General features: G+C 35.2%; 2 protein-coding genes and 1 long non-coding RNA gene across 5 annotated transcripts; 2 read left to right on the plus strand and 1 right to left on the minus strand.

Moving 5' to 3' along the window:
• Window positions 1–13,265: 13,265 nt before the first annotated feature.
• LOC133296940 (uncharacterized) lies at window positions 13,266–19,365 on the plus strand. The gene is made up of 10 exons (XM_061495985.1): window positions 13,266–13,514; window positions 14,833–14,982; window positions 15,312–15,479; window positions 15,902–16,054; window positions 16,151–16,303; window positions 16,525–16,689; window positions 16,818–16,940; window positions 17,462–17,645; window positions 17,786–17,996; window positions 19,123–19,365. The coding sequence occupies exons 1-10, from the start codon at window positions 13,352–13,354 to the stop codon at window positions 19,363–19,365; spliced, it is 1,713 nt and encodes a 570-aa protein (XP_061351969.1). The 5' UTR covers window positions 13,266–13,351.
• A 15,454-nt stretch (window positions 19,366–34,819) lies between these two features.
• On the minus strand, window positions 34,820–36,686 carry LOC133296941 (uncharacterized). Its single transcript, XR_009749578.1, has 3 exons — window positions 36,444–36,686; window positions 35,806–35,874; window positions 34,820–35,386 (listed from the first exon to the last, which is right to left on the minus strand). It is a non-coding gene; the product is annotated as an uncharacterized LOC133296941 (long non-coding RNA).
• Window positions 36,687–49,164: 12,478 nt separating this feature from the next.
• On the plus strand, window positions 49,165–59,118 carry LOC133296938 (uncharacterized). Of its 3 annotated transcripts, XR_009749577.1 has the most exons (7): window positions 49,165–49,576; window positions 49,758–51,081; window positions 51,699–51,884; window positions 53,524–54,421; window positions 54,673–57,307; window positions 57,953–58,162; window positions 59,032–59,118. XR_009749577.1 is itself a non-coding variant. In XM_061495983.1 (6 exons), the coding sequence occupies exons 2-6, from the start codon at window positions 49,854–49,856 to the stop codon at window positions 57,980–57,982; spliced, it is 4,977 nt and encodes a 1,658-aa protein (XP_061351967.1). In that variant the 5' UTR covers window positions 49,165–49,576; window positions 49,758–49,853; the 3' UTR covers window positions 57,983–58,287. The 3 variants fall into 3 exon arrangements, 2 of the variants coding, with proteins under 2 accessions (XP_061351967.1, XP_061351968.1); XM_061495983.1 differs by lacking the exon at window positions 59,032–59,118 and having other exon boundaries at window positions 57,953–58,287; XM_061495984.1 differs by lacking the exon at window positions 59,032–59,118 and having other exon boundaries at window positions 49,165–49,389; window positions 57,953–58,287.
• The last annotated feature ends 12,971 nt before the right edge of the window (window positions 59,119–72,089 follow it).

A 72,089-nucleotide genomic window follows, 5' to 3' on the forward strand; every position in this document is an offset into this window, starting at 1 on the left:
GTATACTGTGATGCGTCCTTGAAAGGACTCGGCTGTGTGTTAATGCAGGACTTGATGGTTGTAGATTATGCCTCTCGGCAATTGAAATCTCATGAAGAAAATTATCCGACGCACGATCTGGAGTTAGCAGCCATAGTGTTCGCGTTGAAAATCTGGAGGCACTATTTGTATGGATCTCAGTTTGATGTGTTCAGCGATCATAAAAGCTTGAAGTACTTGTTTGATCAGAAGGAATTAAATATGAGGCAGCGTCGGTGGATGGAATTCTTGAAAGACTATGAGTTTGAACTGAAATACCACCCAGGAAAAGCAAACGTGGTAGCTGACGCCTTGAGTCGAAAGACTCTGCACACCGCAACCCTGATGATAGAAGAGCTTAAATTAATTAAGGCTTTCCGAGACATGAATCTGTCTGTTGTTAAAAGAAGGTGGAGTATAAGGTTGGGCAGTGTAAGAATAGAGAATGAGATACTCCTCAGAATCAAGGAGGCTCAGAGAGATGAGGAGTTAGTCCATAGTTTGGCTAGTATCCAAGATGTAGTATGAGATGAAAATGAGATGTTGAGATTCCAAGGTCGGTTAGTAGTGCCGAATGAAGAATTGAAGCAAGAAGTTTTGCAGGAGGCCCATAAGGGCAATTATGTCGTTCATCCTGGATCCACGAAAATGTATCATGATTTGAAGACTTCGTTCTGGTGGCCAGGTATGAAACGTGATATTGCGGAGTATGTAGCTCGGTGCCTTACTTGTCAGAAGGTGAAATATGAACATCAGAAACCTTCGGGACTTCTTCAACCTTTGGAGATTCCCGAATGGAAGTGGGACAATATTGCTATGGATTTTGTAGTTGGACTTCCCCGGACACGGGAAGGATATGATGCTATTTGGGTAATTGTTGATCGGTTGACGAAATCAGCTCATTTCTTATGTGTTCAAACGATGTATAATAATGAGAAGCTTTCCAGGATTTACCTTCGAGAGATCGGGAAGCTGCATGGAGTTCCTACAAGTATTGTTAGTGATCGTGATCCCAAGTTCACCTCTAAGTTATGGGAGTCATTTCAGCGAGCTCTCGGAACCCATTTGAAGTTGAGCACTGCGTATCATCCGCAAACAGATGGCCAGACTGAACGCACCATTCCGGTTCTAGAGGATATGTTACGGGCATGTATCTTAGATCAATGAGGCAGTTGGGACAAGTATCTTCCTTTAGTAGAATTTGCATATAACAACAGTTATCATTCCAGTATTTGAATGGCACCGCATGAAGCTTTGTACGGAAGAAAATGTAGATCCCCGCTGTGTTAGGTTGAAGTTAGCGAGCGTAGTATTTTGGGGCCCGATATGATTCAAGAAACATCTGAGCAGGTTCACAAGATTTAAGAAAATATGCAACGGGCCCAGGCGAGACAGAAAAGTTATTATGACAATCATCATAGGGCCTTATCTTTTGAAGCGGGAGACCACGTATTTTTGAGAATCACACCCTCATCAGTCATCAGGACTCGGCAAGAGAATGGGAGTAAAGAAATTAAATCTGCGGTACTTGGGGGCATACCTTATTTTGAACAGGATTGGAGAATCAGCTTACCGGTTGGCGTTACCGCCTAATTTGTCAGGGATTCATGATGTGTTCCATGTGTCGCAGCTAAGGAGATATCTCTCTGATCCATCTCACGTATTACAGTCGGAAGAAGTAGAGTTAAGGGAGAATTTGACGTATCAGGTTCAGCCGTTCCAAATTGTGGAGAGATCTGTTAAACAACTCCGTTCCAAGGAGATACCGTTGGTGAAAGTATTATGGAACAACAAATTGGCTTATGAAGCCACTTGGGAGCGCAAGGACGACATTCAGAATCGCTATCCGGAATTTTTAAATTAGTAAGTTTAATTTTGCGGACAAAATTCTATTTTGGTGGGAAGAGCGTAACATTGCTATGAGGAATAAGGATACTTATCTTAAAATTCGAATTATGTGTAACACATGCTTGGTCTTTGAATTATATAGCTACTAAGGTGGAATTAATATCGAGTTGGGGAATTAATTGAATTACAATAATAGGTGAGTACCTATTTAGGCATGTGAAACTCTTATTATAAATCTATGAATAATTTAATTGTAATATTTATTGAATGACTTATAAAATTCAAAAGACATGAAAATTAATAAATTAGTGGGTTGGTGCAAGAAATAGTAGAATCATTGGGCTTGTAATTTTGGACCCAAACCTTATGTAGGTTTGCGGCCTATTTGTATTGGGAGAGGTTTGGTTCAGCCTTAAACCTTGAATGTATCCTTATCTCATCTTAAGAAATTCCAACAAGACAACCTTCAATTGGTTAACGATCTCCACATGGCAAAAACCTCATCCACTTTCACCTTCCCTCCACTTGTGCGCCTTGAATAGACAAAAAGGAAAAGAAAATTCTGATCAAGCCATCTCAAAAGAAACCAAGTCAGTCCCTCCACTTATCCTTCCCCTCTTGTGCGCATAGGTAGAGTAGGAATTCTGATTACTTGTGAGAATAACTAAAACCAAATCAGCCTATTGCCTATACATGCAACCAATAAAGTAAACCTGGTCAACTTGCATGTGCTCTTAGTGGACAGAAATCTTACACTCTTCCTCACACTCACATGTGCGCATGGAAAGGGGAAAGCCTTGTTAAAATTCTGGTCATGGGTGATGTTTCAATCAGAATTCAAACTGCTTTCTCCTTCCTCCCTATGCGCTGTGTGCACAGGTCCTAGGCTAAAGAATTGCTTTGATAAATTAGAACCAAGTTAACCATTTCATCATCCTCCTCCTCCCCACACAAACCGTGACCCTAGTGCATTGAAACTCCAAAAGAAAAACCGACCTTGCACCTTTTTTCCCTCACCCCATGACCGTGTGTATCTTGGAGAAGATACAAAGGAAGCTCTCAAAGTTTATTCTGTTCTCTTTTTCTTGCTCCTAGAAACCGTGGACCTTGGAGAGCAAATATCATAGAAGAATTCACTCCATTCCCTTCCCTTACAGCCGAGGTCCTTCATACAAGAAGGTATAGCAATCTCCATCCTCCTTGTGTTCCTCTGTCACATTTGATTGAGGGAAATGCCCCTTATTTGTAGGATCTAATTCAAGCACTTTCTTTTCACTCTTGTGCGCGTGACCACCATTTTGAAGGGCTGAGCTTGCTGCTTCGTAGAGTTTTAAGGATTGAGGTGTTGCTCCCCTTGCTCATTTCGGTTTCCTTAGTGTGCTTCAAGAGGTAAGCACAAATTTTTTGAATCCCTTTCCCTTTCCTCTGTTCAAGCCGTGAAACATGCTTAGGAAGTAGCTCTTTTATTTATTTTATCTTTACTAGATTCTGCCATAATAAACCCCTTGGACCCTAGCTTGAAAGCATAACAAGTAAACTTGGAAATGACCTTATAATATATGGTGGGTTGTTTGGTGGTGATTTCAGTGTATCTTGAATTTTCAGGAAGCAAACTTATAAGGACATCATGCTTAGACCCTCTTTGTAGCGCACCATAAGTGGGTTAGTTAAGTTTGGAATAAATTGTCCTTGATGTGTTAATTAGATAAAAATCAATTCTGTCTTGGTGAATCTTGTCATGCACTAAGTCCTATTTAAATTAATTATACAGCATGATACATAGGCTCTCCTTTGCGCACTTTATGTGTAGAGAGGTAGAAATTTTATGAATTAAATATTGAGTAAATTTTTTGGGTAACAAAACCGATTCTGCCTTGGTTGGAAACCTTAAGAAATCCTCATTGTTAAATGTTGGCAGAGTTTAATTCGAAGTCAGAATATTTTTGGGAAAGAACCTCGATGGCCGAATGGGTACAAGGGCCTTTAAGCTTGGAAACTTGTTGGTAGTTTATAGGAATAGCATGGAACGTATTATGATGAATTGCACTTGTATTTAGGTGCATATTTCTCGTGAATTAGGGGACTTTTCGCTACTGCCTGGTAATTTAAGTGACGCGTGAGGTAAGTGTCTGGTGACATTACCTTCTGTGACTGCTAGCTAGTACATGGATTGTGAACGTTGCTCTCATGATTTGGATTCGAATTATGTATATGTCATTCGTATGCTATTCTTGAATATGATATGCTGGATATTCTGTTTTGAAAAGTAAATATATTCAGCAACTTGATATTGGAAATCCATGGTGTATATGCCATTCTGATTATTATCTAGTCATGCATACTCATGTCATAAATTCTAGTTGATTGTTTGTGTGCGAACCATAACATAGCATACATGCATAAATTTCATGTTGCTTTCTGAATTAAAAATAATTATGAAAAGTAAGCATACGTTTGAGCACGCATCATATAGGCATCCCTCCGGTACCAGGGTTTTGGGACACTTGGCTTCAGTCCGCTTAGGTACAGTTGGAGCCCTTCTGAGGAGCCACCCAGGATACTCCACTGTACTGTTAGTGATACGTGCACCGTAGTGCTATGACGTACACTTCTGGCGTTATATACGCACTCTGATTATGATTAGTATTTGATGGATATGAACTGATGATGCGACTGTTTTGTAATTCTGTATCTGGTTAGTACTGTTGCATTACTGGTTTTGTTATCACACTACTGGGATTTTTCTCACCCCTTTGGGGCTGCTATTTTTATAAAATGGCAGGAGGATGGAAGAGCATATGAAGACATGATTATGTGGATATTTGCTGTTGTGTGCTGCTGTTTGGACTTTTGTTGTTGCTGTTTATTTGATGGATGACTGTATTAAATTGAGAAGTTTGGCTTACTATTGGACTATGGTTTTAGTGCTGTTTTAATACTTTTATTATCAGCAAGTATTTTGGGAAAATTCTAAAAACGTTTTGCGAAAAGAAATTCTGACGTTTTAATTAAAGCGCTGATTTTCAAATAGCCTTGCGAGCACTTTGCGAGTTCTGTTTCGAGGGGCAAACGACCTCCGATTTATTATTATTATATATGCACGCGAAGCCCACGTGTCTAGTTTTTTATTACATAAGCGTTACAATGGAATTTCAAAAACTTGATTTTATACGAATTTTAAAGACAGTAACGTCTTGCCAGAAATTTACATTTTCAGCAAGTTAAATAATTTTAAAAGTACACTCTGATTTTTGTAAAACATCTCTATTTCAAGTATAAGTTTTTAATTAACAGCATCCAAAGAATTTCTCAGAGTACTTAAAATTTGATGAAAGAACTCTAATTCCGCTTAGCAAACAAACTCTCTTGGATGCATACAAGGGAGGGTGTTACAGTGTCTCTAGACTAGGAACATAAAATTAGGAATAAACGTGCGGTATCCTTGAATCCTCATGATCACGATCTTATCACAGATACTCAAGAGATACCTGTTCTATTCCAAGGGATTTATCTAGCTACTCATATAAAATATTAACAATAATATTGAGACAAAATATGAGGCAAGATAAAGAGTGCTTTTATTTATTTGCGACAATATAAAAGGTCCACTTATGTCCTAATCTAATCAAAAAATTATCTCTAGGACATCCATATACTAACAGTACCACACACACGGAGTTACCATCTTGAATGTGGCCCGACATGCTCAGGGATTACCGTCTCGTCTGGAGTACCCCACATACATATACATATGGCAAATGCATTATATAATAATCCAACTATATAGCATATCCAATATTCATCATATAAACAGATATATTTTCAGAAAAACACATCATGCATATAAATCATCCCTCCATGAGGTTTGATGGAACCATCAATGGGTAAAATCGAGGACACGAAAGTTTACCTGCATTGCCAAAATCCCTATCCAAAGGCACAATATACACAGATAAACCAACAATCACATAATCTGACAATTGCAATCTATTTTATTTCAAGAATATTATTAATAATCAGAATACCAAATTTCATATCAATTGAGCAATGTTTTCTTTTTCGTTTAGTGCCTCAAGTCCCTCCTAAAGCCATGATTATAGCATATTAACTCTCTTTATCATTCATGTTTATATTTTCCACTGTAATATCCCATAAAAATAATAATAATTTATAATAATAATAAACTATAAATTAGTAGTAATAATATATATACACACACATAATGGTGATAGATAACAAATTATAAAATAAATTTTACCTTTGATAAAATGATTTTGTGCGATATATGTGCGACATGAGTGCTATTGGAAATTTATTTTGATACTTTGTAATACTCCATATTATTAATAATAAAATAATATATATTTATATATATATATATATTAGATGATAAATTGTAATTAATTGAATTATTAATTAATTGATCATTTATGCTTTAATGTTTGATTATTTGATTGGTAATGTTTGATTGGATTAGGATGAGTCAACAAACATAATTTGATTAGATACGATGAATCAGTATTGAGTTAATAATGAGTTAAGTGATGAGTTAGCGATATTCTGAGCCATAAGAAATTAAGAATAAAAAAAGAAAAAAAGAAATTGGATATGAAGCCAATATCTGAGCCAGATACATCAATGAAGAATAAGGAAATAATTGCACGAAACCCATATCCGAGCCTAAAACTTCAAACTATAAATAGAGGCCTAGCCTAACCAAACGAATTCATTTTCAATCCTCAATATTTCTCCACTACTCTTCTTCTCCTCTACTATCTCTCTCTCCTTACTTCAAATTTTTATCTTCCTTTGGTTACCAACCGCTTCTCTTCCCCAAATTTTAGAAGGTAGCAAACACGGAGACCAGGTAATCCTAATCTCTAGAGTCATATGGTAATCCTAATCCTAATTGTTATGACGTAATCCTACTCCCTAGAGAGTTATAGGTTATATTTATATGTAATTTGGTAGATGTAATCCTAATTCCTAGAGAGTCATATGATAGCTTGATATGAATCTTGTTTGATGTAATTTCGATGTTTAGGGCACCATAGATTTGTTTTATATAAAATTATTATATGAAATTTATTGGGTGTGTCCTAATCCTTTAGGTTTAATAAATTAATTTTATATGATATTTTGTTTAATGTTATGTTGACCTTTAGGAAATAATATATTAGTTTTATATGAAATTTATTATATATAGTCCTAACCTTTAGTTAATCGTAGGGTAATTATATATGAATTTTATTGGGTTTTAACCCCGAGAATTATGATTCAAATTTTCAAAAATTATGATTATGGTATCTTTTGGAAGATTAATTATGTGCCATATATGTGTGACACAGATCCTATTGAATAATTGTGAAAATTATGATTTTGATACCTTGGATAAATTATGATAATTGTTATGATGAGTGGATTTGGGCTTTCTGTGATAGATGTTGGATTTTGAGTTATGATATTCTTGAATAAATTGGAAAAACTATGATGAAGGATAATTGATATGATAGATGTTGGATTTTGAGTTATGATATTCTTGAATAAATTGGAAAAACTATGATGAAGGATAATTGATATGATAGATGTTGGAAAATTATGATGATGTATAATTGATATGATTTGGACCTTAATTTTTTTATAGATGTTGGAAGATTATAAATATTTGAAAAATTATGATGCTCTTGAGCAACAATGATAATACTTAAAGAATAAATGTTCCAAATATGGTAATCGAGACAAGATTGAATTTTCCTGATTGTGTGTGATTGTAATAAATTAATGGTGGGAGGATAGCTTTGGGATGGTACATCCTAAAGTGATGAACATAACTTTGGGCTTTATGCCTCCGTTATATTTATACAATGTGAGCAGATATTATCCATTCTTCCCAAAGTGGTGTCTGGTAGGGTTTCTCGGGATACTAGTAGCAACTTTGGAAATAGGTGTGCACACTAGGAAGAAATGTTTTGATTATGGCCAATTTGATTATTTGTGTCTGATAGGGTTTTCCGGGTCACAGGGTAGACTGACAGGGTTTCTCGGGTCTATCATGGTTCTCTTCCCACTAAATGAATTTAATAAAGATAATAAAATATAATTATATATATGATGAATATTGAAATTGATATTCGACTCAATTGTTATGTGATTACAATTTTTATTTGATTATTATATTTGAGTTATATAATTGTGTTTTGATTACGATTACCAGCTTTACTGACTTTTGTGTTTGTTTGATTACAATGATCCTTCGCGGGGGGGGGGGGGCAGATTTTCAGCATAACAACTCAGATATTTCTAGTTAGTCATAAATATTATGTATCAAAATGTAGTCTTTGATTTTATTTGAACGTAATAGAGTTAGCCTTGCACTTGTCCCTGTACAGGTGCGACGGTAACATTTCCCCAAATTAGTTTTAAATTAGATTCCGCAATATTTATATTATCATAATTATATAAAATTTGAATTTTGACAATTTATTTATTATAAGAATGTTTTATAAATTGTTAGAAATTTTAGGGTGTTACAAACTGTTACAAACACTGATTCCTTAGGGTATCATACCCTAATTGGGGCTTCCCTACGAATCAGGACTGGTTTCTGGTCTTTCTGACAGGGGGTAATCGATTACCATGCATAGGGTAACCGATTACTCCACACGGTAATTGATTACCCTGTACAAGGTAATCGATTACTACACATGGTAATCGATTACCATGCAGAGGGTAATCGATTACCACACGGACAGAACACGAAAATTACAGATTTTTCTGCATAATTCGTGAGTTCCATGGCTTCCAAGGGTCCAAGGTCCAATTTTTCATCAAATAGAAGTTCAAACCACATGATTAAAAAACATAGATATACCATATATTACATGAATCATTAAGGTTTTCCCTTTTCACTTCACAAAATAAGCCATTTTCAAGAAAATACAAGGGGAATGGTTTATAGTTACCTATGGAACTTTGAAAATAGAAAAAATGGGGAAGCTTTGAGGACTTTGAAGATGCTCCAAGCTACTGACTTGGTGGTGCATGAAAATCACACTAAAAGGTAGGTCCTTTCTTCACAAAGTTTGATTCTTGAAGCTCCCTAGAGTGTAATAATGGTTCACACACTCAAAACTCAAGTGGACAACCATCCTCTAATGCAAACAAAAGCTCACACTCTCAAGACATAGTTTTTCTCCCACCAAACTCAAGCTTTACAAGGAATGATGATGGTTCAATGGCATAGGAATAGAGAAATATGGAGAAAGATAGCTTCTTGGCTAGGTTTAGTGCAAAATGCTCAAGTCTTCATGAAGAATGGGAGGTGGCAGCCATGAGGATCAGCCTTGGGGTCTGAAAACTGACCTAGGGCTTTGTGTCATTAGGTATATATAGGTGCACTCACTTAAACTAGCAGTATTAGTTTAATTAGTTCTGCTCATTGTTTAACTCTAAAATTTTATATTCTTAACCTAGACATTTTTCTAAGAATTATCATATTTTTACTTTAATTTTTCGAGATACTTCACCGATACACGTTTTATACATACCCGGTATTAGTTCTGACATCACTGCTTATTATTTTTACCCCAAAATTGGTATTCTTAACCTAGATATTTTTCTAAGAATATTTATATTTTTATTATAATTTTTCGAGATACTCCTCTGGTACGCATTTATATCGCAAAGCATAATCGGTATCTGCACTTTTCATCAAAAAAATAACTTAAGTATTATTCGACCTTCTAGATAATTATTCTAATCTATCTATATTTATCCAAAGTCAATTATGGAGCTATTTCCTAAACTCATAATTAAATTATTTAAATTCATAATTTAGCGATGCGAGTTTAAATGCTGAAAACGACAGTCCTCTTGACAAGCTTCTTCTTGTCCCCTAGGATGAGACTAGTGGTGGACCTATTTTGTTTTCTACGTGTGCAAGTGCACACATAAATTTGGTCATACATTTTTTTTTAGTAAAGAAGAGATATATTTTTAATTAATTATGAGTGCCATTTAACGAGCAATTTTAGTGGCTGTATTACCAGGAATAAAGAACAGATATTAAGAAAGAAACACATCTTATTTAATGCTTATGTTTTATGGTTTTATATCATTAAGTTGATTACTATTTTTTTATGTTCAGTTAAAGTTTTTTTTTTTTTTTTTTTGAGGATTATTGATACAAACCCATGATCCCATGAACATGTAACTGCATCTCCATATTTTCTGTATTGTTTAGTTGGTTAGTTATACTCCATATTGTTTAGTTGGGTAGTTACTTTCCATTATGTTTAGTTGGGTAGTTACCTTCCATTATGTTTTTAGTGTTTATGCTTCAATCGTAATATTTATTTAAAGACCCATTATGAATGAAAAGATATCAGAAAAATTTATTTTTCTCTTTTCCTTAAGCTTACCCTTTTTGCTAAAAAGGAACCTATCATTTGGTGCTTTCATTGAGATCACTCTCCTCATCCATGGCTGAAGGAACACGCTTCAGAAAACTTGAAGAAACCCAAGAAATCCATTCCACACAAATTAACAAACTTTTTGAAAACTCTACCCAAGCTCTTTCCCAAATCAACCAACTTCGTGAAACATCCACCAAAACTTCCACACAAATTTCCGACCTTACTAAACAATCCAATCAGACCGTTCACCGCCTTAATGAGGTTCAAACTACCCTTACCACTTTAATAGGCCGTATTGATCAACTCATGCATATCACCCCAACCACCAATAAACCAACTCCACCTCCACCTCCGCCGCCACCACCACCACCTCCACATTTCCCACCTGTCCTTCAACCTAGACCCTTCAAACTTGACTTCCCATGCTTTGATGGAATAAATCCTTCTGGCTGGCTGTTCAAAGCTACACAGTTCATCGACTTTCACCATACTCCACATCAACAAAAACTCCAGATTGCCTCGTTTCACATGGACGGACTAGCCCTTGCTTGGTTTCAGTGGATGCACTCCAACCACCCCTTCCATGACTGGCACGGCTTCATTATGGCACTTGAAGCCCGTTTTGGTGATTCTCCCTACGCTGATCACATGGGATCACTTGCAAAACTCCAACAGACGACTATTGTTCAAGCCTACATCACTGCATATGAGTCCTTAGCAAATCGCATTTCCAACCTCCCATCAGAGTTCCTACTTCATAACTTTATCTTTGGTCTTAAACCAACAATCCGAAAAGAGGTACAAGCTCTCCAACTAGCAACCATCTTTCAAGCCCAGGGTCTCGCCAAACTCCAAGAAGATAAACTCTCTGACCTCTCATTTGTGTCCACCTCACCATCAAATCCCCCACCAGGTGTTCGACGATTAACCGCAGAAGAAATGAAAGTCAGACGAGAACAAGGTCTCTGTTTTAATTGCGATGAACACTTCTCCCATGGCCATAAGTGAAAAAATTCTTCCACTCTTTTACTCCTCGATGATAATCAACCTGACCCAACATCAAATGACCTTCTCCAATCTTGGTCACATCAAGAACCTTGGGGACAAGGTTCATCTTGATGGAGAGGGGAATGATACAAACCCATGGTCCCATGTTTTCTGTATTGTTTAGTTGGTTAGTTATACTCCATATTGTTTAGTTGGGTAGTTACTTTCCGTTATGTTTAGTTGGGTAGTTACCTTCCATTATGTTTTTAGTGTTTATGCTTCAGTTGTAATATTTATTTAAAGACCCATTATGAATGAAAAGATATCAGAAAAATTGCATCATTTAATTTATTTTTCTCTTTTCCTTAAGCTTATCCTTTTTTGCTAAAAAGGAACCTTTCAATTATATCCCTCATATTATATGAATGAAATTATTTATCAAGTTATATAATATTAAAGAAAGTGAAATGATACATTATTCAATGAATTGGTCTTGTCTTTTTCTTAACATGACAAAAAATTTGGTTCATGTAACATAAGGGATATAAATTTTATTTTATATTCTTTTATTTTTTAATGCATTTAAAACTTTGTTTAATTTTTTTTTTTCCGGAAGCACTGCCCCCAAATCCCCTGCATTAAATATTCAGACTAAATATGCACACATAAATAAAATTTTCTGGGTCCGCTACTAGGTGAGACAACGGGATATAACTAGGAATAGGGGATTGTGAACCTCTTTTGAGATTCCTCTGGCGTTGCCCATTCTCCAGTCCTTGTGTTTCTTCCGAATGATGCCTCTTTCTTCTCCCTTCATTATGGTGTCCATTCCTTATATCTTATGCTAGCTGAATTAGTGCGTGTCCAATTGTGTTTAAAGAATGGCTCCTCGCATTGGATTGGAAATTTTTTTCTTCTTCCTCTCCAACGAGAGGACCATTTTTTATTCTACGTTCCTCACGGTTGTTACTAGCCATTAACAAGGTGGGAATAATTTTACAGTCCCCACATACAACGCCAAATGTTTTATATGAACATTAAAGGGTTAATAATTTCTATGAATACTGTGTGTCCTTCATTAACCTACTTATGATATTTATATATGGTATGGTTAACGATTATAATTATTATGGATAGTTAACAAGGGTATGGTTATTAAGATCGTGGTATGACCCATGTATAGTAGTAAAACATGGATTAGGGCCCATATTTCAGACTCCTATCATGGGTTCTGTGTATACAGGTTAAAAACAAGCCGGTTCATCTTATCCGGATATGGGCTTCATTTATGCTTAATGAAGCCCACGATACAAACCCAAAACAAATATCTTATATCCAGTGACCCTATTATTATTATTATATACCAAAAACGACTATACAATGAAGAACTAGAAAAAAACGTTATAGTCCCTATCTGAATCTCCGTTGGCTACACAATAATCTCCTGAAAGATTCTTTTATGCAAAAGTTAATTACATTAAATGCACAAGTAAAATTGAATTAATTTCATTCACACATTAAAAAATACAACTCATGTGGCCAAGCGTTTCAATTCAAAGCATCACTTAATTTAAAAAAATATTTAATTTATTTAAAAAAACTCATAAATGTATGTACTAAAATGACATAAGTAGCACTGAACAAAATAATCATAATAAAGTTCACCAAAAAAATAATAATCATAACAATAATCATTATAATAAAAATAATAAAAATTTCAACCTCTCCCCTCTCTCCACGGAACCTGATTAGATTAGGACTCACTCTTTTCCTTGGTTTGTTTTTTTAACCATTTTTCACTCACGCTGTGACATGACATTACATATAATTATAATTATATATGCTATTTTTATTTATTTATTTTGCATGAACTAAAAAACGCACACAAATCCCAATACCCATGTTTTCCCTGTTATATTCGATTATTCACTTTCTGTCCTTGCTAACACAGCACGGAATAGAGTGAGTTAAATAGAGAGAAAACAGTGTCGTTTTTTCAGTGGTTTAGTGCGTTTTCTTGAGCGATTAGATTAGTGGTTGCCCCTTAATTGATTGTGTTGTCAAGAAAAGAAAAGAAAAGAAGAATGAGGTGGGAAAAGGTAGAGTCTGTAAACCCCACAAGAGAGGGACCGGGGAAGAGGTGGGGTCACACGTGCAACGCCGTTAAAGGTGGCAAACTTCTTTATCTCTTCGGCGGTTACGGCCAATATAACTGTCAGACCAACCAAATTCACGTCTTTGACACTGGTCTGTCTCTCTCTCCTCTCTCCCTCTTCTTTCTTTCACAATCTTTTTGTTTTCTTGCTTGCGTCCCTGTGATGTTGTTGTTTTTATTTATTTATTTATTTTTACACTCCCCAATTTATTTATTTTATTTGCAAAAAGACCGTTTTTGTAATTTGCAAGGGTAAGGCTTTAATTGGTATTTTAATATATATTTCCCATCTTTTCGTTAGTCGCATTTAATTGGTATTTTAATATATATTTTTTTTATTGGCGGTTCTCATAGGAAATTTGAATTTTGTTTCATTAAAATTGTTTGCATTGTTATTTGCGTTTTTTCCTTTTCATTATTTTCTCTTCCTTTCAGTGTTTGTCTAGTCAGTCTCGCTTTTTGAATGTTTGGTTAATTTTTTATTTTTTTTGGGTATTTGTTATTTGGTCCCAATGCTTATTGATTTTGACATGATAAGTTTTTACTGATGGGAAATCTGTTATCTTTTGGGACTAAGATTTTTATTATTTTTTATTTTTTGTTGAGGATGTGGAAGTGAGAATTTTATGTTTGGCAGACAATAATATAAATTATTAAAAATACCTTCATCCAACACCTTAAAGTTTTAGAGTTGAATTGAATTAGTTCTTTTTATACGGTATCGAGCAGCTTCAATGACCTTATCCTTCAATGACCATAAGGTCATGAGGTAGTGTTTGGTTGAAGGTTTATTTTGGGATTGATGGGAAAGTGTACGTAGATATTGGAAAATACCACGTTTGGTTCAGGTTTTTTTAAAAAATACTAGGCAAATAGGATAGATGGGAAAATGACTTTTGTGTTGATTTTTGGATGAAATTCACTGTTACAGAATACCACTTGAGATGTGGTATTTTGAGACAACTGGGGAAGTGAAAAAACAGGTGCAAAGTTTCTCCCGAACATAGATTTTGCATATTTAAATAAATTTCCCTGGTAATATTTCGGTCAACCAAACAACTTTTTTAACATTTTCCTACCAAACTCACTTTCCAACCATTTCCCTATCAATTACATTTCCCTAGTAAAAAAAAATTTCTCCCGAACCAAACACTACCTGAGTTCAATCCTTGACGTCGCTCACTTTGTATTGGAATTAAAAATATAAATCAAAAAATTGGGTCTGTTCACGAGGGGGTGTGTTAAAAGAATAATATAAACTAGTAAAAAGTCTTTTACACAACACCTTAAGGTTTTTGTTTGAATTGGTTCTTTATATATTGACGATGTTGAATAGTGTGTTAATTTATTATTCTATACTTTGTGGTCTTTAATTTTTTTTTTATGCATTTATTTTTTGGTGATTTGCAGTGAAGCAGAGTTGGAGCCAACCTGTGATAAAAGGGTTACCACCCACTCCTAGGGACAGCCATAGCTGCACTCTTGTTGGTGAAAATCTATTTGTGTTTGGGGGTACTGATGGGACGAAAGTGCTGAATGATTTGCATGTGCTAGATACTTGTAAGTCATCATTCTAATTGTGATATCTATACTATAGGATGGGACATTGTTGCTGGCCTAATTTTTATACACATCAAATCTTCAGAAACCTGAAATATTAAATATATGAGTTTCGGCTGAAGTTGAATGATCTCCTATGTGTACAATGTACATTTTTGGTTTTGATTTTGAGTTGTTTTCTTGGATGATGATGATGATGCTGAAATTTATTGCTTAAATTAAAAGCTGAGAATGTTATTCTACTTATGCCTAATTGCATGCACGTGCAACCGTATGACTTTACTAATTGTTTCACTGCATTGTACTCACTGATGTTAATTTATACATAGCTTCACATACATGGATTTCTCCAACCGTAAGAGGAGAAGAACCAGAGCCACGTGAGGGTCATAGTGCAGCACTTGTTGGCAAACGGCTATTTGTATTTGGTGGTTGTGGAAAATCTGCTGATAATATTCATGAGGTCTACTACAATGATCTTTACATATTGAATACAGGTGACTTTCCTTTATCATGCTGCCAGTTATTCATCGAGCTAGTTCACTTCACAATTTGTATCCTTCACATCTATGTGAGACCTCACTTAGGTTGATTGATAACAAGTATTATGAGATTGTCCAAGACTTTCTTATCTTAATGATTATTTTCTAAAACATATGTTAGAACTTGGAATGCTCACACTACCTGGCATGATTGTAGAGGCTCATTATAATTTCAGTTGTAAAGAAACAACTGACATCTTGATCTCCATACTCTGTTAGAAATAGGAGTGTTCGGTTCAGAGTGCTAAAAGGCTGAGCTATTTAGTTGGTTTTTTATTTTCCTCTTTCTATATTTATATTTGCATTAGAACTTTGTCTGTAGCTTTTGATTAATGGATCAGATGAGAAAGATACTCATAATTTCTTTTCACTTGTAGAGACGTTTGTTTGGAAGTGTGCTACAACATCAGGCACTGCACCATCTCCTCGTGATAGCCATACTTGCTCATCTTGGAAAAACAAAATTATTGTGATAGGCGGTGAAGATGAACGTGATTATTATTTGTCTGATGTCCATATCCTTGATACGGGTATTAATCTATGGTATCTGAGGTATAATTATTAATGCACAATAAAGGGACATTTATCAGAATGTAACATTTGCTTTGAAACTTCTGTAAATGTAGATACTCTAATTTGGAGGGATCTGTGTATGTCAGGCCAATTGTTGACACCTCGTGCTGGTCATTCTACAGTGTCTTTTGGCAAGAACTTGTTTGTTTTCGGCGGGTTTACTCACGCCCAAAGTCTATACAATGACATGTATATGCTTGATGTTGGTATGTTTAATATAGATTCCAACATGTTAGTGTATAAGTTCCTGTTATATTATATTTTGGTTTAGATAAACACAAGCATAAACAGCAGCTCCAACTTTTTCATTGTATTTGTTTGTAATAAATCATTTATTGTTTGTTTGTTCTTCAAGTAGTTGCATGATATATTTATTAATAATCATTTTGTGTCCTTCATATCATCTTTCCTTTCTGACTGAGAGCAGATACTGGTATGTGCACGAAGGTGACAACCACACCTAATGGTCCTTCTCCCAGATTTTCTGTAGCTGGTGACTGTTTAGACCCATTTAAGGGTGGTGTTCTTGTATTCATTGGTGGTTGTAATAAAAATCTTGAGGCCCTGGATGATATGTACTACCTATACACAGGTTCAGCAAAGAGTCTTGTTTTTCCTATTATTACATTTACTGAGTAATTTTTTCATTCTAGTCTTCTCTAGATTATGTAGTATGTAACAGAATCATGTTTTTATTAATAATATATTTCTTACTGTCAGGGATTGCTCGGGAAAATGAACTGAGGCCAGAGAAGTTATCTTTAAGGAAGCAATTGAAGCTGAAATGCCAAGAACAAAATCTCAATCTTGTCGAAAACCAAGTTCTGGTTAGATATGGAATGGGTGCTGATAGTAGCCAGCCCATGACAGGATTCAATTATGGCCAACCAAGTAAGAACTTGCCTATATATGAAATTTCTGATTCAGGAATATAATAATAAAATCTTAAGTTTTTCCTTAAAGTGATATGGTTTTGGCCTGTCATTCTTGTTATATTGGATTTAGGAAGTTCCTCGAATGTATATTACTGCTTACACTTACATTTTCTCTTGTAGAAATGCATTTTCTTTGTTGTCTACAGATTTGGGCCATTTGAGTAGTTAATTTAAGGCAGTGAGAGTTAGTGTTCTTAGTTGTGCTGAAGTTAGTGTTAGAGTAGAATTTGTTCTTCCAAACGGTATGTGTTAATTCTGAGATATGTACTGTAGTTATGGCAAGTTGGTCTTGACTAAAATTGTTATATCCCCTCTAAAACTGTAGACTGTTTATGAGCCAGGAGGATCAAAAGAATGGAAAATGATGTTAGAATATTTACATTAAAAGTATCACTGGAGGAATCTAAATATCCATTATCATGACCACAGGTAGACTAAACATCCCAGTAAATCAATCTCTGCCTCCTTCTGGAAAGGAAATGTTTCAAGCCAGTCTTACTCAAAACATCTCGGGAGGATATACTATTGAAACTGTTATTGATGGAAAGCTTCTTCGTGGAATTCTGTTTTCAAACAAGCCAAACACCCTGAACCCAGCTACTCTTTTCAGTAGGTATGTCGTCTTCCCATCCCTGCCCGCCCCACCCTCTCCCCAGTTTCATTCTTTCTCTGTACAATTTATTACTACTATTAAGCTCCTTTTTTACTTTTGGGTAAAATTTGGTTTTAATTTATGCTTCATTCTCAAAACAGGAAAAGAACTTCTGGTGAAACTGTAAATGTTGTCTCAAATGGTGTACATCCAAAGAATATAAAGACATCTAAAGTGTTTAGGCATGATGGAATGGATGATATTTCTGAAGTACAGGGAGGCGGTTCAGAATCTCATGAACACCACATGGAAGCTGTTGCTGCTATTATATCAAGTAACCCAACATCTACTGGTCCTTCTGAGACTATTAAGGTCACTTTTTTTTTCTTTTCTTTTTTTTCATTTTACTTCTGTTGAATAGAGTTTGTGGCATGCCTCATTAGTGGTTTAGAGATTAATGAGAAGAAATAATTTTAGAGTAAAAAAATTGATTAACAGAAGGATTCAGTTGAGCTTATGCTATTGAAAGAAAGTTGGTTTTATTTGAGATTGTGTTTTATTTAACATTGCTGGAAGTTTGTGAGATTATTGAATTGCTGAAAAAGATTTCGTGGGTACTGCACATGGTTTGCCTATATGCACTGTGCCCGTGCAAGGAATGCTCTTAATTGCCACTGAGTTTTAATTTTTAGATGATATACTGTATATTTGCTCCTTGCAAATGAATGGATGATGCTCTGTTTTCTTTAAAATTACATGAGACCTACACATGCTTGTGAATGGTGTCCCTATACGCACTCTGCGCGGACAAGAAAAGCTCTGAAATGCCACTAAGTCTGTGCTCCTAGAGCAAAGTGATGTTTTATTTCTTAATTTTCTTCCCAATACAACATTACTTGTACTATGATATATAGTTTATCTTGATCTACTTCATGTAATACTTTTTGGGATATCTGTACCAACAAGGTTTTGCCTTTCTTTCCTTTGTTTAAATTATGTCCAATTCCTAGAGTTTTCAAATAAGGGATTACTCACTTGGCCCTAGTTGTGTATGTGGTTGAAAGATCACCTTCCTGGGTGTGATGTGCATGAATCTCATGCCAAGTATGAATTACTGTGTCCTAATTGGTTTTTGATGTTCCAAAATATAATGGATTGCAAGCTAGGAAAGCGTATCCTTGGAATGTTTGGGTTGCTCTTGTTAGAATATGTAGAAGATATCATATAATATTAAGTTTATATCTTAAGATAGTTTAGAGTATACTAGAGGACTCTTAGAATTGATTTCCGTATTTTCTTAGATTTCATGATTTGTTTATTTAATTTAGGATTCTACTAGTAGTATAAATAGGGATTAGGCTATGTCTTTTGTATCACACGTTCAATATCAAATCAATCGGACTTTGTTCTCTCTTTTCTTCCTTCCATATCTGAACCCTATAATTTCAATAGCTCTTTTGTGAGGTTTCTTTTTTATATATCCATCACCATCCTGCAGGTTTCTCTCAACTGGGATCCAGAAACTGTTTCTTTAAATCAAAGTGATGATGAAAAAAATGGTACACCAAAATCCTTAGGTGAAAACTTGAAAAATGATAGAGCAAATGATGTGATTCGTTCTGAAGGTGAAGTTCAAACTGATGATAATACAAATGCACCAACTTCCAACGATGAAGTTCCAAGACTGCCAAGACATGATCAGAAGAGTGATGCACCAAACTGCAACACTGATGTTACTTAATGAATGATTTGGCACTGTCTTGTTTATTTAAGTGTTTTGCTTATAGTGGACCACATTTGTCATAATATAAGATTTGTTATACAAAGAGAGGAATTGAAATCCAAGGAATTGATTTAAACATTTTGAGTTTTTGAGCCTATTTCTTGTGATATATAAAAAGGACCATTGGCCCCCCGAGATAATATTAATTTTCCCCTGAATACAGGTGTAACGAGGGATTGCACAACTCCAAGGACAGAAGGACACAATGAACCTGCAAAATTTATTTGAATTTAGGAGATAATGTTTGATGATAAAGAAGACCTTGTCTACTTGGCGTTTGTACATTCCTCTTCTGAAGGTGACAATAGATGCACATAACAGTTGATATACACAAACATCGTGCTAACTGGTGGGATATACTGATACAGTGATACCTATTCACTGACAGGCCTTGATCTGAAATTTACTGAGCAAAACCATTGTTACCTTGGGTATAGGTACTAGGCAGTAGTAGAACTAGTTCTTGTTTGAAACTAGTGAGTTATCCATTTAATTTTATTCCTGCCTTCATTCCATTGCAAGGAAAAAAAAAAGAGTTTGTTAAGAGGTTGACTACTGAGGCCATCTCATTTTTTCCCCCTTCTTTTGTGAGTATCATTATTTTTGCAAAACTGTAGCCCGGCAGGTATGAATATGGGAGTATTGTTTTCTTATATCGTTCTTGTCTAGAATAGTATTGAGGCGCTCTATTTTGTGTGTGTGTGTGTGTGTGTCCATTTGGTTTGATAACGGCTTCAATTTGTTGTGTTGCAAATCTTCAATTTCGCTCTACTGTGTCTCATGTTAGTAGCATTCTTTTTTCTTTTTCGGAAAACATTAGTAGCATTCTTTGTTCTGACTTCTGAGTTGTCTTTCAACAATTCCCGTGCTGAAGAAATTCTAATATGAACTCAGTTCGTTAAGGTGTTTTATTATTGCGATATCTCACGCAATAGGAGGTAGTAATCTTCTACTATACACACAACTTTAATGCGTCCCAAACTTAAAAAAGGAAAAAAGAAAAGAAAAGAAAATGAAGGCTAAAATTTCTATGGATATGTGGCACGAGGAATCTTTTCTCGTGCAACATGAGAAAAATATTGTCTTTTATTATTTATTTATTTTTATGTAATCAACATATGCTTTATTAGTTTTATGTTACATAAATAATATCTTTCTCCTATTGACTTAAAATAATAGTGAACTCCATTTTATTTTCTTTTTCTTTTTTAATTGGATCCGCTACATGTTTATCTCTATGTTGGGAGACATCTTCTCTCCTATGACATAAAACTCATAAATCTCAATCAACATTATGCACACAAAATTTGTCTACCCCTTTTTTTCTTTTGGAACAGGAAAAATTGGTCTCGGTTAATAAATTATTAGAATTATTTTTTAAATTAATTATTTTTATGAATAAAAAATTTGATTTAAAAAAGTATTGTTTCATCACCAAACGGATGTGTTATTTTATCCTAAAATGAGTGTCATTTAAATCGTGACGTTGTGTCTTTTTACAAATAAACAGGGAATCAAAATTTTTAGTTTACAAGTTTTTCCCCTTTACATTTTTAGTTTACAAGTTTTTTCCCTTTACTCTAAAGTGATTGATTATACGTAGGTTGAGTTCGATGAGGTTACTCTATGTGGAATTGTCGTAACAAAAATAGAGATAATATGTTCTATCCGGAGAGACAACTGTCTACGAATTTTGGGTACTATAAAAAGGACAATATTGTTTCAAGGATATAGTGTCTAACATTAAACTCATAATTTTCAATTTTGCTATCATATATTTTCGTGTAGTATACTTTAACTTCGTATTATTTCATTTTTGGTTTCTTGGGTGCAATGTATAAAACTTTGTGTTATTTAATCTTTTTCTTGAACACATATTATCCTAATTTTAATGTCACTTTCCTAACATAAACTTCCCAATTTCATATTTGTGTACTTTCTCCATTCATAACCATTAAACGTTTAATGGGATTACTTCTATCTTAGGGTGTAAATGGGCGAGGCCGGCCTACAATGACCTACGGCCTAGCCTATATTAGACCAGACTTGACTTATTATAAATAGTAAAATAGAATAGGCCTAGGCTTTTAAAAAAACCTATGTAGAAAATAGGCCATAGGTTTTTTTTGTATTTGTCAGTCCTATAAGCCTACATGCCGACCTATATCATATTATTTATTTTAAATAAAATAAATAAAATTATTATTTTAATAATTTTGAATAATAAAGTAATATTATTTTACTTTTCTTTTAATTGTTGAATATTTAATAGGCTTAAACAGGCTAACAGGCTTAGGCCAAGACTTTTATTTTTTAAACATAGGTCTGGGCCAAATTTGTAATTTGGGGCCTACTAGGATAGACCAAATGTTTTTTTTTTTTTTTTTTACACAGGCCCGACCTATTTAAGTCAAAGCCTAGCCTAGCCTATTTACACCCGTACTTCTATCAGTAACTAGTGTATTACTCGAGCGTTGCACGGAGAAAAAAAAATCGATTTGTTTGTCTCGTAAAAATTAACGCAACACATAAAAGTATATTGCTGCATTTTACCTTGTCATGTGGTCTTTCAAAAATTACAAAGTTTGACTCAGCTTCTTTCAGTATTTTCCAGAGATGAACTTTCATTTAGAAAGATCAAATTTACAAAATAATAATACATACATATTTTTTTGCAAAGATTTGTGTCGTTAGTGTTTGGAAATTTTCAAATTCGTATTTACAAAAATTAAAATCAGAATTAGGAATTTAATTATAAAAGAAGAAGGGCGAAAATTTACTTTAATTATAAAAAAAATGTTGGCGGGCTAGTCCTCCGGACCGAATCCGGTTTGCAACCTCTAATTGTCAGCATTATATACCAGCATGTTATACGTTTTTATATTTATCCACATAAAAAAAATTCTTATAGTTGCATCTAAGTGTTTAAATTTTATCTCAGAGATGGACATTCATTTATTACAATCAGATTTATAAAATAATAATAAATAATTATTTTTTTGCAAGGATTTGTGTCCTTAGTATTTTGAATTTTACAAATTTTATTTACAAAAATTGAAATCAGATTTAGGAATTTAATTATAAAAGAAGAAGTATGAAATTTTAATTTAATTATAAAAATAAGTTGGTGAGTCGGTCTTCCGGGCCGAGCCCAGTTTGCCACCTCTAACTATCAGCTTGTAATAGGTTTTTATATTTATCTACAAAAAAATGTTCCTATAGTTGCATTTAGGTTTTTATGTTTTATCTCAAACATGGACTTTCATTTATTACAACAGATTTACAAAATAATAATAAATAATTATTTTTTGTAACGATTTGTGTCGTTAGCATTTGAAATTTTAAAAATTTGTATTTAAAAAATTAAAATCAGATTTAGGAATTTAATTTTAAAAGAAGAATGATGAAATTTTAATTTAATTATAAAAATGTGTTAGTGGGCCGGCCCTCCGGGCCGAGGCCCAGTTTGCCACATCTAACTATCAGCATGTGATAAATTTTTATGTTTATCCACAAAAAAGGTTCTTATAGTCGCATTTAGGTTTTTATATTTTATCTTAAATATGAACTTTCATTTATTACAATCACATTTAAAAAATAATAATAAATAATTATTTTTTGCAAGGATTTGTGTCGTTGGTATTTGGAATTTTACAAATTTGTATTTACAAAAATTAAAATCAGATTTATGAATTTAATTATAAAAGAAGAAGAATAAGATTTTAATTTAATTATAAAAATATGTTGGTGGGACGGCCCTCCGGGCGGAGCCCAGTTTGCCACCTCTAACTATCAGCATGTAATAGTGTGGAACCAATATAAAGATTCAAGGATTTTGATGATAACAAATCAAAGCATGGAAAGAAGGCCTCAAGGTGCAACGATCAAAAAGAAATAATCAAATAAAATTCATGAAGCCCATCAAGATTCAAGCTTCAAAAGAAGAATCCAAGTCCAAGAATTCTCAAGCAATATACTTTAGGACTTAGAATTCATCCTGAGAGTAATTGACCTCTTGCATAAGAAAGCTCAATACATTCCTGTCAAAATACATGCATCACATCACCACTTGATAGCAAAAAGTTCTCTAGCATAATACATCTGTTAAAATATGTTTTCAAAATTTAATCAAGTGCTTGAACATGTTAGAAAAGGTTTTAAAGTAAAGTAGAATGCTCTACAATGAATTTTCAGCCTTTCCAATAGGCTGGGAATCGTTTCCCTTCATATGGGAATCGATTCCCTCTCACTGGAAAAGATGGGAATCGATTCCCAAATAAAAGGAATCGATTCCTACTACACCAGAAGACAAAAATAACGGCCACAAAACGGCTAGTTTGCGAAAATGAGTGTGTCAACAGCCATGGGGGCCCTCTATAAATAGAGAATACTGTTCCCATTGATGGGAAACACTTCTTGATCATTATTACTCATTTATTATCATTCTATTTGCAATTCTTGTCTTCTTGATCATAAAATCTCTTTGAGTTTTATTCTTGTGAGAGTATCAACAACCTTTGTTCTTCAACTTGTGTTATTTGTACTTTGAGAGTACTTAGCCATTGTTAAACACCTTCCTTTGATTTCTTGAATAGTTAGGTGAGTGAACCCTATTATAACACCTCACAATTCTAAACTATATATTAAAATAATAAATGAGAATTAAAGGGAAGGATTAGTGAAAATCCTGAAAAATAGGCCAAAATACAAAGGAAGGGCAAAACGGTAATTAGCCAACACGCAACCCTAGGCTGATAAAAATTGAGTAGAAGGTCTCAGATGATAAAAATAACCCTGGAAATGGATTCAGAACAAAAAATCGAGTGGATAGACAAGTTTCAGAAAATTTGATGAACAGTGATTTTTCCGGTGTAAAATACTGTGGTATAATTGTACCGATAAGCGTAAAAATATAATCAGTATTTTTAGGAAGTAAAAATATGACGTGGACGAAAAATTACGTAGGTTATGAATTGATGATTTAAATTAGGTGATTGATTAGTTTTAAATTGCGTGAGGTGGCGGTGGGACCCACCCCACTTGAAATCACTTAAGACACATAAGCATTTCACTATTCATTGTCTTCTCTCTCCCCTTCTCCCCACAAAGAAACCGTGACAGCCCCTCCCCCTTCCATTTTCGTTTTTTTTGTTTGATTTCTTCATAACTTCATCAATTCTTAACCGAATCGGACGATTCTTGTCTTGAAATTCGATGGAAATTGTAACACCCCGTGTATACCCGGAATATTAACATTACATCGTATTAAGCGGTGCTTAATTAAAAATGCGGAATATTCTTTTTCTTTTCAATTATGACGTCATTATCAATTACCAACTTGATTACTTAATCCATTTTCATAAAATATCGCCTGAATGTAAATTGCAATAAGACATCTACTGAAATACCTCAATATATAAATCAAGTGAGTATCTAAATCACGGCATTACATCACGTAATCCGGACAATAATCCTGATACATTATTACAACTCCAAATAACTCAAACATAAACAATACTATGTGTCATGGACAATCCCCATGCTCACCAAATAAACAGCGTAACAACAAGTCTCAACATAAAACTTCATAAACATAAACTGAAGCTATAAGCATAAAAGCAGCATGCAAATTCAGCATCCAACATGTCAGCATACAATAACAGCAATTCTAACTCAGTTCCGGCCTCCTACCGCCTGAGGTCTCAACATTACCTGAACCTGAAATAAGCACCCCAAACGTGGGGTGAGATCTCTAAACAAGAAATCTCAGTAAGGCAAGGGGTCTCCAAGATCTTCCACCCCAAGCTCTCTTACATGTGCAATATAAGTTTTAAAAGCAGTTATTCAATATAAGTTCCTAAACTATGCAGTGCAACAGATATCTATGACATGTGTGTAATCACTATTCTACTGGCCAGAGAAATGTAGGAATACGTCTATACCTACATGTAGTACAAGGAACACTGCTTGCACCTCACCCACAGCCTCACCATATTGTGCAAAACAGTGACAACTTTATAATAAAACAGTGAGCAAAAGATCCTTGTACGGCAACATCTTCTCAGTCTAATTCATTTCATCGCAAAACAGTGAGCAGAACAAAAGTATACAGCAACGTTTTCAAGGGAATAAATCCTTCTAAGGCTTACTAACCTTAATTGGTGCGCTATAAGAGGGTATAAGGTGTTGTCCACAAAACTTATCTTCAAGAAACGTCAAGATACATTTAAATCACCCAAAACAATCCCACCCTTTAAGTTTTAGGGTCATTTTCAGATTTATAACTAGAGCTTTTAAGTTATGACTCAAGAGTATGACAAGGCAGAATCTAGAAGCATAAAAATTTACAAATAAAAGCTTCTTTCTAAGCATGCTTCACGGCTTTAACAAAGAATGATGGAGAGATTTTTGTGCCTACCTCTTGATGGAATGCAAGGTAAAATCGAATAGCACAAGGAGTAATGAACTCAGCTCCTCAAGTGATGGTTGTGTGCACCAAAGAAGGAAAAACCGCTTGAAATAATTCCTAGGTGCAAGAAAATGTGTTCATCGACTTAACTTGGTAGAAGAAAGCAATGGAAATAAGGACTCTTATACCTTTTAACGTGAAGAACTTGGCAGAACAAAGAGACCAAAGAAAAGTTGAAGACTAGATGGTAGGACCTTCTTAGATGTTCACGGTTTTGGGATGGAAAAGTAGAAGAAAAATGTGATGATATTCCTTGGATTGCCTCTCTATTGATGCTACGGTTTTAAGGGTGGGGGAAATAAGGAGTAGATGGTTGGTTTAGGGAAAGAAGCTACGGTTTGATGGGGAACAAATAAATGGAGATGAAGTGTGTTCCTTCTTTCTATGATGTCTTCGGCTAAGAAGTGTTTTAGCACTAGGTTCCCTTCTTATCTCATACACAGCGCTGTTAGGAAGTGAGGAAGGGGCAAAAAATCTGATTTTAAAAGAAGTGGTTCAACATTCTATCTATGTTGGTTGCACTCTTTTGGACGAACAAGTAAGACAAAGCAAGAGTGGCAATTTTGCCCAATAAGGAAACATGCAGGCTGAGGGTTTATGCCTCAATTGGCTGCATGTCTAAGCTGGTCAAAAGTGTAGATTAAAGCTGAATAAAGATGGAAGGTTCAACAGGTAATGTCAGCTCCTTTTTGATTCTCCTAAGCGCATGTGAGAGGGAGGTGGAGTGCTTGACTTAAGTCTTTAAAAAGTGAGCTGGATCAGAATTTTCTGATGCCTTTTTGTCCTATCCTAGCGCACATGGATGGAGAAATAAGGATAAAGTTTTGCCATAAATGGATATCTTCCAATCAACGGCTGATGAGATGGATTTCTAAGGAACTTGTTGAGATAAAGGTACATGGAATTGGGCTGCACCAAGGATCCTTCCCAAGGCCCTGAGGCTGCGGCCCTTTAACATTTAGAAGCTAAAAATACAGCCCACAATGACACTCAATAAGACATTAACCCAATAACATTTTCGATCCAAGTGTGTCCTTAACAGGGTGTTTGGTAAGTGGTTTGTTGTGGGATTGATGGAGAAATGAAAGGGAGTATTTAATTACACCATTTTTGGTAGAAGTTTAAAAAAAAAATTAGTGAACAGTTTTCCCCATCAATTCAGATGTGTGTGTAAAGTGATGGGTAATCACTGTTTGAAATACGAACTTTGAGGTGGTATTTCCATATCACAAGGCAAGTGAAAAAATGGGGCTGACATTTCAGATGGAAATGCCCCTTAGTTTTCTTGTATCCGTGGGAAATAGATTGTTTATACCTTGTTCCAGTTCCAGCCACTTGACCTGTTTTCGTGATATTTTGCCCACTAGCCTATTGAACCTGCTTACGGGTGGTTAAGTGATTTTTGGGAAAGGTCTCCTTTTGGTGTTTTAGTCGGTGTATCATAGGGGTGGTTAATAGATTTTTAGAGGTTCAAACCGTAAGCAGCCGCCACAAACCATGGTCAACACTTACTTGATGTATATATGGCCATAATAAGATGTAAATACTAAGAAAATTTATACGGTTATTTTTGTCATTTCAACCAATTTTCTCATCAACCAAATATAAACTTAGAAAATTTAATTCAATTTTCTTGGTAATATTTTGACCTACTAAACAATTTTTTTTTTTAATTTTCCTATCAATCTGACATTCCCAAGATTTTTTAATTCATCAGAACATCGCTACATGATTTTCTTTTAGTTTTTCTGGGATCGGGTCTTGTATTATAGATTTTATTTTTGGTTTGACGGGCAAGTGTGGGTGGGCATGGGTGTATATCACGTTTAGTACAAGCTACTGAAAAAAATACTAGGCAACTTGGAAGGATAAGAAAGGTGGTTTGTGTTGATTTTTGGCACAATAACACTGTTTCAAAATACACCCTCAGACATAGGGAAAATTTTAATATGCTCCAGGCCCACCACTTATTCAGTGGTCCATTTTCCATAAATGAAAAAATTTCTTTCATTTCTATCCCTCTCTTTTTGATTTTTCCCCCTCCATCCCTCCTTTTTTTATTTTGGGAAAGGACCACCATGGTCCAGGCCCACAAAATACCTTCTCTGAGACATGGTATTTTGGATATGGATGGGAAAGTGAAAATGGTGTAATGAAAAATGTTCTACAATAACATTGTTGCAAATATTTTCCCAGTAATATTTCGATCAACCAATCAACCAAACATTTTTTCTTAAACTTTTCTATCAAACTTACTTTCCTACCATTTTCCCATATTTCGTAAGTAAAAAAAAAAAATTCTCTGCCAAACGCTTCCTAACAAACTAACAGTAGGTGTGTAACCAAGCCGGTGCTAATAGGTAGCCGTCAAGCCTTTCATTCCCATGGTAAATATTTGTTGCACTGTTACTTGTCTTGCGCCTCAGGGCACCACATAATTGAGCTTTTCATAAAACGACAGTCGTCTACGTTCCATTAACCTTTTAGTCGTTTAGTGCACAAACAAAGATAGACCTCCAAATTAATTCCAATTTAACATACAATGTAAACATAAAACACAAGAAAACGGAAACTTGGCACATGTTTTATCAATTATCAACCAAAATTGTCTAGAAGGACTATTTCTTGTTTTATACATATTTAAATTCACTATAGAAACATTAAATCCTATAATATATGAGATGTGTTATTCTGCCTACTCTTATTTTGCATACCTTTGTCTACCTCTCTTAACACTGTTAGATTACAATCTCATCCTATGGAGGAGATTTGACGAATAAAATAAACCTTTTTTTCCTTTCTTTTTCCTTACTGCCTCCCACACTCTTTCTCTCTCCTTCCTTTTCTCTCTATCGATTTGTGTAATTTACAACCTGAATTTATATTTGAATATAAATCCATTCAATGATTAATGGCATAACAGTTATGTTGGATGAATATAATTTTCAAAATTTCTTGAATCTGATATAATTGAACAAGGCAGAAACCACAAAAATACAAAAAAATGAAAACCACGAAGAATCCCTTCCTTTGAATTAATCCACGATTACAGTAACGTTTCTATTTTGCTAATGAAATTTGAAATCGAATCAACTTATGTCTTTCTTCTTATCTTGTTTTTCATCTTGAAGTGGGGAAAGGATCTTTGTTTTCTCTATGCCCAACAACAGACATACTCGATCCCATAACATAGGGCATCTGGGTTTGTTTCTTCTTGACACCCCTTTTCAATTTTTTATGTAAATGCTCATAACAATGACTGGGTTGGATGAATTGAGAAAAAAGCTTGCATCTGTTTTTGATGCTGAAGCGCCATTGAAGAGAGAGAAAGGGGAGGAGAGAGAAAAAATGAGAGGCAGTGAGAGAGAGAAAAGAGTAAAAGAGTTTATTTTATATAATAAATCTCCACTATTGGATGAGATTGTAATCTAACGGTATTGAAAGGCGTAGACAAAGGTAGGAAAAATAAGAGTAGGCAGAATAATCTATATATATATATATATATATATATATATATATATATATATATATATATATGAGGATGGATCTTTTGACTCTAGAGTAAGACTTACAAATCTTACTCTCCATCTCAACCGTTGATTTTCGTCCATCTAACTGTTATTATTTGTTTGAAATTAGTAATTAATTCATTGGTATAGATAACCGTTAGATGGACGGAAATCAATGGTTGAGATGAGGAGTAAGACTTGTAAGTCTTACTTTAGAGTCAAAAGATCTCTCCCCTATATATATATATATACCTTCCTTTGAATTAATCCACGATTACAGTAACGTTTATATTTTGCTAATGAAATTTGAAATCGAATCAACTTATCTCTTTCTTCTTATCTTGTTTTTCATCTTGAAGTGGGGAAAGGATCTTTGTTTTCTCTATGCCTAACAACAGACCTACTTGATCCCATAACATAGGGCATCTGGGTTTGTTTCTTCTTGACACCCCTTTTCAATTTTTTATATAAATGCTCATAACAATGACTGGGTTGGATGAATTGAGAAAAAAGCTTGCATCTGTTTTTGATGCTGAAGCGCCATTGAAGAGAGAGAAAGGGGAGGAGAGAGAAAGAATGAGAGGCAGTGAGAGAGAGAAAAGAGTAAAAGAGTTTATTTTATATAATAAATTTCCACCATTGGATGAGATTGTAATCTAACGATATTGAAAGGCGTAGACAAAGGTAGGCAAAATAAGAGTAGGCAGAATATATATATATATATATATATATATATATATATATATATATATATATATGAGGATGGATCTTTTGACTCTAGAGTAAGACTTACAAATCTTATTCTCCATCTCAACCGTTAATTTCTGTCCATCTAACTGTTATTATTTATTTGAAATTAGTAATTAATTCATTGGTATAGATAACCGTTAGATGGACGGAAATCAACGATTGAGATGAGGAGTAAGACTTGTAAGTCTTACTTTAGAGTCAAAAGATCTCTCCCCTATATATATATATATATATATATATATATATATATATATATATATATATATATATATATATATTATTCTGCCTACTCTTATTTTGCCTACCTTTGTCTACGCATTTCAATACCGTTAGATTACAATCTCATCTAACGGTGGAGATTTGCATAATAAAATAAACCTTTTTCCATTTTCTTTCTCCTCCCTGCCTCCCACACTCTTTCTCTCTCCTCCCTTTCTCTCTATCGATTTGCGTAATTTACAACCTGAGTTTATATTTGAATCTAAATGCATGCAATGATTAATGACATGATAGTTCTGTTGGAGGAATATAATTTTCAAATTTTTTTGAATCTGACATAATTCAACACTGCAGAAACCACAAAATTACAACAACAAAAAAACCACAAATAACCTTTCATTTGAATTAATCCACGATTACTGTAACACTTCTATTGAAATTTGAAATGAATCAACTTATCTCCTTCTTCTTATCTTGTTTCTCACCTTGAAGTTGAAAAATGATCTCTGTTCTCTCTATGTTACGCCCAACAATAGGCCTACCTGGTTCCATAACATAGGGTATATGAGATAATTTCTTTTTGACATCCTATTTCAATTTTTTATATAAATGCTTATAACAATGGCTGGGTTGGATGAAGAAAAAAGCTTGCACCTTTTTTTGATACTGAAATGCCATTAAAGAAAGAGAAAAAAGAGGAGAGAGAAAGAGTGAGAGGCAATGGGAGAGACAAAATGGTAAAAGAGTTTATTTTATATCATAAATCTCTATCGTTGGATGAGATTGTAATCTAACGATGTTGAGAGAGGTAGGCAAAAAAAGAGTAGGCAGAATAACCTATCCCTTTATATATATATACTAGTGTATTATCCGTTGCACGAAGAAAAAATCGATTTGTTTGTCTCGTAAAAATTAACACAACACATAAAAGTATATTGCTGCATTTTACCTTGTCATGTGGTCATTCAAAAATTACAAAGTTTGACTCAATTTCTTTCAGTATTTTCCAGAGATGAACTTTCATTTAGAAAGATCAAATTTACAAATTAATAATACATAAATAATTTTTTGCAAAGATTTGTGTCGTTAGTATTTGGAATTTTTCAAATTCGTATTTGCAAAAATTAAAATCAGAATTAGAAATTTAATTATAAAAGAAGAAAGGCGAAAATTTAATTTAATTATAAAAAAATATTGGTGAGCTGGTTCTCCGGACCGAGTCCAGTTTGTAACCTCTAATTGTCAGCATTATATAACAGCATGTAATACGTTTTTATATTTATCCACATAAAAAAATTCTTATAGTTGCATCTAAATTTTTATATTTTATCTCAGAGATTGACATTCATTTATTACAATTAGATTTATAAAATAATAATAAATATTTATTTTTTTGCAAGGATTTGTGTCATAGTATTTTGATTTTTACAAATTTGTATTTACAAAAATTGAAATCAAATTTAGGAATTTAATTATAAAAGAAGAAGTATGAAATTTTAATTTAATTTTAAAAATAAGTAGGTGTGTCGGCCCTCCGGGCTGAGCCCAGTTTGCCATCTCTAACTATCAGCATGTAATAGGTTTTTATATTTATCCATAAAAAAATATTCTTATATTTGCATTTAGGTTTTTATATTTTATTTCAAAGATGGACTTTCATTTCTTACAACAAGTTTACACAATAATAATAAATAATTATTTTTTGTAACGGTTTGTGTCATTAGCATTTGAAATTTTAAAAATTTGTATTTACAAAAATAAAAATTAGATTTAGGAATTTAATTATAAAAGAAGAAAGAAGAAATTTTAATTTAATTATAAAAAAGTGTTGGTGGGCGCCGAGGCCCGATTTGCCACATCTAACAATCAACACGTGATAGATTTTTATATTTATCCACACAAAAATGTTCTCATAATCGCATTTAGGTTTTTATATTTTATCTCAAATATGAACTTTCATTTATTACAACTCACATTTAAAAAATATTAATAAATAATTATTTTTTGCAAGGATTTGTGTCATTAGTATTTGGAACATAAATTTGTATTAACAAAAATTAAAACCAGATTTATGAATTTAATTATAAAAGAAGAAGAATAAAATTTTAATTTAATTATAAAAATATGTTGGTGGCCGAGCCTAGTTTGCCAGCTCTAACTATCAGCATGTAATAGATTTTTATATTTATCCACAAAAAAGGCTCTTATAGTTGCGTCTAGATTTTTATATTTTATCTCAGAGATGAACTTTCATTTATTACAATTAGATTTACAAAATAATAAGAAATCATTATTTTTTTGCATGGATTTGTTTCGTTAGTATTTAAAATTTTACAAATTTGTATTTACAAAAATTGAAATCAGATTTAGGAATTTAATTATAAAAGAAGAATAGAAAAATTTTAATTTAATTATAAAAACTTGTTGCAGGCGGGGCGGGCACGCCCTTGGGTCAAGCCCAGTTTGCAACCTTTAACTATCAACATTTTATGTAAATAATAATTCTTTTGCAAGGATTTGTGCCCTTAGTATTTTGAATTTTACAAATTTATATTTACAAAGATTGAAATCAGATTTAAGAATTTAATTATAAAAGAATAATGATGAAATATTAATTTAAATATAAAAATTAAGTTGTTGGGCTGGCGCTCCGGGCCGGAACTAGTTTGTCACCTCTAACTGTCAGCATTTATATGTTTTTATTTTTATCAACACAAAATTATTCTTATAGTTGCATCTAGATCAATATATATCTATATTTTTTATGTTGCCTATAAATCAGCTCTTTGTGGTCTGTGTGTTGGTGGGTCGGCCCTCCAGGCCGAGGCCCAACTTACCACATCTAACAATCAACATGTAATATTATATTTATCCACAAAAAAATGTTCTTATCGTCATATATTTAGGTTTTTATATTTTATTTCAAATATGAACTTTCATTTATTACAATCACATTTAAAAAATAATAATAAATAATTATTTTTGCAAGGATTTGTGTCATTTGTATTTAGAATTTTACAAATTTGTATTTACAAAAATTTATGAATTTAATTATAAAAAAAGAATGAAATTTTAATTTAATTATAAAAATATGTTGGTGGCCGGCCCTCCGGGCCGAGCCTAGTTTGCCACCTCTAACTATCAGCATATAATAGATTTTTATATTTATCCACACAAAAAACTCTTATAGTTGCGTCTAGGTTTTTATATTTTATCTCAGAGATGAACTTTTATTTATTACAATTAGATTTAAAAAATAATAAGAAATCATTATTTTTTTGCAAGAATTTACTAAAATTCTACAAATTTAAAATTGAAATCAAATTTAGAAATTTAATTATAAAAGAAGAACAGTGAAATTTCAATTTAATTATAAAAACTTGTTGGCATGCGGGGCGGGCAGGCCCTCGGGCCAAGCCCATTTTGCAACCTTTAACTATCAAGATTTTATGTACATAATAATTTTTTTGCAATGATTTGTGTAACACCTCGTGTATACCCGGAATATTAACATTACATCGTATTAAGTGGTGCTTAATTAAAAATGTGGAATATTCTTTTTCTTTTAAATTATAACGTCATTATCAATTACCATCTTGATTACTTAATCAATTTCATAAAAACATCGCATGTATGTAAATTGCAATAAGACATCTACTGAAATACCTCAAAATATAAATAAAGTGAGTATCTACGTCACGGATCTACAACTCGTAGTCCGGACAATAATCCTGATACATTATTACAACTCCAAATAACTAAAGACATAAACAAGACTATGTGTCATGGACAATCCACATGCTCACCAAATCAACAACGTCTCGACAAGATAATCATAAATCATAAACGAACTAAAAGCATAAAGCAGCATGCATATCCAGCATCCAACATGTCAGCATAATATAACAGCAAATCTAACTCAGCTCCGGCCTCCTGCCGCCTGAGGTCTCAGCATTACCTAAACCTGAAATAAGCGCCCCAAACGTGGGGTGAGATCTCTAAACAAGAAATCTCAGTAACACAAGGGGTCCTCAAGGATCTTCCTCCCCAAGCTCACTTACATGTTCAATATAAGTTCTAAAAGCAGTTATTCAATATAAGTTCCAAAACTATGCAGTGCAACAGATATCTATGACATGTGTGTAATCACTATTCTACTGGCCAGAGAAATGCAGGAATACGTCTATACCTACATGTAGTACAAGGAACACCGCTTGCACCTCACCCACAGCCTCACCATCTTGTATGTACTACATACTCAGGCTTACCGTATAGGTGGAACACCACATGCATATCAACAAGGCACTAGCATATAACAGCTCAACAGCATTTCCAAAACATCAAAAGCATGTAACACAGCATGCTTATAACCATACCCCCATGGGACATGGTGGAACCACAACATGGCTAAACCGAGGACACAAAAGCTTACCTTTTAAGCTAACTATCCAATCCAAGAGTCCTCACAGCCCAAGTCCAACACACAACAGATCACAATCTGATTTAGGACCCGCAAGCAAATCAACATACATAGCTCAAAAGCATTAACGTAAAGACTACGTTTTCCTTTTACGTTTTACGTCTTAAGGCTTTCCTCAAAGCCATAAGCCCTTAATCACATGATTCTGACTTAGTTCATTAATTACAGAAGTTTAACTTCATCAATCTAGGGTCCACAAACCCCCAATAGCCTACTGTAAGGCCCCAATTTTATAATCGGATTGTTAACTTATGTATTGTACTTTAAAGCGTGGATAATTAAATCCTGAAGCGGAAGACTTAACTTTTTCCATTTACCATTTATATTTTTATATTATCTATACAGTCCCATACCTGCATAGAATTCTTTAGTTTATTTTACAATTTATAAAACTGAACATACATGACATATATTGCATAATCATATACTTTATGCAGTATCAAAACATGTCATATACAGTAGTTCAAATAACTAAGTGTCCACTCCTGTTGAGTCCTCTGTCCTCACTGCACTTGTCCTTGCCCTTTTGAGGCTCTCCTGCTACTGATGTACCTGTGATTTAAATCACAGCCCACGACGGGTGAGAAATTAATCCCAATAAGACTCTGGGTTTATGAAGTAATCTCCACCCATGAGTTCACTTACTGTATGAAAGGTTAGATACAGAGCATAGCATACATCATATAAACATATCATAACTTATAACTTATCAGAAGACTCCCAAAGCGTAATTTCTCACTTTGACCAGTCCACACTTATTCTCCGAGAACCGAAGTCCCCCCACAGAGTTGTTCATTGATCAAGAACCATACTTATCATATCTTATCATATCATATATAGTCTACATGAATGCAACTATACAAAGTATCTGACATATAAAATATACAAACATACAGATATCCTAACCATCATCCCACTGGATTATGGTGGATCAACAAGAAAGGAGAAAACTCCTTAAACCAAAAGCTTACCTGTAAGCAGCTTTCCTTATACTTAATACTTGAAACTGATCCGCTTAAATCACTTTTCTTGATTCCAAACTAAAATACATAAACATGGACATCATTAATTATCAATCCAAAACTTTCTTATACTTGTAGAAATCTACGTTTTCCAAGCATAGTTCGAAATCTTCCTTACTTACATAATCTTACTTATTTATTTATGCCAAGCAACAAGTCTCTATATTAAACATCTAGACTTCCCATATTAACATAACGTAGACTTTCTACTGAAAATTCTAACATATCCAAAACATAGATTTAGAAACAAACTTACAAATTTCCTACCTTTTAATTTAACTTAACTATAACTTATCTCTTAAAACAACTTAAAATAACCTTAATACAACTTATAAAAATCTTTAACTTACTTAATTTTACATCACATATTCAAAATATACACATGCTTTAAGATCATCATTTTTCATTTCTAAACCGTTCAACTTAGACTTTTACCGATTAAAAACTTATACAAACACTAAAACTTCATAAAAACCATCATACAAGACCATATGAATTCTTTCAAAATCATTTTGATAAAAGACCCATAAATTGATAGATAGAAGCTTAATTTAACAATTCTAATCGTAGAAATTGAGAGTTTATACCTTAGATAGGTTAACGGGACCCAGAAATCAACTTAGAACCGAACAGACTTCAAAAAAACCATCCTTTTTCAAGGTGGCATCAAGGAGCTCGTGGCTAAAGGTGGCCATATCTCACTCATATGAACTCCTATAGATGTTCTAAGACCAAGGCTATGATCACAGGATCCTATACTATAACTTTCATGAAATAGGATTTTTGAAGAAAACAACTAAAACATGATGAAAATCTCACTCTATTCTCTCTTGACATGTGCGCCTAAAACCATGAAGAAAGTGCTCTTGGATGATGGCCTATATATAGGCATAAGGCCGTGAAATCCAAGAAGAAAGGAGAAGGCTTCTCGTGGAAGATAACTTAGCGAGCAAGCTTCTATGACTTGGTGACCAAATCACCTTACTTAGCGTGCAAGTTAACTTAGTGAACAAGTCATCTTAGTGACCAAGTTAACTTAGTGAGTAAGCTATCTTAATGAGTAAGTTAACTTAACTTGGAAGAAAAGTCACACTTAACTTAGTGGCTAAGCAACTCAAGTAGTGTCATGGAGAAGCTACTTACGTAACTTAAGAACTAAGTAACTAAACTTGTAGAATAAGCTAACTTAGTGACTAAGTTTTCATGAAACTTAGTGACTAAGTCTTGAAATGTAGTGTGATGAAGAAGCTATCTAGGTAACTTGTAGGACAAGCTACTAGATGACTTGTTGAACAAGTAAGCTATGTGACTTCTTGAAGAAGTTATCTTGGTAACTTAGTGACTAAGTAAACCAATCTTAATGACTAAGCAATTGAGACGTGACTTCCTGAAGAAGCTATCGGAATAACTTAATGACTAAGTAAACTCAACTTAACGACTAAGTAATTGAAACTTAATGGCTAAGTTATTGAGGTAACTTGTTGAACAAGTAACGTACTTTGACCAACAAGTAAGGTTACTTAACTGACAAGAAAACTAAAATTACTTGATAACAAGAAAGGTAACTGAGAAACTTAGACAATACACCATTTAACCTTTATTTGAAATAACTCTACTGTTTTTCATTTTCTCTAACTTTAACTTATTTTTCATAATTATTCTACTCATAATTAACATACCTTTATACCACTTAAAATTCATGAAATTTCCTAAAGAATTTGATTTTACTATCAGAATCTAGTTTAGGCCATGTCTTTGCCAATTTACCAATTTGCCCTTACATTCATAATCATGCTAATTACATGATTAACTAGACACTATCTTTTTAAATATATACTTAATTCTTAATTATTTGCTAAATTCCTTAATTAGCTAAACTTACTTTTGAGGGTTGTTATATTCACCCCACCTTTTTAAAGATTTTGCCCTCAAAATCAAAAACACAAATGTCAGATAACTAATCATCACATAAGTTCCTGTAAGCAATTCTCAATGATCAACTTATTTAGATACATCTTTCATGGATAATTTACTCAATGTTCTTATGAACTAGATAATTTAATCAATTCAACCTTGTTTACCTTATATACACTCTAATTGATTATAATATCGATATACATTATACCTGTCAGAAAATTCCAGCATCAACTGAAGATTCTGTTCCTCTCACTTCTAAGAAATTTCCTCTGGTAGACACCTTTCTATGATAACAATCTTATTTCTCCATTTCTTTTCTGTATATAAAACATATATTTGTTCCATTTTGTTCCATACTTAATTTTTTTCTAACATCACTTTCTTAGCACTATCTAACTAATTTACTGACAATCACTAATTTAATATCTGAAATCTTACTTGTGATATCCTCATTCAACTTCTTATGAACATTTCTTAAATAAATCATCAAAATCAAGCAATATTCCCTCTGACAAAATACTCTGCTAACTCAACCAAATATTCACCAAATAATATATTATCTTGGACATGATTTTGAACTCCTCTACTATCCTTATGAAAATAATATCTTAGTCATAACCTAACCAACTGACAAGAGCTATTACTCCTTGCACATGCTCAATTTCCTTTCTCTTGGATCATAACATTTTACATCTCCTGATCAGCTTGCCTATTTACAACAATTTCTTGTACCCCTTTCTAACTCAAAATTTTCCTCAAATTTTCTGTTATTACTAATGCTACAATCATCACTCACTATATAACCTTATTGCTAAAGATTTATCATAAATTCACATCAGTTATTCACACTTAACCTAATATCCATAATTATCATCAAATCATTCCTTAAACATACTCTATCCTCGTGATGACATTCTATATCTAAGAAATTTGTCAAAGAATATCCTGGAGTTTATCATGATTCCATAATCATCAAACCAAAGAATGAGTCGGCCAAACTCATACTCTGTATCTAATAATGTATCGTCATGTTAAATACTAGGAATCACTAATCAATGACCTCTCTTAATCACCTATACTAGGTTTCTTCCCTAGAACCTTTTGCTCTGATACCAAAATGTAACGCCCCAATTTTATAATCGGATTGTTAACTTATGTATTGTACTTTTAAGCGTGGATAATCAAATCCTGAAGCGGAAGACTTAACTTTTTCCATTTACCATTTATATTTTTATATTATCTACACAGTCCCATACCTGCATAGAATTCTTTAGTTTATTTTACAATTTATAAAACTGAACATACATCACATATATGAGTGCTCAACCAGCCAACAAAGGGTGCTCTTGGAGCTCACAAGACAACTCAAAGGTTCTGACTTCTTCAAGAAACGAAAATGAACCAACAAGATGAGTTCTTTCTCCTCAAAGGTCACTACAAGAACCTATCAAAGCAAGCATCAAGCTCCCACAACCTCAACTAGCAAGTCAGCCCTTACACAACACTCAAAGAGGCAAACTCAGAAAAGAAACACCTTTCCCACACCTTCACAAGACTCAAACTCACAAGGCTAAGGTGTTTAGAAGGATCAAGAGTGGAGAAAAGGTGATTACTTGGGCTTTTTCTTCAAGAAAATGGAGGTGACAAGCTAAGGAGAGCCAAACTCATAAATGGAGGCACCAAAGGTCACGTAGGAAAATGTGAAATCTGACCTAGGATCATGTGCCCATCACTTATATAGCCATTTAACAATTAAACACACAGTATTAACTTTAATTTCTACGCTTAGCATTTTAATCCCAAACTCAGGATTCTTAACCTACTCAATTTTACAAGAATTATCATATTTTTATTATATTTCTCGGAGCACCTTTCCGGTACGCGCTTTTCCATAGCCATTATCAGTTCTGGCACCAGTTCTCATTATTTTAACTTGAAACTCGTTTCACAAGTCCTATATATTATTCTAATAATTATCATGCACTTTTTATAATTTTCCAGGATACTTTTTCGGTACGCATTTATACCGACTAGCAGAACCGGTATCTGCACTTTTCTTCTGAAAAGCGACTTTCAGCATTCTTACTCACTAATTATAATTATTAAAGCCTCATAATAATTATTAGGGTCAATTATGGAATTATTTCCTAATTTCACATAATTAATTAATTAAATCCCTTAATTAACGGTGCAGGTTCTTACATTCACCCCACATTTTTAGGATTTTGCCCTCAAAATTAGGAAACTTACCTGTCTCGATGCGCGAGATACTGCCGGAGAAGCTCGTCCTCTCGCTTCCAGGATTACCCTTCAGGAATTCTTCCCGTTCAACATACTCTGACCCTCGAAATGATCTCGCTACTCAGCTTCTTCTCGCCACGATCGAGAAACTTGAGTGGTTCGACGAGAGTTTTCAAGTTCTCCCAAACTTCCACAGTATCCGGTTGCACCACGTGCGAAAGATCTGCTACAACTTGCGAAGTTGAGACACGTAAAACATGTCGTGGGTGTTGGTCAAGTTCAGAGATAAGGCAAACCGGTAGACAACATGTTCTATTCTACCACGTAACTGGTATGGCCCAATGAATCCCGAGCTCAGTTTCCTCACTCCGAGTTCCCGCACAACACCGGTGACAGTGAAAGTTTCACAAACACGTGCTCACCCTTACTGAAAGAAAGTGGGCAGACTTTGACAATCTGTCCACAAAGACCCAAAAAGAGTCACAGTTAGCCTGAGTCTTCGGCAAACCCACAACGAAGTCCATAGAAATACTTTTCCACTTCCCTTGCGGTACATCAAGAAATTGAAGCTCATCAACGGCTTCTGGTGTTCGATCTTCACCTTCGGGGATCCCCACAATAGGGCAATCGGCAACAATGCCCCATCTCAATCAAAGACACCGTTCTGGTTCTTCTCCACATGCTCGTTCTAGACTCTCATAATCTCCATCTCGAGAAGTGCACCCCCAAACAAGGAAGTCACTGCCAAAACTCAAAATTCCACAATGACGTCACGACGTTATCCGATTCTCTGGGATCATCAATCATTCCCTCAATAGAGGTGACCTACCCCACACACTCAAACTACACAACACTCGAGTGAGTTGGGTCCTATTCCATGACTCTAACCTCAACAAGACATGCAATAAAAATCAATACCCTCAAAATGAATTCTTATTCAGTTCAAAGTGTTAAATCATAATCATGTTCAATTCCATCAATACATGTTAGTTAACCAGGTCATTTACATACTAACGTACCTTAGTTCACGTACACCTGCAAAATTTCCAATTTCAATAACAATAATAGCTAAAAACTTTACATAACGGTATACCTCAATCTCCATGGTATCTGCAAAATGGAGAGTTAGTCAAAGGTGAAATAACATTGATGTATTATCCCAGTTCATTGTACTCATTTCATGCTTAACACTACCCCTGGTGTTAATATGCCGACTACTTACAGAGCTTAACGAAATCAACATAAAATCCTAGAGTCATGGAGACCACTCAACTCACGACCACTTGTTCATGCTCTGCCTCGCATATACAAGACACGCGTGGCCCTTGCCTCAAATTCCAAGTGTTACACACTCAGCTTCCCCGAAGAGAATTTCACATCCTCAAACAGAGCACCATTACGCTTAAGTAATGGCGTAAGGCATCTTACCTTACAATAAAAATGACCGGTGCTCCCAAGGAGACACGCTCGGTCGAAGAAGTCTTTCGCCGAAAGACCCTCAGAACACTACTTCAACTCTGCCCACTCTGGTGGCGGCATCCGGTATGGAGCTAATGCAATAGGCCCATACCAGGCAACGATCTATGGAGAACTCTATCTCCCTCTGTGGCGGACACTCAGGAATCTCCTCAGGAAGCACCTCAAGGAACTCCCTCACCACAGGAATGCCAGCGATGTCCTCCTGTGTCCCACTCACCAAACCTCCCAACATGACATATCCAAATGCTGCTCTCAAGGCCCTCATAGCCTGCAGTAACGAAATGTACGACGAGGAACTGACTGTGGAATCACACGGAGACAACACCACAGGCTAGGCACAACAGACAAACAACACACAATTTCTGGGCAACCAATCCATGCCCAGAATAACCTCTAAGTTGGCCATTGGCAATCCTATCAGATCTATCGAGAACTCACAGCCATCCCACTGAAACGCTACATCGCGATGAACAGTGGTAGCAACACACTTTTCTTTGGTGGCGGTAATCAACCGCGACAGTGGAGAAAGCACAAACATGGGAAACTCAAGCCCCAAAGCGATCGGGGTTGCAACAAAAGAATGCGTAGTCCCGGAAGCAAACAATACATCAACTGATGAATCACCAAAAGACACAGTACCTCTGACAAGGTTCGGAGCTCTATCCGACTGCTGTCGATCCGTAGTGTAGACACGTCCCGTGGCAGGTGGCATAACAGGTGCCGCTGTAGACGCCAAAAGAATCATCTGTAACAGAACTGCCCGAATCGCTGCAGCTCCTACCGTCGACGACGGACAATCTCTGGAGTAGTGGCCCTCCTAGCCACACCGAAAATAGATCAACTACCCGGTAGCACAACGTCCAGCATGCTCCTTTCCGCACCCCGAACACTTCGAAGTGGAATGAGGCCTAGCAAAACTCCCCTACTGTGAAGCAGTCCTCTTGAACTGACCAGGCGCCTGCCTAGTTGCCAACTGTTCTCCCTTGCCCTTCCCAACAAACTTCCTGTCTCGCCAAGAAGTGGAACTACTAGCTACCTTCGTCGTCGTCTCAGCGACCTTGGCCCTCTTGGCCTTACTCGTGTTGTAGAAGTCTTCAATATCACGACACTGCTGAACCAGTGTCCCAAAGTCTGTAGAAGCAGAACCAGCTAGGTAACCAGCAATATCCTCACTAAGTCCCCTGCGGAACTTAGCAGCCAAAACCGTAGGAGTAGGCCTCGCCATCCTGAAGTGTGAAAACTTCACCAGCTCATTGAACTTGGCCAGGTACTCGTCAATAGACAACGAGCCCTGAACCAACCTGTCAAACTCCCCTTGCTTCCTCTCCTGTGCATCGTACGGGAAGTACTGACCCAGAAAACACTCCTCAAAGAACGACCACGTCATCACACGGCCCTGCATCTCGTAGGCATGAGAAATGTTCGTCCACCACTCATGGGCCTCGCCCTCCAGCATGTAAGTAGCGAACATCAACTTTTGCGGATCTGAACACTGCATGACCCGAAAGATCTTGTCTAGCGCTTGAAGCCATCTTGCAGCAGCAATGGGATCATAAGATCCATCAAAAGAAGGTGGCTTATGTTTACGGAAAGCATTTAGCCGGCGATCAATCGCATATCTATCTTCAACAGGCTCAACAAAGGGTTCCATCACCCCAGTAACATGCGTAGCACTACCAACGTGACTCAGGCTCTCGTCCTGAACACTAGGTGGAGGCGGCGGTGGTGGCGGTGGAGGTGGTGGCGGTGGGAACTGACCAACAGCTGGACCAGCTCTCATCTCCTCCATCATGGCCCTCATCAGGGTCATGTTCGCCAACCGATTTGCCTCAAGAGCATCCTCCGTGGCTTTCTGGTTCGCTTCTCTAACAGCGTCCATCATTGCCACGTTGGCCAATCTAGTGGCCTCCTGCATCTCAGCCAATGCAGTCAGGATTGGATCAAGTTGATCATCAGCAGTCTCACATGTTCTCCTGAATCCTACCATGACTACGCACAAGTTACACAAATTATGAGTTGATCAGGCCTACGCAATGTGATCACATATGCATCATCATAATACAAACCAGTGGAGCAAACACACAAGACAGACACAACCAAACATCCTAATCATTGCAATACATACAGGCTTTTCCCTAGAACTGTTGCTCTGATACCATAAAATGTAACACCCCGTGTATACCCGAAATATTAACATTACATCGTATTAAGCGGTGCTTAATTAAAAATGCGGAATATTCTTTTTCTTTTCAATTATGACGTCATTATCAATTACCATCTTGATTACTTAATCAATTTCATAAAAACATCGCCTGTATGTAAATTGCAATAAGACATCTACTGAAATACCTCAATATATAAATAAAGTGAGTATCTAAGTCACAGATCTACAACTCGTAGTCCAGACAATAATCCTGATACATTATTACAACTCCAAATAACTAAAGACATAAACAAGACTATATGTCATGGACAATTCCCATGCTCACCAAATCAACAGCGTCTCAACAAGATAATTATAAATCATAAATGAACTAAAAGCATAAAGCAGCATGCATATCCAGCATCCAACATGTCAGCATAATATAACAGCAAATCTAACTCAGCTCCGACCTCCTGCTGCCTGAGGTCTCAACATTACCTAAACCTGAAATAAGCGCCCCAAACATGGGGTGAGATCTCTAAACAAGAAATCTCAGTAAGACAAGGGGAAAAACAAGATAATCTTAATAATTTTTCATACAAAAAGCAGTGAAAAACATCTATAGAAAGTTGTGTACTTTTTCCATGTAATAGCTTTTAGTTTTTTTTTTGGTAATCTAATAGCTTTTAGTTATTCATTTACGACATAGGAAATTGTGTTAATTATCTTTTTGCAATAAAAAAATGAAATTTTAATTTCTTTCTTATATACTAAATTAAAATTTTCATTTTCATAGTTATAAAATTTTTATAATTTTTTTTTACAGAATGATAGAGGTTGTTTTATTTTTTTTATTTAAATTTAAAATTTAAATTTTTTTTGTATTAATTTATGATTTTCATATTTTTTTTAAATTGGTTATACATATATATTCAAAATGTTTATGTTAAATATTTTTTTAAAAAAATATTGGTACGAAATTTTTTTTTCTCTTTTTGTATTACTTTTTTAAGTTTAAATTTTAATAAATATTCTTTTTAAGTATAAATTCGTCATTTCTTATTTTTTTTTAAATTATTTTTTTTATCAACTTTACATATATTTTATAATTTTAAATATTTTTTTGTTTAATCTATAATTTTATATTAAATTCAAATTTCTTATATAGATATTTTTTTTTCCCATTACAAGAAGATTAAATGCTGAACTCTTTTTTCACTTTTCAAGTTCAAAATTTAAATTTTCAATATTAAATATTTTTCCAACCAATTGACATAATAATTAATATTATTAATAAGCTTAATAATTTTTAGTATAGAAAGTAGTGGGAAACATGGATACAAGGATGTGCATATTCTCCAAGTAATAGTTTCTAGTTTTCATTTATGACATATGAAATTGTGTTATTTATACTCTTACATTAAAAGAATGAAAGTTTAATTTGTTTGTTATATATTAAATAACAGTAAGATTATTTGTCAAGAACAAACATAAATTAAATAGCAGCAACAACAATGTGAAACAAATTATATATGGATAGGAAGAATAGAAGGGAAAGCTCATCTTGCTCTTGCATAAATTAAAGATAGAATATAGAAGAACTTTAAGATAAATGAGAAATTTTTACCGTGTTGAATTTTGAGATGGTGCTCAAAGAGCACAGATAACACACATGAGAGAAAAAGAGAGAACTTCCCAAAAGGCCAGAATGATCCACGCATTATGCCATTGCTCGTTGTATACTTTTGTTTCTTTGTTGCAGCATGTAGATATTTCCAAAGAAGGCTAAAGTCAAATATTTAGTCATTTAAAAAAGATAAGACATTTTATTATATCATCTCATTCATTCATGATATCAGATTATGGAGAAAATACTTATAGAAGAAAAACAGATAAAGAATAATGTCATACCTTCCTCTGAGGAAGTACAAAAGCACATATCCCAGTGATTCAAAATCATCCAGTCAGTTTTGTTCTACAAAAAAACTGCAAAAAAAAAAACCAAAAATATTACATGTTCATGTAATAGAACAACAATTTGAGAAGATGAAGAAGATAAACAGACAGATAAGAGAAGAAATATATGCACATAAGCTAATTACCAAATTTGAGAAGATGAAGAAGATAAATAAGAGAAGAAACATGTGCACATAAGCTAATTACCAAATGAAAAAAACCCAATACCACATATCCTATTTATACGTAAAATATTTGCGTTCTTTACAAAATATTTTCATTTTTTTTAAGGATTAATAGGATTAACAATTACCCATGTAGAAAGTAATGAGATAATGTCTATAAAAAAAATAGGATAGTAAATGAGCTGTTTGCCATAACCAATTGTTCAAATGTTTTCCCACCCTTTAAAATTCAAATTAAAAATTAAAAATTCAAATTAAAAATTAAAAATTCAAATTCAAAATTGAAAATCAATATTTCAAAAAGCAGTGAGATATTATTAATTTGAAAATTCAAATGCAGAAAGTAGAGGGACATTAAATGAGCTGTCTGCCATCAACAATTGTTAACAAATCTTCTCCATTGATTTAAATTACAAATTCGATTTTCTTTTTAATTTTTCTATTTACTGATTTTACCAAAGAAGAAAAGGTTTTAAATATGTTGTAGTGTGAACACAAAACTGAAAGTGAAGGAGAAAGCGACATGTCAGTATACTTGCCAAAGAATGAGTTTTCTTTAAAATATTAGATATATAATCTATCCCTTTATATATATATATATATACATATATATATGAGGTAGGATCTTTTGAGACCGGTGTCAAATTTAAAGTTTGACACCTCATCTGAGAGCCGTTGGATAAAAAAAGATCAATGGTGACACATGCTTACAAATCAGAGTCGTTGATCTTTTTTTATCTAACGGCTTTCAGATGAGGTGTCAAATTTGAAAATTAACACTGGTGTCAACGGATCCTGCCTCTCTCTCTATATATATATATATATATATATATATATATATATATATATATGGGTTTAAAGTTTGTAAACTTACTTTAAATAACTTTATTTAATGTTTACATAAATACACACAAAAAAGTGTGTGGGTCCACGTAGACCCATGTGAAAAGAAGAAAGAAAAAAAAAGGGTTCCACATACTTTTATGTGTGCATTTTGGTGATCTTTGGATAAAATAATCTAAAGTAACTTTAAATCCTATATATAAGGAAATTATTTTCTCATGTTGTAAGATATCGAAATCCGTGCTATTCTTTTTTTATTTTGTTTTAACAAGTGTGGATCTCACCACTTGTTATGTCTATGACATGAGAAAAGAATATATATATATATATATATATATATATATATATATATATATATATATATATATAAGGTCAAGATCATTTTACATCAGTGTAAGTTACACTCTTAATCTTTTCCGTTAATTCCACTTATATCTAAGGGCTCAAAGTTTTTAGTAACCAGAGTCATTGGATACAAGTGGATCAATGGTCAAGATTGAGTGTAAGACTTCTAACTCTTACACGGTGTAAGAATATCCTGCCCCATATACATATACATATATATATATATATATATATATATATATATATATATATATACATATATATATATGGTGGCTGTATATACTTACCACGAAAAAAGTTTACCACTCTTACAACCAATTTAAATATCGTTGATTTTCGTCAATCTAAAATTTATAATTAATAATTAATTAATAAGTGTGACACAATAAATATTTGTAATTTTCAATAAATTATAACCGTTAGATTGACGAAAATTAACGGTGATTAAATTGATTGTAAGAGTGATAAGCTTTTTTGGTGGTAGGTGGATTCGTTTCCCATACACACACGCATGTGTGTGTGTGTGTGGTAAAGTCATTTCTCTAGTTGCTGGACGTCTAGCAATAAATCTTAAACCGTTGATTGGTTATGATTTCTAAAATTTAATGATTTCACCCACCTTTGTAGGGTTATGATTCTCTGAATTTATTTGTTGGATGTTTATGATTCCCCGAATTTAATGCTTTCACCCACCTTTTTATTGTTATGATTTCTCGAATTTATTTGCTAGATGTCAAGCAGCAAGATAAAAGTAAAGCCCTATATATAGGAGATGAGTTATATTTATAACCCAAATAGTTTACAAACTCTTACAAACATATCTTAACCGTTGATTTCCGCCAATCAACGGTTGTCATTTATTGTGAATTAATAATTAATTAATAAATTTGATTTGGGAAAATCTGAACCGTTGATTGATGGAAAACAACGGTTAAGATATAATTGTAAGAAGTTGTAAACGAAAATAGGTTCTAAATATAACCTTCCCTATATATATATATATAGGCAAAATGATTTCTGCAGCTGCTGTACCTACAGCAAGTAAGGATCCGCGCCCGGATCCTAGGATACGGCACCGGATCCTGAGTTTTTTTTTTTTTAAAAAGCCGTGCGGACCACTTTTCTGTGTCAGCTGTAGATAACACTATCTACGGCTGCTGCAGAAATGTTAAGCCCATATATATATATATATATATATATATATATATATATATATAAATATTTTTCATTTTAAATAACACAAAATTATGACATTTTTAATGAAATTATGTCTTTTGATATGTTTTTACTTAGGTTAAGTGTTTATGATATTAAATGACAACTTTTGAAACCGTCGTTTTGATGTGTTTTTTTTTTTTTTTTTTGTATTTTTTTACATTTTTTCTTTTTTATAAAATTAGGAAAAAAAGAAAGTGGAGTCTTTTTTTTATAAAATTAGGAAAGAAAATAAATGGTGGTATCCACTTTATTTTATTTTTTTAAAAAGAATACAAAAATTGAAGTGAGAGTAAGAGATAATTTTTTTTTATGTAACATAAAAAAAATAAAACCTAAAAAAGTGATAAAACATATCAAGATATTGAATATTAAAATAAAAATTAATTCTTCAATATATTAAATTTTAAAATATTAAATATTTTTTATTTTTAGAAAAAGTAATTTTTTTTTTTTTTTTGATAACAAAAGTAATTTTGTTTTTGGATACACTGATCAATAGATTTTTTATAAAAGTTAATATCATATGATATTTTTTGAAGAATTATATAAATTCTTTATTAAAAGATATTTTTATTAAAAAATATTTATTTTTATTAAAAAGTATTTATTTTTATCCTATATAGTATTAGGGTTTGGTATTTGTCATTTTAAATGATATAAGTTATGTCATTTTAAGATAGAGATAGACATAGAAAAATAAAAATCATGGAAGAGAAACAATGGATATTTTTTTTAATTTTAAAATTTAAATAAAAAAAATTCTGTGTCTATCTCTCTTTTAAAATAACATAACTTTATGTCATTTAAAATAACAAACACAAACACTTTCCCATAGTATTATACGGTGTATTACTAAATACTAAATGATATTATCTTATATACGGTGTATTGAAAATGACAAATACTTTTACGCTGTTTACACCAGTAACGGTTCCAAAGCAATCGAAGATGATTTTTCTCTTTCCATTTGGATTTGCCACATTAATCTGTTTCCACTTCCAAAAACTCTTTCGGTCTTCTTCTCACTCATGCGCGAAATAACAACTTGCTGAATCAAATGTACTTTATCACAAACCACCTTCTTCCCTAGCCTTTATATTCCTCAAAGCTTTTTCTTGTCACTGCGAAAACCCTCGTCACCAAAACCCTAGCGTTCCCGAATCTCGGTTCTTCGTTCCTCCGTCGCGATTCCACGTCATCGACGCGGTAAGTGGTGCGTGTTTGGAGAGTTCTGCTTGTTTGAAACTGTGGTGGGTTCCTCCGAAATTGGATAATATTGATGGAAAAATTGAAACGAAGCGTATCGTGCATGGTGGTGCCGTTCCGGGTTGTGCAATGTTGATGATTGGAACAAAAAAGGAAATAAATCAGTTTTGTGTGTTTATAGAAAACGGTTAGGAAAATCTTTACAATTTTTTGTTAGATGCATTTAATTTGGTATTGTTTCTTTTATTGAATCATGTTATATGTGAATAGCTGAGTTTTATAGCTCATATCACAGTGCCACAAAAAGTTGCATTTGTTGCTGCTTGTATCTTGTTGTTTTGCTCAAAATTGTTTATGCTCTTGTTCAGGGGATCCTCTATTGAGTGTCAAAAATATTGAAGATTGTGTTTTTGATGTTGCTTTGATTGCAAGTGTTAGTGGAACATCAGTTTTGCGACTGATAGATGTATAATCAAGTGAATCGCGGTGGTCATCATTTCCCTCCTGTGCCGGTGCCGCCGCCAGGTTATCAGCAGGCTCCCCCTCATTTCCAGCAATTTGTGCCACCTAACATTGGTGGTCCACCACCTCCTCAAGCCTATTTACATGGACCTCCCACCAGTTCTTCCACAGTTCCTGTGAATCTTCCCATTCAAGTACCACCTAGTGTGATGCAAAATGCAGGACAATCATATGCCATCCCTTCTCAATTGCACCCTGGGAACACCATGGTGCCGCAACTGGTCTCTAGCCTTGGACGGAGTTCACAGTATTCTTCAAATTTAGGGGTCCAGGGTCATCATATTCCACCCCAGGTACCTCCTCCTCCTCTTGGCCACTCTCACCAGGAAACATCTTGGGCTCCACGGCCACCAGCTAGAGTATTGCCACCTCCTCCACCCCCTCCTCCATCTTCTTCCCAAGGACAAATTTTATATAATCCTCCTTTCCATCCACCACCTCCTCCTCCACGGCCCGATGATGCGCAGAATCTGCAGCGGAGCCATAATACTCCTCCTCCCCTGCCACCCCCTTCTGGAATGTATCAACATTCAACTGTTGCGAATTACCAACTGCCGTCCATTACTCCCCCACCGCTGCCATCCTCGCCACCACCTGTTCCACCATCTCCACCACCTCCTATCCCTCCTATGACTTCTGCATCCTCCCATAATGTTTCTGGCTTTGAATTGAAGGCTGTGGATACAGTTGATGGGATTGTAGCTTCCTATCCATCTGGTATTGCGCCTGTACACAATTCTGATCCCAATCAGGACAGTGGAAGTTGTAGAGAAGTTGCTGTTGCTTATAGAGATGAGCTACTGTCAACTAGAAGTATGACTTTGGATCTTCCCCCACCTCCGCCCCGACCAACAGAAGAAAAGAATGTGCAGAAGATTGAAGCTTTATGTCAGCTTATTGCTGAGAATGGTGCTGATATTGAAGACAAGATTCGGCAAGATGAATTTCAGAATCCTGAATATGCATTTTTGTTTGGTGGTGACCCAGGAACTGAAGCGGCAATCTCTAATGCATATTTCCTTTGGATGAAGAAGAAATGTAATTTGGAACCTAGATGGCATGGAAAGAATAGTGAATCGCAGTTAACACCTCTAGTGGTAGACTCTTCAGGGAAACAGTTTAATCTGCATGTGGCAACTGGAAGTGCTGATTCTGACATGGAGATGGAAGGTTAGTTTTCTTTGTTATATGATCCTGACATAATATGTTATGAATCTTATGATACTGTTTCTCATATGTTAATGCTTTCATGATGGTTGAAATCTAACATTTTTTATGCTGTGGTAATAAAGTGTGGAGTTGATAACCATTGATGGAGAAGCCAATGGTTTAGAGTTTTATATAATAAAAGCACCTGGTAACCAACCATGGATATGTGAGAACCCACTTTTATATTTTTTTAATCAGATTTCACTGCTTGCACTTTTACTCTGAAGAGTAAAGACAGACTTTTCACATTATATAATTTCTCTATAAGTGGTCTTATGGGTGAAAATCTCAGCTTATGCATCAGAATAGGAAAGAAAAAGAGTGTGGGGGGGGGGGGGGGCTGTGGGTTATTATTTTTGTTTTTCTTATTGGACTGGTTGCTATGCGCTTTTTTGGATGATAGTTGGCTGAACATTGGCTAGGAGAGAACAGGAGTGGCCAAGACCTAGTCTCATTATGCTTATTAGTGTTGCTTTGTATAATTTTATTCTGATAAATACTTATTTAAACTTATAACAATTTATTTTAGATGTTGAATCTGATCTGCTTTATTTTTATTTCTCTATGGGTCGGTTAAGATGATATCACACTTTCTGACAAGGACCAGGGGTCAAATTATGCGATCGAAGCCCTTACTCAGCAGCATGATCGCGTTGAGGTGTTCAATGTGAATGAAAATTCCACAGAAAATGACCATGCCGAGGGCATCTTATCCTGTGGTGCATCATGCTTTGGATCCGTGGGAGGCAGCAAACAAAATGAAGGTTCCATTTCAGAAAAACCACAGCTCTTTATGTTTGATTAATTTTGGAATTACTTATATGATCTGAGCTTCCCTTTGATTGGTCAGACATTTTTATATTTAGTCGATCAAGTATTAATGGTGATGATTGATATTTGTCAAAATTAGGGGTGCATGTGATTTGTTATTGTTAGAGATATATAAAACCATAAATGTAGCCTCACCCACAAGTTTAAGCTTTTGGGTTGAATTGATTCTTTACATGGTATCAGAGCCTCGGTGTCCTGGGTTCTATCCTCGCCGCCCCCCAATTTTCTTTGTGAAATTTCTTAGCACAGGTAGGCTGGGCCAGATGCATCATCCACCTTTCAAACCCAATGAGTTCTCTTGTAAGGGGTCGTGTTAGAGTAAAATATAAAATCATTAAAAAGATCCTCACCTAACAGCTTAAGCTTTTGGGTTGAATTGGTTCTTTATATGGTATCAGACCTTCGTGTCCCGGGTTTGATCCTCATCGCCCCCCACTTTTTCTTGTGGAATTTTTTAGCACAAGTAAGTGGGCCTGTGCATTGTCCACCCTTCAAGCCCAGTGGGCTCTCATGTGAGGGTGCTTGTTAGAGATATATAAAACCATAAACGTAGCCTCATCCACCAGCTTAAGCTTTTGGGTTGAATTGGTTCTTTATACTTATTACACTAAAAGTTTTATCACTAGAATTCAGCACTGATTTTCAGTTCTGAGTACATTAATTACTTAATTTAGAGTGTTTGATGACTTTCTCACTTTAAACTCTGAATCTGATTTGACTGTCTGAGGATTGACTTAAGAAACATAGAAATAGACATATAAAAAAAAAAATAGAAGTTCTGTGAATTGCTTGAGCAGAGCACTCAGTATCTTTGATATTTATATACCAAAACCACTCTCTATTAAACCCCGACTAGCGAGGGTAGGGTGAAGACAATCTTTGTTCACAGCCTTTACCCTTGCATATTTGCAAAGAGGTTGTTTTTCAGATTCGAACCCGTGACCTTTTAGTCATAAAGCTTTACCACTGCTCCAAGCTCGCCCTCTTTTCTTATATTTATATTCATAAAAGAATACATTTTACATTTACAAGAATGATAATAAATATTGAACTATTTCCTATGACTCTAATCTTCTCAGCGATACATTAACTACTATAATTCCCAAAGACATAATAAATATTGATCACTCACATTTTCTAACAGATTGCATGCACTGACTACAGAAATTAAAAATATTACAAATTTTCCTTTAATATCCACTATAGGAATTTTTTATTGTTAATTTGTCTTTTCTTTAAATAATTTCTATAATTTTGAGATGAAGCACTAAATTCCTCCTTTTATTATTGAAAAAGAGGATATGTTTATAATTGTCCATGCAAAAAAGTGTCAAGTGACAGTTCATGATCACTGTCGATGGATCATTTGCTCTTTTTTTGCTGAATACATTCAGAAGTGATTACTTTTCATCTCCTTTCTGCGGTAGCCTTATCATAATTCAGAAGTGGTATAATTTGAAGTGTCTACTGTGTTATTTGATGTCAAATCCATCCTAGAGCTAACTCTGATAGATTCCTTGATTCAAAGAATTTTTTATTTTTGTGTTAATAAGACTCTTTAATGAAATACAGGACCAGGGCTTTTATCTGATTTGGAGCTCATGCAATCTGCAAGATCAGTTACCAACGTCCGTAGTCCTGTAAATGGCTCAACTGAAGTGGCTGAATTCCCCCTGGGCACTGTTTTGGAGAGATCTGCAGCTTCTCCAGATGATGATTCCACACAAAATGGTACTTCTGATCATAATGAAGCCACTAATCCCAGTAGAGATTCTGGGCATCTTATAAGGAGTGGCAGTCCAATAAGACTTCTTCAAGATTATGCTTCTGATGACACTTCTGATAATGAAGATGAAGGCTGTGCTGCAGATGCTATTGTTTTGACACTCTCAGCAGGAGTTGTCACTGGTGTTTCAGCTGCCCATAAAGATTCTGGGAGTTATTTGGAGACAGATATTGGATCTAAGAGTCCCTCCAGTGCTCAAAAGGGGTTTGTGCTGCTCAGCAAAACATCGCAGAATGATTCAGAAGTATCTCCACATTTAGTAAATGAGTCTAAGGGACCCCGTAAAAGATCTGTCTCACGTTGGAGCAGTGATGGATGTATTGAGCATAACCTTGAAAATCAGTTGTCTGTTAATGTTGCTTCTTCGCTTGAAGCTTTCCAGGGAAAAGATGGGTTAGGTGGTACTGGCATTGACAATGTAAGTAAGAGTGGTAATGCTGAACAGGAAAATGAGAGGAAAACCTCAAAGTTTGAACCAAATGTTCTGAAAGTAGATGAATTTGGAAGACATCCCAGAGAAGGTCCTACAGACAGTGACTCTGATGATTCTCGCTATCGTCAGACTAGGAGGCTTAACAAAAGAGATAGAAGCTGGAGCCGCAGCCGATCTCCTCTAGACAGGAGTAGGAGGAGGAGGAGGAGGAGTCCCCAAAGGAGAAAGGATAAAAGGAGCCGGTCTCGCAGGTATGTAGTGCTGTTGTGCGTTGCCCTGACTAACTTCTGTTAACTTGAATCTTGTCCCCAAACAAAATTGTGTAGGATGCACTAGCCATGCTTTTCTAGGTTATTTTGTTGTATGAATTGAACCTAAAATCTCCCTCCTGTTAGTGAAGATCAATTGTCTTTCTTCACAATTAAAGTCTTGATCTTGATCACTTCAATTATCTCTCTGAAGAATATTATATTTAGAAAATTTCAAAATTTGTTTGTTTCAGCCGGTCCCCTCGGCATCGTAGAAGCAGGAGTAGATCTCCAATCTCAAGACGATCAGGTGACTATGGTGGTGAGAATGTGAAAAGGGACAAGGGTCAGTGCTTCGACTTCCTTCGAGGAAAGTGCTATCGCGGAGCATCCTGTAGGTACGTTCACCATGAATCTGACAAGAATACTACTTCAAGGCGGTATAGGAATAAACATGATCTGGAAGTTTATTCTCATGCAAAAAATTCTAGGATTAATGAAGGCATGAAGAATATTTCTTCTGAAGTGTCAGATTATGAGCATGATGGAGTCAGAAGTCAGGATGTGGATCTTAGGCAGAATGTAATTGGCCAGGAAGTAGTGCAGAGAAATGAAGATTCTGGGAGGCTTACTGTTGTGTCTAATCCCTTTGGTCTTGATGGTCAATCGGTTATTAGTGATCCAATTAAATCTGAGGGTTTCAGAGAGGTTGCTCCTGAAGTGCAGGAAATCTTAGTAGTCAGAGAGGAGCCTAAGCCTTTAATCAATGAAAATGATAGGTTTCAGAATGATGTGGATTCTCATCAGCAACGCTTGGATGATGGCGTTCACCCTAAAGTTTTAAGTGGTGATGATGCTTTTAAACCGTCTGATGGTAAAGATATCATTTACTCAGAAACTGCTTCGTTTGTCCAGCAAATACAGTCCAATGTTTCTGTTGGAGTTTCAGAACATTCTTCTGGTTACCCATCTCAGCTTATAAATGCATCCTTCGTTAGTGATTCATCACCTGATAAAAGATCAATGATTTCTGCTAGTGCTAGTAAGGTTTCTGGTTGTGAACCTTTACCATATATGTTACCATCAACTCAGCTACAGTCAGCCACGTGTTCTGTTGGTCAATGTCTTTCATCAGAGCAGCCTTCATTGCACTCTCAGGATTCTAAAGATTTACCTCCACATAGTGGTTCCTTAGTGGAATTACCGCATAAGACTTACCAGTTGCCTGGTCCTCCTGTTGTTTCACATTCCCAGGGTGAAAATACTGTGCATATGCCACAAATGTTAAGGCATTATGGTGTGATGCAACAAAATGCATTTTTTCCTTTTCAGTCCACTACCAGAGAAAAATTTGAACCTTACACAGCTCCATTACACACACAAAGTTCTCACTTTAGTGTACCACCTAATAGCTCTTGGACATCCTTGCCGCCTCCACCACCGCCGCCGCCACTATCACGAGCAGTGTATAGTACCAGTTTGAATTCGGGAGTTGCAAATTCATATATTTCTTCAGAATTTAATCAGAGTCAATTGCATTCAAGAACTGAGTTTGTTTCTCAGACTTCCATTAAGCCTGAGTTACCGACTCATTCTCAGAGTTCTGAGTTTCAGGATCAAGCATACCCTCCAATGCAGGATCATTCACGAACTTTCATGCTTACAGAAGCTTTCTCTCCGAAGCATCCCCCTCAGGGGAACCCAGCAAGTCAATCACTTTCAGGCCCTAATCTCAGTAGAGAAGACTGTTATAATCAGCTTTCAATGCAGGATTCAAAATTTTCAAGCTCCTCATCTATTGGCGGCCTGCATCCTCAACCAAAGCAATTTTCATGGGAGTCAGATTTGAACAGACTACAGCCTTCTTTGGGTGGCAAGTTGCCTCCTGAAGGTCATTTTAAGACATCTTCCCACCTTCATCAATTATCACAGAAGCAGCAATCAATTTATAATTTTCAATATTCTACATCTGAGGATAATTTGGGTCTTCCTGGGAAGACTGTATCCAGATATCCACCAGACGTTCTGGATAGCAATCATTCAACATCTCTTCAGCCTTTTGGGGGATCAAGAATTTCTGCTCATTATAATCCTTATGCATCAACCTTCGAGCAGCCACTAAGTTCCAAATTCAGTTCAAGTATGTTTAGACAAGAAAATGACCTAATTCATGGTAAGAATTATGATTCGCCTAGATTGAACCATACTCATATTAACAGGGAAGGTGTTGGTGTTGTTGGATCAAGACAGTCAGCATCCTCACCAAAATCAGCTAGAGCTGTTGGTCAGATTTTACCTCGGTCTGGTGGTGACCAATATGATCCACTTTTTGACAGCATTGAACCATCTTCCTCTTCTCTCAAGAAAATTAATTATGATCAGAAGCAGGAAGCTACAGGTGAATCTAACATCAGCCTAAGACCCAAAAATTCGTATATGTCTTTGGATGAGGAAGAGAAAAACGAGCATCAGGAGGTTGGTGCTGTTGCCTCTACCACTTCTCAAAATGATGATGATGAATATGGTGAGACAGCAGATGCAGAAGTGGGTGCTGTTGAAAATGAGAGCCTAAGCAATCATGTGGATGTTGCAAACATGACTACAGAGGAAGTTGAGATTAATCAGATCAAGTCTCCAGGGAAAAGAAAGAAGAGCAAGGATTCCAGATCGATGAAATTGTTCAAAGTTTCCATTGCCAATTTTGTGAAGGAGGTTTTGAAACCATCGTGGAGGCAGGGAAATATGAGTAAGGTAGCTTTCAAAACCATTGTGAAAAAGACTGTAGATAAGGTGTCAGGAGCCATGAAAGGCCACCGTATGCCCAAGTCTCAAGCGAAGATAAGTCAATACATTGACTCGTCACAGCGAAAGTTGACTAAGCTTGTGATGGTAATTGATTTTGTCATCACTTATTCTTTATGTTTGTTTTCCCCCTGACATGTAACTGTTATGAGTTTGGTTTTATATTTTTGCATCCCTATCTGAAGCTGTGCATAGAATTAATTTAAAGCTCTGCATTTTATAAACAAATATCTGTGCTGAGAAAATGACAAGAGTCTGGAAGCACAGCAACTTCCCTTCTCTCTTGGTATGTGATTGTATCCAAGTGCTAAAATAATAAAAATAAAATAAAAATAAAGTGTAACTTGTTTGAAAGGGCCAGTGCTGTGATTTTGATTGCATTTTAAGTGTTTCCTTTAGGGATTTTAACTGAAAAGTTGCTCCTATGTTGAACTGCTACTCTCTTATATCCAAATTTCTTGTTAGTGTCTACTCAAGTCTTCTTGTCTGTAACACAGATTTTATACTGCTATTGAACGTCACCTGCGGTCTCTCTTACAATGATTTTTACTTGCAAGGATTACTTTTTCTTTTAATTTTCAAAATGTATGTGGAGATGGAAAGCATTATGTATGAATTAATTTAGGAAAAAATATTTAATTACTAGTCAGACTGATTTAAGCATAATAATATACATGAGTGTTAAGATGTAAATTACTTTCTCAAACGTTCCATTCTCTACATTTTCTGCAGGGTTATGTTGACAAGTATGTCAAGGTGTGAAGGTTGAAAGTGAATTATGCCAATGTTTCTTCAACATTCAATGTCAATAGGTGCGGCAGTTCAACGGGAAATATCGGTCCTTCTCTGGAGTTGTCGCCACTCAATTAAAGACGTACCAGATGATATGTGTAGTTGATCAACATTCCAGTTCCTGAGGAATTCTTGGTCAACCGCAAATATGTATGTATTGTATTTTTTTTTCCTTGTGATTATTGTGATTTTCTTTTATTCTGTAGTTTCCATTCCGTGTTATATAGTATTTCGAAGAGGTTAGTCCATAAATATTGTCGATTTGGAATTTTATTTTCCCCTTAGTTTTCTCGTTTATTGTTTTAATTAATGAGCTGATAACTACAGGAAATTGCAGTAAAATTTTTTTGCCGAAAGTAAAGAGTAAATAATTTCTTCTTCTTTTTGGTACATGAATTCTTTTCCTTTTTAATTTACTAGTGCTCTGTGTTCCAAGGCGTCTCATAGTTGGCATAGATTTACTAGTGGCCTCATCAACTATCTTCCCCGAACCATAGAAACGAAGAAGTTTTTCTTTCAAAGATGCTGTTAATTAAATTTGTCTTGTTATAAAAAAAAAAAAAAAATTTGTCTTCAATCGTGGAGGATTGCTGATGCTTTATATATTCTGATTAATTATACTGCAAAATGACATTGGTATTTTATTTTATTTTGAGGGAACTGACTTTTGCTTGCTTAGGGGTATTTGAACCAAGTTTTTGAACCCTAGCTATTACACAAGTGGCGACGCCATCGGTTTGGTCTTTACTGTGTATAGTGCACAAGAGTTTTAGCTTGCATGTGAAAATACTATTTCTTAAAAAGAAAATAATTCTTGTACACTATTTTTGTTACATAATTTTTTAAACCTTCCTGATTGGGAAAAAAGATAGGGGTAGATTTTGCTTCTCTTGTTCATCTTTCAAAACGAAAGTGTGCAAGAGTGGTGTAATAAAAAAATGTTATGCAAATAATTTTCAAAAATTAACATTTATAGTCAGTTTTCTTACGAGGTTTCTTTTACACATTTTTGAGTGTAGGTAAAATGGATAAAATTTGGTTGATCCAATCCGATCACTTGTGTCCTGGCCAACCACAACTATTGCTCATGAGGAGATATACCCAAGAATACGTAATCTCTGTATGGTTATCAAACCACTTACACAAAAAAATAACATACATTTAGTATTCATTACCGTACGTAATCACTTTTTGAAATATAAAAATTATATAACACACCTCATCCGTACATAACGTGTCTAGGGTTGCCCGATAATGTACAATCTCATGTGGTTTGAACCTTGCTAGAGCATTAAACCTAATTTCCAAATTAAAGATATAAATTAACTACAAAAGTCGCAATTAGTATTGAAATAGGAAAAACATAAAGACACATACTGGCATCCAAAGTGCATCCCGAGCTGACTAGGAGGGGGAGCAATAGGTGGGAATTTGATCCATACCCATATCTGAAGAAGAATGTGGCATCCACCCATGTCTAATTTGCCTGGGTCAATACTATTGCCCAATCTGCTCAAACCCCCCTCCGAGCAATGGAAATAAGCAACATCCAATGTTGTTACCTCCTAGTCTGTCCAATAGGAGCCATGCTCCTAACATGCGCGCAATGTGCGCCTTTGTGAAAAAAATCTCTCACTGGTGATCCCCAGCTACTTGACCCCAATTCCCAGACAACCGATCAAAGTTCGAAAGACGTATATCGCCACTGGGGAGCTCACTGGCCAAAGGCCTACCACCAAAAATCACCTCACACACGGCCAGCCAGTCCTCTGAGGTAGATCCGGTAACGACTTACCCGCCAGTTGGCAATCCCGATATAGCCGCAATATCCTACAAGGTGATAGTCATCTCGTCGTGTGTCATGTGAAATGTATGTGTCTCTGGTCTCTACCTCTCGACCAAAACACTAATCAGGGTAGGATCAATCTGAAATACATAATACAATTATCATGTCATGTCACTAATTTACAATGATTATATTGAAACCCTAAAAAGTAAGGAACCCATTTGGCATTGAGAAGACACATTTATTTGGCACCAAAAATATACATATTTTCTAATTTCTTATTGAAAATCTTAATTAATTTTAACATTAATTCTAATATTAATTAGAAAATATCATGAATAATTTATGAAAAAAATGTTTGTCCTTTTAAAGGATATAGTTTTGTGTCATTTTAGATTCTAAGCGTTGATTTTCGTCAATCAATGGTTATAATTTATTGCGAATTACTAATTTATTATATAATTAGATTTGATAAATTATAACGTTGATTAATGCAAATCAATAGTTAAGATCTAAAATAACACAAAGTTATATCCTTTAAAATGAAAAATATTTTTTTTTTCCCTCATTTATAATGTGGATTGTGGTGGACTACAATCCATTGGTTTTTTTACTACTCGAATGTGAGATTTTGCATTTTAAAATTCGCTTGTGTTAGTGTTATTAATTTCACAATTTTTAGCAAACATTATTCCATATGCGGTTCCCCTAATCCAGTTACACAAATGAGGAGAGAATTAAATTTATGCTATTGTACTTGTTCAGTTGTTCGGATAATTGAAATTCTCCAAATAATATTTTTATTGGAATCTAAATTCTATTTTTTGCATTAATAATAATAATTCGTTCTAACTTTTATGAAGAGAGCCGAAGAATAAAAAGAAAGAAATAAAATGAATTGAGTCAATTGACTTTGCTTATGTTGGAACTAGAGTATTACTAGTGTGATGTACCGAAAAAAAAAATTAATTTGTTTGTTCTGTAAAAGTTAAAGCAAATTGTAAATCAATACTATGAGGTACGTAACTCTAGCTTTTTGTATATGTAGAGTTGGCAAATATTTGAGTTAGTAGGTGCCATTGTATTAGCTTGCCATGTAATCATTCATAAATTGCGTAGTTTGACTCGGCTTTTTTTTAGTATTTCTTAGAGACGGATTTTCATTTATCACAATCTGATTGTTTATTTTATTTGATGCTTGTTTCTGAAATATTTACAGTAAGGGGGAGGGGGGAGGGGGGGGGGGGGGGGGGGACGTGTTGGCGGGCGGGGTGGGCCGGCCCTCTAGGCCGAGCCCATTTTGCCACATCTAATTACCAGCATTTTATATCAACAGTAAATCCAATGATTTTAGCCACACAAAGACGGATTTGTTAGACATAAATATAAAGAAAAAAATGCGTTAACATGCAAGGTTGGCTGGCCCTCTAGGCCGAGCCCATTTTGCCACCTCTAACTGTCAACATTTATATATCAGCAGTAAATCCAATGATCTTAGCCACACAAAAACAGGTTTGTTATATAGTAAATATACAGAAAAAATGTGTTAGCGGGATAACCCGCCCGTTTGGCTGGTAGGGTGGGTCGGCCCTCCGGGCTAAGCCTATTTTGCCACCTCTAATTTTCAGCATTTTATTTTAGCATGTACTTTCAATTAAAAAAGTGTACTTTTCATATGAAAACTTCTTATTCTCCGAAAATCTTAATCGATTATACTTTCAATTAAAAAATTTGTATTTCTCTTTCTCCAAATTTTAATTGCTTATACATTACAAAATTGGTATTATTAATCCTAATAATCATTGGTTCATTTATAGACCCAAAAAATCAATCTTAATAGACATAATAATAAATATTATTAATGGAAAAAATGTTTATCCTTTTAAATGACACAATTTACATCCTTTCATTCTCACAAAGAGGTGTGACCTACACCTTTATTTTTTTTGTCAACTCTCTCTCCTCCTTTATCTATCTCTTTCTCTCTCTTAAAATGACACATTTTATATCCTTTAAAATGACACACACTTTTCGCATTATTAAATTTAATAGGCTTAACATTTTCCGATGCAGAAAGTAGTGGTATTATTAATAGACTTAACAATTTCGATGCAAAAGTAGTGATATTATTAATAAGCTAAACATTGAACTAGCTTTATTAATGGTGATCCTTTGAATGTTTTAAAGCGCGTAGCCAGCTCAGGACTCTGATTACACGTTCAGAAACTTCTTCTAGCTAATTGGGCTTGGATCCATAGCTTGCTGGTGATGATGCATTGCTGACCTCATCTGCACTGCTACAACACCGCTTTCCGATGCTACAGCATTGACCTGCAGTAAAATAACAAGTGCATTTAAATGTTTCCAATGCTCATTTATATCCAAATACACATAATTAACATAATTCTGAATTAAATCATGAAATCATAGAATTCATGCATTAATCATATAAAATCAAGAGAATTATATGCAATCATGGTACCAAAATATCACAATTAAGTCCAAAAATAACTCTCTTTCGGAGAGTTATCATCAGTCTACATCTTGAAAGGATAAATGACAATGGTCCTGTGATGGCGTAAGTGCCAGTATATATATATACCTCGGGTGGACCTGAGTGCGGGTATGCAGATGTCGTGACCGTGAAATTGCTCTGGACTTCCCTTTGGGGATTGGATCCTAAGAGGTACGACTCTTGGAAGTCCCAGGTGGACATTGTTTGAAGTGGAACTCATTGGATGGCCTCTGTGTGCGGATCGCGTGAACCAGTAAATGATGGCATTCCTCGTAACGTATTGAACAATTGATAAACAGAGTGATGATGTTTTAAACGTAATGGATATTCTACAACCACCAAGGGAAGTAACGAACAAGAATTAATGGACAGTGGATTTGAACTGTAACATGATAGAAGGAACTATTAAGAGTTAGGAAATATGTACAAAATTATGAGGAGAATATGAAGTCTTGTAATAGTGACTATGTGATAAACCAGGTAAGAGGTTTAACCAAAATGAAAGTAAACTATCGGTGGAAAGAATTAAATGAGGAAGTTATAATGAATTTACCTATATGTAATATGTTTATATTATACCACTACTACTATTATTATTGGGGGTAGCCCCATGTGAATATACCAAACACATTTTGTCGTTATATACGGATATGATACAGATGCCAAATGGATTGGGTCCATGTGTGATCTGGAGTGTACTGGGTACACATCTTGCCGTTGTATACGGATATGATACAGACACCCAATGGACTGGGTTCATGTGTGATCTAGAGTGTACTGGGTACACATTTGGTCGTTATATACGAATATGTTATAAATATGAATTCCCATGTGTACTGGGTGCACGTTATATGACTTGATATTACTATCTCTACGCGGCTTATGTGCCCGGAGTGTATGGTTATCTCTGTGTGGCTTATGTGCTCGGAGACTATTGTGATCTTTGTGCGGAGTATGTTCTCGGAGACTCCTTATTTTTTGTGCGGATTATATTCCCGGAGACTATTGTTATCTTCTCTGAGGATTATGATACGAGGAAGTATTTGGTCTTGAGATGATTGCTGGTATAGAAGAGATGGATTATGTTACCGCACAACTGAAAATGTGCCATGTGAGAAACGTAAGATGTGATGTCAAGTAATTTTAAGTGGACAACAATATGTCAAATTGGATAGAAGATGTGAGGCATCATGAGTAGGATTTATGAGGTGTGATCTCAGAGAATTCTATAGTGTGTGTTCACCAAGCATGATGATATGGATTTTGGTTTCACGTGATGTTGTGAAGTTTGTTGGGATTCTCACCCTATGTGAAAGGAATAACAACTCTTCTAGTACTGATGGATTGAGTAAATGTTCCTTTAGGAAGGCTTGTGATGATGAGATGTTAAGTTACGACGATGGCCTGATGGCCTTCAATGAGAAGTTAGTTGTGACAAAGTCCAGTAATAATGACTGGTGACATAAATTGTGTTCGGTTGAAGAAAAGGTTGATAACTCGGTAAAGTAACTTAGAGTATTATAAGTTTATATGTGCTTGGTGGGAGAAAAATATTCTTGGAAGATACAATATATGGATAGAAGTTTAGAAATTGATTTAAGGATGAAATTAGTTCCAGATGATATTAAACAGTTATGTTTGGGAAATTCCTGTGTGATGGGACTTATATGTAAGAATATGATATAGTATATCAAGATGGACACCCATGACCAAAGGTCGATGATTATGAAATTGAGGTATAAATAAGTGGGACATATGTTTAAATTACAATATTGGCATTGAATGAAAAGTTAAAAATGGTTAGTTGGTGAAAATATTAGGCATAATGCCTTCGATGCAGAGGTTATTGATGGAATTTTGTGTTTAGCTTGAGATGGCTAAGTTGATAGAGTTAAGATGACTAAGTTGATAAATAGATGAACAATGGGTGTGAATTATAGATATGAAGTTGTAGATGAAAAGTTAATGAATGGATTTATGGATGAAGACTTTGAAGTGACTGACATGAAGTATAAACTATGATGAGGGTTGTTAATCCCTGTATCACTAAGAGAAAACATAGTGGTGATTATCTAAGAAGATGTGGAGACATGTCATAAAGTAAAGTAAAGTATATAAGTATAGATTTCACTGTGAGTTGGGATTATAGATATTGTAGGGTATCGTTGAAATTAGAACGTATATGCTTAGTGGAAAAGCTAAGACATCAATGAAATTGTAAGATAAGTATCATTAGTGGAAAGAATTTGTATGTTGTGGTATTGTTGAAACAGTATTTACAGCGAAAGAATTGAACTACTATAGAAAATGGAGTTAAAATGTTCAGGAAATGACCGATAAATGTACTTGGAGGCCGTCTGATGTTGTTATGCATGATCTTGGGCCAGAAAAATAGATAAAGATGAAAACGAAGTGAGGTTAGGCAGCCAATTTGTAGTATAGCTATATTATTACCTATAAATTAGTGAAAGTGCAACCGCGGCCTATGAAAATTTTTAAATATAGTGAAATAAAAAGCCATATCACCGGAAGTGGCAAGTGTTTGTGAAGGATTCAGGAATGATGGATACCGCATAAATGAGATTATGCCTGTGACGAAAGTAAAATGGTAAGGACGCACACATGAGGAGGCTACTTGGGAGCGGAAGGACGAGATTCTCCAGCTATATCCTGATTTAGTGGACCGGTACGATGCTAATTTTGCGGACAAAATTTCTAAAAGGAAGGGTGAATATAATACCTCGCATTTCTAAAACATATATTAATATATTAAATATGGATTAAACGGAAGGATTAGTGAAAATCCTGAAATTAAGGTCAAAATACAAAGGAAGGGTAAAACGGTAATTAGCCAAACACGTAACCGTAGGAAAGTAAAATTGAGTAGGAGGTCTCAAATGATAAAACTAACCCTAGAAATTGATTCAGAACAAAAAATTGAGTGGTTAGGCAAGTTTCTGAAAATTTGGTGAATAGTGTTTTTACCGGGTAAAAATATTGCGGTATAGTTGCACCGTAAAGCGTGCCGAATGAATTTTTAGCTCTAGGTTTGGATATAAGTTATAAATGGTACATAGGACTAGAAATTATGATTTCTGGTGAAAATTGATAAAAATTAGTGTGTTTAGGGAAGCGTACCCACGGCGCGCATAACAGCTTAAAACTGCGATTTCTCCGAACGACCGGAAAACTCCAGATTCATCTGATCAAGGGAAATTAAAGGACAATGGTTAATGTTAAAATTTAGAGTTTCTAAATAGTTTGTGAGATTATGGACGTTTAGCGGAATAGACGAAAAATTCAAATAAGTTTGCAATCGCGTGAGGTGGCGGTGGGGCCCATCTCACTTAAGTGGACCTTGCCACTTGGACAACACCACAAAATCAGCTCCTTCTCTCTCCTCCTCCCTCACCAAAACCGAGTTGCTTCCATGGAAGGGGAAGATTTGATTCAAAATCTTATTTCCCTCATAACTCCCTCCATACAACCTCAAATCAAGTAAAGTTTGTGAGCAAAGTTGTTGGAAATCATCATCCGAACATATCCCACCGATTAGTTTTCCTTGAAACTCTCTCATTTGAGAGAAAAAGGCCAAAACCAGCCACAAAAATTGGAGGTTTTTGGAGTTGTTTGTTTAAGCCATTGCTTGGGGATCACTTGGAGGGGTCCTAGGCCAAGCTTGTGAGTATATTTCAACACTTTTTATGGCTTGATTCATGAATCTAAATTTTGAAAACCTAGAGCATGAGTTGTGTAATTGATGTAGTTAGAGAGCTCAAATTAAAATTGTGTATTATACAAATATGGCTTAGAATGATGTTTTAGAGTGATTGATGTCATAAAAATTATTGGTGAAATTTGAGTTTAACTTAGTAAATTTTGAGTGTGGTTTCATGACTTTGTGAATTGGATTGGTTGTAGGATTGTGTAATTGAGTTGTTGAGTGGTTGTACGAGTTAATAGTAGGATTGTATGATGGGTGCAGTTGTTAAATTGAATTGGATATCCCCTGGGGTGAGGGCACTAACAATTCGGCCAAGTGAGGTGATGTGGGTGTGATGATGCAAAAATTATGTGATTGATATGTTGTGTTGTTAAATAATATTTAGAGGTGTTGTGTGATGAGTGGAGGCATGAAAATTAAGGAAAAATATTTGGAGTGTGTGAGAGTGTACATTGGACCTAGAAGGAAATAATTGGAAAAATGATGTTGTGATGGTGTAGGATAGAAAGTGGGACCTAAAATGGTGTTGTGGTAGCCATAGGATGCTAAAGAAAAATTAAAAGAAAATAAAAAATATTTTGTGAATTATGCCTTTGATGGCCAAACCTAGCATAGGTGGGGGAGGATTTTGCTGCTTTGTAATCTTGGTTGATTGCATCTTGTATTGATGATCCTTGAGTGATCATTGTAGGTTGCCTCCCGCAGAATTGAACTCGAAACCGTGAGTTTGGTGGGTTGCCTGTGGTCCCGGACCAAAGGAATTTCGGTAAGTGGTCTTGAACCTATGCATGTATAATTGATAAACTTGCATATATCTTGGTTGGTTGATATTGAAATGGAAATGGCCTATGTGTAGGCATTTCTGGTGAGCCAATGATGTGCCTCTAGCAAGTGTGGTTTTCTGTGTTAAAATTGATAAGAATTGAGTCATAAAAGAGCAATTTAAATACATATTTGCTTATTATATTGATTCTTTCTATGTCAATAATATTTCTCACCTATTGGTTGTGTTTATACATGTAAAAGGAGTGAAAATTACAGATTATAAAAAGCCTGTTCACGCGACTCCACACGGATGTGTCACAGTACAATGGACAGAAACAAGGCGCGGATCGGCACCAAACTGGCGCGAACTCGTGCCAGTTTACGAACTGTGAAGCGGACAATTGCAAGTGGCGCCTAGTGGCGCCAACTAGCGCCAAGAATTCTAAGCAAAGTGCCGCCCAAAATGAACAAAGGTGGCGCCAAAATGCCACGCCAACTAGCGCCCAAGGAGAAGAAAAGATGGCGCCATCTAGCGCCCAAGGAAGGAAGAGAATGGCGCCAACTGGCGCCAAGTTACGTGGAATTGTCCCGACTTTTGTTAATTGGACAGAGGCGCGACGCAAACTTGCGCAAAACCGGCGCCACCTGGCACCGGTTTGCGGGAAAATTATACCGTGCTGTGCGAGGGCAATTTTGGAAGAATGAAAGAGACTTATAAATAGGATCGTCAAGACAGAATTAGGTATCCATACTTATTCTATTGAAGTGAGACGACGGTGGTGCTCCGAGAGGATTCTGCAGATCAAGTTCTTCTTCATCTTCTCTTTTAATTTTATGTTTTTATTGAATATTGGATTTTTAGCCATGATTATGGTTGGCTAGTTTACTTTTTATTGTAGTTAGGGTCACAAACCCTATGTGAACCCTTGTTACGATGGATTGGTTTACTTTTACTCGTTTATATAAATTGTCTTTATCTCTATCTTGTGCGTATTTATATTCTCTTTATTAGAATTGATCAATCTGATAGTTGAGGATAGTTTGAGGGTTAGAACCCTAGACATGAATATTGGGGTTTTCATCCTGAAAGGGGGTAGGAAAACAGTTCGTATGCATGCTAGGAATAGATGTGTATTGAATTGCGAATGCCTAAATTATTGAGTTCATTGCTTAATACCATGAGGAACATTGCAAGGAATTGGGGTTCCAATTGGGTTTAAAGGGTTAACCTTGCAAGGAATTGAGGGTTAACTGTTAATATTTTTTAGATAATAATTTATCCGAGTAATTTTATAAATGAATATTATAAATCAATCCAGAGTAAGGAGTGAGGATCATATGGTGAGTGTATCCTAGCTACAATGCTTTTCTCAATTTTACAAATCAATTCATTCTTATTTTTATTTTTATTCTTCAATATAAAAATACAAAAACAAGTCTTTACTTTTAATTTTACTCAAATCGACATTATTTGTCACAAACAAACCCTTTTGAACTCTTCCATTCTTGAAAGGAATATTAATTGATAAATGATCACAATCCCTGTGGAGACGAACTTTACTTACTATTATATTACTTGTGCGATCGGTATACTTGCCGGGAAGCATCATGTTTTTGGCGCCGTTGCCGGGGATTGGCGTATGTTTTATCAATTAATTTTGATTTTTAAGATTGGATTTTTATTTTATTTTTATTTTTGATTTCTCTGCGATTCTTGTACAGTGCTACTAATCCCTTTTCTGAGTTGATGCGAGGTAAAGAGCTGGAATTTTCACTTGACTTAGAGATTACAAAAACAGAAAAGAGAAACAGGAAACTTGCTCGGAAGAAGTTTGCATTCAACGAGTTGGGAATTATGTCTGAAAAAGCACACAAGATGGCAGGGAATAATGAAGCGGACAATCCACTCATGGACACCATTCTGACGCCACTATTCAACAGGCCCAATTCAAGTATTGTCCATCCTGAAGTTGGCAACAATAATTAGGAGCTCAAGTCTGATAATATTCGACTGGTGGAGAGAGCTCAGTTTGGTGGAGAGGATGATGAAGACCCTCATAGGTTCGTAAACAGATTCCTGATGATCTGTGACTCGACTAAACATCCTCAAGTGTCCAATGATGCAGTCCGGCTGAGACTGTTTCCTTTTGCTCTTAAAGGAAAAGCTTTGAATTGGTTAGAGAGGCAGCCGAAGTATTCCCTCATGGGAGAATTTATCAAACAAGTTCTTTGTGGAGTTCTTCTCGATGGAAAGATACAATCAAATGGTGAATGATATCACCAATTTCACTCAAGCTGAGGTGAAACTATGTGTGCAGCCTGGAACCGGTTCAAAGATCTAATAAGGAGGTGTGCTCATTACCCCATGACCAATGGTGATCAGGTCTGGATCTTCTTCAACGGTTGTAAACCGGAAATCCGGATGGTTCTGAATGGTGCAGCAGGTGGCACGATTAAAACTCTGAGAGCAAATGAGACTCTTGAGTTGATTGAGAGGATGGCTGCCAATGAAAATGAAGTGCTGTCATCCAAGCCTAAGAGAGGTATCCTTCAACTGGAAGGTAATGATGCAGTGCTGACTGAAAACAGTTGGTTATCTCAGCAGATAGCAAACTTGACCTCAAGGCTTGACAAGATGCAGCTTGCTGGTGTTCAGACTAAAGCTGCTGCTGTTGTGTCTGAATATTACCAAGACAATCATGAGTCTAATGAATGTCCTTTGATGTCTTCTGATTCACCTCAACAAATGCAAGTGAATGGCATTTGGTATGATCAGAGACCTCCGCCACAAAATACTCCAAGAAATCAGAATTTTCCTTCTGGAAGTAGCAATTTTCAGAGGAGAGGTCAAGGAGGTGGTCTTGATTATAGTTCTAACAACTACCTGCAACCTCCACCAATCCCAAACAAAGAGCCTTCTGATTTGGAGAGGTTAGTTGGACAAATGGCTCAATACTCTAGTGCTTTTATAGAGGAAACTAAAGCCAATACAAAGAATACACATGCTTCTATCAGAAATTTGGAGAATCAAATTGGCCAACTGGCAAAACAAATTGCTGATAGAACCCCAGGTACCTTCCCTAGTAACACAGTTACCAATCCGAGGGAAGATTGTATGGCCATCACAACCAGAAGTGGAAAAGTACTGCCATTTCCTGAGATTGAAGAGAAGCTGGATACTGCAGGTAAACCTGAAAAAGAAATTGAAAAACCTGCTAAAGTTGTGAAGCCTCTGCAGAAAGGTGAAAAAGAAGAGCAACCGATTGTTGCTGAAAAAAAGAAATTTGAATTGAATCCTGATTATGTTAAGAGCCATGGCACCCTATCCTGACAGATTCAAGCAGGATGCCCAGAAGCAACAATATGTCAGGTTCCTTGATATATTCAAAAAGCTTCATATCAATCTTCCATTTGCTGAAGCCTTGGCTAATATGCCCAATTATGCCAAGTTTATGAAGGACTTGTTGTCAAGAAAACACAAGCTGCATGAATGCCAAACGCTGACACTCACTGAGGAGTGTAGCGCTATCATTACTAAGAAGTTTCCTCCTAAGCGTCATGATCCAGGGAGTTTTATTACTCCTATTGCTATTGGAAACACAAATGTTGGCAGAGCTTTGTGTGATCTTGGGGCAAGTATAAATCTGATGCCCCTGTCCGTGTATAAATCTTTGGGGATATCTGAGCTCAAACCTACTATGGTTTCCTTGCAATTTGCTGACAAATCTTTAAGGAAACCTAGTGGTATAATTGAGGATGTCCTTGTGAAAGTGGACAAACTCATCTTTCCAGCAGATTTTGTAGTGTTGGAGATGGAAGGGGGAACTGAAATGCCTCTTTTATTGGGTAGACCTTTCTTGGCCACTGCTCGGGCCATGATTGACGTTGAGAATGGGAAGCTAGAGTTAAGGATGAATGATGAGTCCATTACCATCAGTGTCTTTGACTCTATGAAACAATCTTCTGGCAAAGGCGATTGTTTTAGACTTGAGCAAGTGGGGAAGGAAGAAAAATCTTCTAGTCAAGAGCTTGATGAAGAACTTGAGGCACATAAGATTGTTCCTGTTAAGGAAAAAAAGAATGTAGTATTTGAAGTTCTTGAGAAAACAAATGATGACAAAGAAGATGGTGCCCCAAAAATAAAGTTGAAAGAGCTTCCTGAAACTCTGAAACATACCTTCTTGGGTAATAAGGAGGCAGTGATTGAAGTACTGAAGGAACATGAGACTGCCATAGGGTGGTCTACTTCAGATTTGAAAGATAAAGATCCCTCTTCCCGTACCCCCAAAATTCTCTATGAAGATGATGACAAACCTGGGAGGAAACCCCAAGGAAAGCGTCATCCTATATTGAAGAAGGTACTGAGAAAGGAGGTGGTCAAACTTTTTGATACTGGTTGGACGACATGTGCCGATCACCGACAAATGAAGGCCTCAAAAAGAAAAGTCTTTGACAAGAGACACCGAGACTCTATCTCTCAGAGAAATCAACGCTTCAAAGAGTTCTTAACATGGCTTCATGGTTTGGACCAAATCTGGGAATGGTGGTCTCATACACCAAGGCATCCAGTACCACCAGATTTTCCATTTGCTGAGTCATCCCATGCTGCTGAGGGGGATGACAAGGAGGGTTGATTATATCTCCTTGCTGACGGAGATTTTGCATATTAGTTTATTTTTCTGTTTCGTATTTTTAGTTACTTTGTGTTGGTATATTTCTCTCTGATGTTTTAATGTGCGCATTATAGTTCATCCTATATGCCACTGTTTGTTCCATTGTGCAGGTTTTTCTTCCTTCTTGTGTTTAATTATTGCTGAGGACAGCAATTCTCTAAATCTGGAAATGGTAGGCTTGCATCTTAGAACTGCAATTCTTCTATCAGGGGAGATATTCTAACTCTTTTAATTTTCTTAGTTATTTTTGTAGTATTTTGTGTGCTCTTTATTTTTATCTTAAAAAAAAAAATAAAAAAAATAGTGATCTGTTTTTCAATCAATTCTCAGGTTTAAATATGCTTATCTAGTTAATGTGCTTGACTGAATTTTTGGAAGTATGTTATATGACATTCTGGCATGACTTTGCATAGATATGAGTAGATTTCATGATTGCTCGTTTGTCTGAATTTTGTGCTTGAATGATTAATGATGCCTGATGTTTCTTTTGGAAGTCTAGCTTGACATCATAGCTGGTGAGGTTTTGTGCTTAAACACTTACTTTATTTTGAGAGACCTCAATGTGATAGCATTCTAGAACTTGCTCTGTTTCTCTGAGATGCATGCATTGATTG

This window comes from Gastrolobium bilobum, unplaced genomic scaffold (genome assembly GCF_033153095.1).
Source record: "Gastrolobium bilobum isolate Gb01-03AN ecotype WA unplaced genomic scaffold, APGP_CSIRO_Gbil_v1 utg33520, whole genome shotgun sequence".
Taxonomy (NCBI): domain Eukaryota; kingdom Viridiplantae; phylum Streptophyta; class Magnoliopsida; order Fabales; family Fabaceae; genus Gastrolobium; species Gastrolobium bilobum.

Bases quoted from the DNA above. Each gene is read 5' to 3' on its own strand.
- LOC133296938 (XM_061495983.1), top strand. From the start codon at position 49,854: ATGTATAATCAAGTGAATCGCGGTGGTCATCATTTCCCTCCTGTGCCG. The intron at 51,082-51,698 runs GTTAGTTTTCTT...GGGTCGGTTAAG, and splicing joins TTCTGACATGGAGATGGAAG to ATGATATCACACTTTCTGAC. The intron at 51,885-53,523 runs GTTCCATTTCAG...AATGAAATACAG, and splicing joins AGGCAGCAAACAAAATGAAG to GACCAGGGCTTTTATCTGAT.
- LOC133296940 (XM_061495985.1), top strand. From the start codon at position 13,352: ATGAGGTGGGAAAAGGTAGAGTCTGTAAACCCCACAAGAGAGGGACCG. The intron at 14,983-15,311 runs GTAAGTCATCAT...ATTTATACATAG, and splicing joins TTTGCATGTGCTAGATACTT to CTTCACATACATGGATTTCT. The intron at 16,941-17,461 runs GTGCTGATAGTA...TCATGACCACAG, and splicing joins TCTGGTTAGATATGGAATGG to GTAGACTAAACATCCCAGTA.